This window comes from Strix aluco, chromosome 8 (genome assembly GCF_031877795.1).
Source record: "Strix aluco isolate bStrAlu1 chromosome 8, bStrAlu1.hap1, whole genome shotgun sequence".
NCBI classification, from domain to species: domain Eukaryota; kingdom Metazoa; phylum Chordata; class Aves; order Strigiformes; family Strigidae; genus Strix; species Strix aluco.
The window spans coordinates 36,630,086-36,702,174 of NC_133938.1; the positions used below are offsets into that span (position 1 = coordinate 36,630,086).

Here is a 72,089-nt window from a genome sequence, read left to right on the forward strand (position 1 = left end):
CTGACCTCATTTGTGTCTTAATCTCACTCTTGGGATCATTTAAGAACCCTCCCTGATTTTGGATCGGGACAGAAGCACAGACTTTATTAAAACTTACTGAATATTGGAATTCACATTTTAATATGTTCTATTAAGAAATAAATGATGGAGTAACTGAGAATAGTCAAAGAGTAAAATACATGTTATGAAAATTATCTAAAGAATAAGTACATAGTTTTTGTAACATTATCTAAGGAAGTATTGGATGGATCTTCATGTAAGCATATAAATCCCACTGATATCAATGGAGTTAGAAAGCAACAAAATTTTTGTCAAAAAGTTTGGCATTAGTCCACCTTTCAGTGTCATGTGGACCTATTCAGATTCTTCTGGATGTCAGTGGACTTCTGTTTGAAAACCTGTGTGTATTTCTGTATATGTGTATATCTAAACAACAGAAATATAAACATGGTAACCAGTTGCCTTTACAAAACAATGTAGAGGTTTTGTTCTTCTCTGATTTCCTCTTACTCTGCAGGTCTCTTTTATGCACCTCATGATGCCACTGATGACACGAATAAACATATCTTTTGTTGGTTGCAGTCTCCTACAACCTGACCACTTCAGGCAGTAACTTGTTATTACAGGAGACAAAAGTTTTAAAAACTCTCAAGTGAATAGTTGAAATATCTTTCAGAACTATTTCACATTAAAATGATCATTACATTTGGGGTCAGGAAGAAATGTTGACTAGGAGTTAGTTTCAGGGGTAGATTTTTTTTTTTTCTTATTGCTTTTGCAGTGTGAGATGTGGTTTACTTCTTTGAATCGAGTGGGATTTTCATTTAACAAGCAAATCTTTGCAACTGAAGAACCCTGAAACTGGTGGATTTTTGATCTCTTCTCTCACCCAACATATTAATGGTCTTCTATATTTAATAAGAGTCCTTAAGTTGATTATAGAGTGCTAGAAACTTGTGTCAAATGAAATGTTTGTTCCCCTGACCTTTCTGATTTAGATGAATCACACGTGTGAATGCAGGGTTGGTTGAAAATCCAAACGGTCTTTTCCACTCCTATTTTAAATGTGTTGTTATCACCTACTTTCATTTTATTTATTACTTAGCTTAGAGGCATGCTCCAAATATGTACAAAACACAGAGTAAGGATATGAAATTCAGAACATGATCTTGTATCATGTAGGGTAGGAGAGGCATCCTGCGGGAAGAGTGGGTGTTCAGAATGCAGAGGGGTTCACGGTGGTGCCCTCACTCATTCACTCATTTTCAGCATATTGCATGTACTGCAGTTTATGTGTGCGCAGTGAAGTGGATTTATGGATTATATTGTCTAGTTTTAACTAAACTAACCCTCACAAAATGGACAAATATCCTGCAAATAAGCTGCAGATGGAACATAATGCTTATAGTGTGAGCATAGGATAACAAAAAGAAAATGGCAGAGCTGACACTTCTCCTGCTCCTAGTACAAGCTCTTTGTCAGCCACGTTATGATGTTAAAACCAAAGATGATATAATCAGATCTGACAAGGAATCAGCAACTGTCAGGAAGACTATTTGAAGTATGGATTTACATCTCCTATCATTAAAGATGAACCTTTTTCATCTATGATGGCCATTAAAACTAAGTATTGAAATAAACTGCTTAGAACCAGATGTTTGAATCACTTCATCACAAGGTGTTAAACCAAGATTTTGAAAAATAATGAAGCATATTAAATCACATTGCTCTCACAGTATTATTATTATAATTTTTTTAGTAAGAGCAAAAAGGTTTATTTGTACTGTTAATTAATAATATTTTTTAAATCCTCTTTATCTCATCCTTTTTTACTTTATATTTTTTCTTTATGCTTTATAATGTACATAATATATGAGTACAGTGGTAAATGTATTTAATTTATAAGTAAAGAAATATACATCTATTGGGGGAGCATGTTCAAAAATTTTTAGTGATAAGGGAGGATGATCAAAAAGTTTGGAGATCATGTTTTAAACTATGTATCCTGTCTGCCACAGTGATGCTGACAAATTCTCTTTTAAAAGCCTTTTCTAATTATCTTTATCAACATGATGATGCTTTGATTTTTTCTTTGTGTTCATTAACTTTTTTCCATGCCAGAACTGATGGGCATTCATGTCATATCCCATGTAGACAACATTTTTTTGTGTTAAATCAAAAAGAAGCAACAAAAAAAAAAGAAAACCACACAAAAAAATCTTTTCCCATATGTGTCCAACTATGAAACTGACTAATTATCAAAATAAATTATATTGGTCATTAATCTTGGATCATGATGGAAAAAGGATAACATTTTCCAAGGCTTCTAAAGCAAAAGTCACAAATACCTGTGCTGTTTTTCATATTATATGAATGTTTTAATCCTTTATGCTTCAATCACTCTTTTTCCCCTAATAAATGATTTATTCTATATTTCACATTTCACTTGCCACTAGCAGTTTATTTTTGTTTCAAGCTTTTCTTTTCAGTGCTTTCTAATTCTGACTGATGTGGTATTCCTTTCTTATTGCAGTAGTCAATGTCTCTTATCAGCAAGCTAGCTTGTTGGTAGTATAGAGCAAAGAGGATGGAGGAAGCAAATCATATCCCTCAATAAGTTGCTTTCAAGTTCTATAAATATACTGCTAGTGAAAATATTAGAATAAAATATAAAAGAATTTTGCTGATATATAGTTGAATGCCAATTTACTGCTCAATTTCATTTAAATTTATGCTGGTTTATATTCCAGTGTAAAAAATATGGTTTAAAGGCTTTGTTGTATTGGGGTATGCCTTTAAAGAATAGTGCAATTTTTCACAGAATATTTAGAAATAATTACAAAGGGAAAAAACCTCATCATGGCCATCTATTTAGAAGAACATCTATGATGACCAACAACTATCGATGATGACGTTTATAGTTATTAATTTTAGTTGTCTACCATTACACTGTTTGTGTACAAGTATGTCTATTTACCTAATGCTGCTTTATCTGTATAAATACAAAATTAACTTCTGTTGTGCTTTGAACTCAGCCAGTAGCAAATCGCCATGTGACCAGTTGTTTACTTCCCACCTGCCTCCTTCCCGGTGAAATAAGGGAGGGACAAAAGAAGAAATTTGTAGGTTGAATAAAAAATAATTTAGTAATATTAACAAAAACAACAGTAACAATAGTAGTCCAAAACAGGTTAAATGCAGCAGTGGCTCACCAAGTGGTGACCAGTATGCAGCCCATTCCCAGCAGTGATCCGACCGCACCAGAAAGTCCCCCCATGTCGACCCGGAAACCAAAACCAGAAAACGTACGTGAGAGAGCCCACGTCCACCTATATGCTGAGCGTGACGTCACATGACATGGAATGCTCCAATGATCGATCTGGACCTGGCTCTTCAGCTGTGCTCCCTCTCAGCCCAAGGAAAGTTAACTCTTTCCTGGCTGAAACCAGGACAACTTCCTAAACACTTTGATTCTTTTAAATGTGTCATTAATACTGGAAATCCTGAAGATCACCATCAGTGCTAAAGAATGACAAAGAATGTCAGGAATTATTGCAGCTTCCTTAGTTTAGTACACAATCCATTTATATAGTACTGTATTTAATCCACATTATTTCAGATGATACTTTGTGATGTAATGATGATTATTTAGCAATGTTATTGAAATCCTGGCATGGACAAGTTTCTTTCTTATTGAACCTGCATTCCTTTCTAGTTCTAAACCAAGCTGCTTACTGAGAGCCCTACTGTCACCCACTAATACCAATTTTTCAAAGTTCTACTCCTTCACTGCTCCGTAGTTTTGTTTTCCTTTTCCTTTAGGGAGAGAATACTTCAAAATTCTGCAACACCTGCTCTCTCAAATGGCTCTGAAAATGTTGTGCCTTGAACCTGTTTTAGCTAGGAATAAGATGAGAATTACCTTTCTCAAACTATTTTGTAAAGCTTTTATTTGTTATTTCTGACTTTGAAAGACAAGGGTATTTTTGGGAAAGACCCATCTTCACAATACTTCCCTTGTCGAGACAAAGCAGCACAAAGCTCATTCACATATCTCTACAGTGACTTGATGCAGTTATCTCACCACAAGCCAGCTCTGAGTTACCATCTGGTTCATCCCCAGCTTTCGTGAAAGGTAAAAAGATGTGTTAAAATTGTCAAGATCAGAACAAAGAGTGTATTCAAAAAGATGAAGATCTAAATTTTTTCATGTGCAGCCTGAATGTTTATAGCAAGTTTTCCAATCAGATTTTTCACAGTAAAAGTAGAAAAGAGTGAAAATGTTCTTTTCCTCTTGGAAGTTGATATCTATATTTTCCATCAAAAATGGGTAAAATAATGCATCACTAAGACAAGGACCATAGATTATGAAGGAGGTAAGGCATGCATTTACCTCCACAAAATGCTTAGATGGCACTATTTTAGCAAACAAAGCAAGCATTTTACAGGAAGAAGGCTAAATAATAATTATCTGAGTGTAGGAGGCAATTTAAAGAGTAAGACTACATAAAGTACTAAAGCTTGCAACATGAATTAGGTTAGAATAAATAAGAAAGACAGCAATGTAATTTTTTTATAGAAATTCATGAGGCTACATTGATAGAAACAAGCATTTTTAGTGCTACAGAGACCACAAGCAAAGCTGCAGAAATCCAGCGGAGACTATTCATTTTGTTGGACAGCCCGGAAATATTGTTTCAAATGAATACTGAATTTTAAAGATATGAGCTGCAAAATTATCTTATCAGACAACAGACAGAAGATGAGGATGTTATTTTTCACTCAGTGTATTTAAGGCAAGTGCATTAAACTTCCAGAAAAAAATGATACTGTAAGAGGAATGTACTGGTGACTTTTCCTAAGCTCAATCATGCAGAATTCTTTTAGCAAGACAATGAAGGATTTTTGATCTTCAGGCCATGAACACATTTTCTGGAAGGTCTTATTTGTATTTGTCCCCTTCTTACATGGTGAAATCTCGTTTTCAAGGATGAAAGGTGCATGGCAATCAAATGACACGAGTGTTGAATCCTCCTTGACTTTATTCAGGGCACTTGGGGTGGATTTTTATTTGATTAAGGTACCCATTTTTGACTTTTATTGATACAGAAGAGCAAGCACAGAATATGACATCAAACTAGCATTTCCTGCCTTCTCAGGGAATTGTTATCTACAGGAATATAGGAAGGTCTCTTCCTTATCTTTGAGGTCAGTTTCCTTTCACCTCTGTTGTTCATAACCTGTAATGTTTATCAAGGAAAGCTTCATCTTAAAAGTATTTGTGTTCCTGGTATTTTCTTTTTTACTTCTCCCACTCTCAGTTATTTCAGACCCTCTATTTTCTGGCATGTAAAAATCCAGTTTCCACCTTAAATGCATCATCTATGGTCAGGTCATTTTCTTTTGGGTTTTTTGCATTGACATCTTCTACTACCTTCAATAGGTTTTGTTCATATGCATCCAATTCATTTGCATTCACTTGGCTGAGATAAACAAGCCAAGATCTTCTTCAAACATACTTAGTGCTGAGATGCCTGAACTCACCACAGATGTTTAAGGATATTGAATCCAAAGAGCCTTAAACATTAGGCTATAAGTAAAACTGTACTAGGAGCGCTTTTAGTTGTTTGGATTTAAGGACTGAAATAATTCTGGTAACATATTTGGCTATGGGCCAAAGCTTTGAAGTATCATAAAAAAGGCCATCTTCATGGAATTTGTAACAAGAATGGAAATAAGAAGTCTGATGAAGTTTCCAGACCATTGCTCCTGCTGTTCATAAGATTTTGCATGGACTTTGGCATGCTCCATCCAAATGTCCAGGTACTTCCTGAATATATGAGTGGTTGGGTCTTCTTCTCTCTCTGATGCCAAAGACATGTTTAATGAATTATTGTTTCTGGGCAAGTGGAGAGCATACAGTGTTTAGCTTTTTTTGATCAATCTCACTGCTGTTATACTCTTTCCTCCAAGCAAGCTTATGTCTTTTCCTTCTCACTTTCCTGAACACCTACTGCTGCCTTTTTAATCTTTCTCAGAAACTCCTTCAGTGTCCCTAGTAATATGGCACATTGGGTACCCCAATGAACTGTAAGCAGCTGAAAAGATTCTGGGCCTGTGATATCATTGCTCCTAGCTATTCACAGCTGAGATGACAATCAATGAAAGCACTGAGACACAGTTGTTAGAGGCTGGAGTTCTAAGGTGAAATCTGAGGTAGGATATCCATCTAGAGTGGAGACAGTAAAATGGTAATGAAAATTGAGAATATATGTGTGATATTGGGAATGAAGTGTTTTGAAGTTGAGATGACAGTGGAAAGAGTGCAGTGAAATCCCAGGGTGAGAAAAAGTAGGGGGTATAAGTCAATGGCTTAGTATAGGGGTTGACCAGTGCTTTATGATGATTTTAGCTAGCTTGTTATTCATCAGGCTTTTGAGTTTCTTTTCCTTTAGCGCTTTTTAAAGAACAAAATAAAAATACAGACTTGTGTATACTAGTTATTCAGATGGCGTTCATCAAAAAGTGTGTGTTTTGTCTCTGCTCTTGCTAGAGAGAGAGGAGGGAAAGACTGATGAAACATCTGTCATTGGTACATTTTTCTTTCAACGCTGGAGAAGGATCAGAATGGAATTGGGTTAGAATGGCATGCACTGGGCCTTGAATCAAGCCCACCACACACCTGAAATCTGTTCTCATTGACTGAAAACTGCCTTCCTTTGCAGTGCACTGAGAAGTAGCAATAAAACCTGCAGCCTCTTTTACTGTTGTAAGACAAAGGGTTAAAAGAAAGATTTTCTTTCTCTTGCACTGTGGAAAGGTTATAAAAGAGATTATGAGAAGCTAAAATGCCAGATGCCAACAAGTTGTGGCAGGTGCATCCGCCCAGTGAAAACAGAGCTTCCTGGCTGTTGAAACGTGGCAGTTTCTGGCTGTCTTTGTTTTCAAGGTCTCGCGGTAGCTGAGACCTTTGACCAATGGGAGCCGCTATTGACTACAGGTCAGATTCGGCCTGGGTATAAACGGAGTCCCCTGGGGGAGCCATTTTGAGCTCGTCCCCTGGAGCTGCACGCTGCGGTCAGGACTCTCCCCTTGGGTCAGGACGCTGCCCAGGGAAACTCCTCGAGGTACTTTGGGTCTGGACGCTGCCCTGAGCAGGTCCTCGAGGTTGAGAGCCCTCACTTTCTAGGTGAGTGATAGAGCGTTTTGGGTTGTCCTTAAACCCTAGGTAGTGAAGCTTTGTTTACGTTTGGGGTTGTCATTAAACCCCTGGGGTGTGAGGCTTTGTTTTATGTTTCGGGTTCCCATTAAACCCCAGGAAGTGAAGTTTGTGTTTGGGGTTGTCGTTAAACCCCTGGGGAGTGAAGCTTTGTGAAGTATTTTGGGTTATTGTTAAACCCCAGAAAGTTATTCTGTTCTACTCTTGCGGGCATTCGGATCTGTAATCTACGGAAAGCTGACTGGTGGTTTTATGAAAAAAATAAATCTATTTATTTTTTTAAATTGGTGGTGGGTTACTTATTTGGAAGCCTCTGTAACACAAGTGTGATCCATATTACAACTGAGAGGATATTTTCTGCTTATTGGGGGACAATAATTTAGAAGGGTGAATCTCTCCCTGTTCTCCTCCTCTTCCTTTTGTGCAATTATAGAATTTATAAAGGGAAAGACAGTCAATCTCGTGCTTGTGTTCTATGCACAATCTGGTTAGCTGCAACTTTTTTACTACTAGCATCCTAAACAAGGGCAACTCAAGAGTAAACAGTTTTTCAGGAACTAATGACGGTCTACTTCTAGTCAAATATTTTCTGAGTTTGTCTTGATCCTGATAGGAGTTTGCCTGTGTACTTGTATGTGTTGGAGGTTACTAGTGAACTGCTCATGTGTTAGACTCATTGAACACAAGTGTAATCCTTTGACTACGTCTTCTATCTGGTTTTGTGGCTAATCTACAAGCTAAACTGCTTCCTGACCAAGGCTTTGTACACTATTTTGTGATATTAATATAGTCCAATGTGCCTGTAGTTTTATGCCAGCACTTTGAAATTCATGCCTAATACCCTGTCTGAACAGCTGAATTCCTGAAGATGCTGTAAGAAATTTTAAGAAGCCAGCTTAAGAATACAGTCTCATGGATGTTTCAGAGCACACTTAGTGATCTAGTAGATTAATTCAGAATTTAAGCTGACAGGCACATCACTCTTAAAGTTAATGACAAAACTGACCAACAGTTTGATCCCATGAGGTATGTAGTTCTCCCAGTGAGATACAGCAGTGAGCTGCAACGGAGAGCCCCAAAAAGCACTTCAGTGCTAAATCTGACAAACTGCAAAGATTTTGCAAGTCTTTTGATTATTTTATCTTGATGCTATAAGTATGGAAATAACTTTTGTGCATTCTTTTTGTTTTTCTTACATTGTGGTTTTTAAGGAGTTCGTGCTGAACTAACAAGGAAAACAAAAGTCACTGGCGTTCATATGAAATATTAGTAAATACTGTGAAACACTATTTAACATACTGCTTAACTTTCTTTGGCCTACTTCAGCTCACAACAATGCCTAAAATTTCTGAAGTGAGTAACTTATGAACAGCACATGGACAATGACTTAAAAAGATCTGAAAAATGCACTGCAACATTTCCTGAATGCATTATTAAGGACGTTTGGCAAACGTTTATGTAGTTAGCAGAAGTTCATACCGTCCAGAACTGACAGCTTTTGTGAAACAAAGCTTAACTACAAAAAAGGCCAGGAATCTAAATTATATAAAAACACATCTGGTTTTCAAGTCTGAGATTTCTAAAAGTAGAACTACAGTATACAGAAGTGTCCATAAAAGCAAGCAGTCTTTGCTTTAGGTTTACAATATATCATACATTTTTTCCACATTGAACTTAAATTACAAGCCCCCTAACAGATAACTTCAGATGTTCTCTGGGCTTTTAATCTGACACACATAGTGAAAGAGAATTCATTTTTCATATAGATGATATTTTGTCATGTTTGTAATATCCAATTTCCAGGACACAGAAGTGAAAATGTGTCTGGATGACACCTACTGGAAAGAGTAAAGTACGTTACAATTCTGTAGTCACAAATCCAGCTGACATTTACCATATCAAATTGAGTTCATTACACTTAGCTTCATTTCCTTGAATAACAAATACTTTTAAAAGATGTAGTATTCAGAAGTGTCCTAATGTATCTTGACTGGAATTGCAAAAACAAGCACTGGATTATTTGCAGCACGGGACAGGTCAATGCTTTTAATTGTGTCCTGGAGAGAAAACAAAGAATTGTAGAATCATAGAATGGTTTTGGTTGGAAGAGACATTTAAAGATCATCTAGTCCAACCCTTCTGTCATGGACAGAATCACCTTTCAGTTGATCAGGTTGCTCAAAGCCCCATTCAACCTGACTTATGGTCCCTGGGAATGCTTACTACTTTTCTTCAACAGTATCAATAAATTGTCGGTATTTTTTCTCTGGATTAAATATCAAATATACAAGCACAGTGAAATGTTTCCCACTGATTTTTATGGGCATTAGGTCAGTCCCTCCTATCTGATGTTTTAGCAATCCAAGTTTTCTTCTTCCATTGATTTTTGCTTTATTTTCTGCTTGATACTCTACATTTCCACATGAATTGGATATTCTGAAAAGAGTATACCATCGGATGACATCAGTTAGATCAGATCCAGATTTTCATGAACTGAGCTGCCTGTAATGCCTCCCTCCTCAAAGAGTATTTTAAAAGCTTTTTGTTTTATCCAATAATGTACTACCAGTGTTAGGAGGGGGACAAAAGTAGAAATAATAGCACAAAGTCAAAATAGGGGCGGGGGGAGGGGTATGTGAAGGATTTATATGGCAATACAGGGTTCTTTTGATGTTAATTGTATTTGATTATTGCTTTGATCTAATAACTTACAGAATCACAGAATCGTCTAGGTTGGAAAGGACCTTGAAGATAATCTAGTCCAACCGTTAACCTAGCACTGACAGTTTCCAACTACACTATATCCCTAAGCGCTATGTTGACCCAACTCTTAAACACCTCCAGGGATGGGGACTCCACCACCTCCCTGGGCAGCCCATTCCAACGCCCAACAACCCCTGCTGGAAAGAAATACTTCCTAATATATAGTCTAACCTTCCCTGGTGCAACTTGAGGCCATTCCCTCTTGTCTTATTGCTCATTACTTGGTTCAAGAGACTCATCCCCAGCTCTCTGCAACCTCCTTTCAGGTAGTTGTAGAGGGCGATGAGGTCTCCCCTCAGCCTCCTCTTCTCCAAACTAAACAACCCCAGTTCCCTTGACTGCTCCTCATAAGACCTGTGCTCCCGACCCTTCACCAGCTTCGTTGCCCTTCTCTGGACACGCTCAAGTCATTCAATGTCCTTTTTGTAGTGAGGGGCCCAAAACTGAACACAGTCATCGAGGTGCAGCCTCACCAGTGCCGAGCACAGGGGTAAGATCCCTTCCCTGTCCCTGCTGGCCACGCTATTTCTGATGCAAGCCAGGATGCCATTGGCCTTCTTGGTCACCTGGGCACACTGCTGGCTCATGTTCAGCCGGCTGTCAATCAACACCCCCAGGTCCCTCTCTGACTGGCAGCTCTCCAGCCACTCCTCCCCAAGCCAGTAGCGCTGCTGGGGGTTGTTGTGGCCCAAGTGCAGCACCCACCATTTGACCTTAGTGAAACTCCTCCAGTTGGCCTCAGCCGATCACTCCAGCCTGTCCAGGTCTCTCTGCAGAGCCTCCCTACCCTCGAGCAGATCAACACTCCCACCCAACTTGGTGTCGTCTGCAAACTTACTGAGGGTGCACTCGATCCCCTCGTCTAGATCATCAATAAAGATATTAAACAGGAGTGACCCTAAAACCGAGCCCTGGGGGACACCACTTGTGACCAGCCGCCAATAGATTTAACTCCATTCACCACAACTCTTTGGGCCCGGCCATCCAGCCAGTTTTTTACCCAGCAAAGTGTGTGCCCATCCAAGCCTCGAGCAGCCAGTTTTGCCAGGAGAATGCTGTGGGAAACGGTGTCAAAGGCCTTACTGAAGTCAAGGTAAACTACATCCACAGCCTTTCCCTCATCCAATCAGCAGGTCATCCTGTTGTAGAAGGAGATCAGGTTTGTCAAGCAGGACCTGCCTTTCATAAACCCATGCTGACTGGACCTGATCATCTGGTTGTCCAACATCTGCTGTGTGATGGTACTCTGGATGATCTGCTGCATCAGCTTCCTGGGCACCGACGTCAAGCAAGCTTGCAGAGCACTGGGGAAAGGCAGGCAGAGAATTCCCTGCTAGCACCTTGCTTGGCAAGGAGAAGTGTTCACATTGTTTTGCAGAATCACTTCTCGTCAGGGAAGACTAACACTTGTTCAGGACGAAAGAAAGCACAGAGCCCCAGATTTGCTGTTGCCCTGGAGAGCTTGCAGAGCCCTGTAATTTCCTGGATCATCCTTCTGACCCTTCTTATAGGTAGGTGTCACATTGGTCAGTTTCCAATCTGTCGAGACCTCCCCGGTCAGCCAGGACTGCTGGTAAATGATGGAAAGTGGCTTGGCGAGCACCCCAGCCAGCTCCTTCAGCACCCTCGGGTGTATCCCATCTGTCCCATAGACTTGTGTGTGTCTATGTGATGCAGTAGGTCACTGACTATCTCCTCCTGGATTGCAGGGGGGTCATTCTCCCAGTCTCTGTCTTCTGGCTGAGGAGGCTGGATTCCCTCAATACAACTAGTCTTGTTATTAAAGACTGAGGCAAAGAAGGCATTAAGGACTTCAGCCTTCTCCTCATCACTTGTTACCATGTTTCCTCCCGCATCCAGCAGGGGATGGAGGCTCTCCCTGGTCTTTCTTTTGCTGTTGACATAGTTATAGAAACATTTCTTGTTATCCTTGATTGCTGAAGCCAGGGTAATTTCCAGCTGGGCTTTAGACGTCCTGATTTCTGCCCTGCATAGCCTCACAGCCTCTTTGTAATCACTGTGAGTGGCTAGTCCCTTCTTCCAAAGGCTGTAAACTTTCCTTTTCTCCCTGAGTTCCAGCCAAAGCTCCCTGTTTAGCCAGGGTGGTCTTCTCTGTCACCAGAAGTGATTTAGTGTTTATGCTATCAAGAAGTTACAGGTATTGAAGGATCACAACAGATTTATGAAAACTGCAGACACATTCAGATCTAAAAGGAGAGACTTTATACTTGTTACTCCACGTATTCCTCCTTAATGCCTAGAAAACTTTCAGGATATCCACATATTCAGCAAGGACTGCATAGATGCAATTGAGGACATTTCATGTCAATTAATTTTTCTTTGATTTATTGCATAGCCTGTTCACAGATGTTACTGAAGACACCCCATGATTTATTTGTATTCACTTACCAATTTTAATCAGTTGCATGATTTAGATGATAAATTCTCACTCAGAAGGGAAAGAAAAAAAGTAGTAAAATGCACTCTTAAATAGTCAAATGTTAATTTAAAGCGCTGGGTAGTATTACTTATTACTTATACCCTTCTCTTCCTTTTCCTTCTTTTCTGATTCCTAGCAGGTGAATGGGATCAACACATTGTATTTAGTACACTGATTCCATTTATTTTCAGAGTCAGTGTAGATGGTATATATGTGTAAGCTATAAATTATTACAGAAGCATAAATTGAATAACTCATGAGTTGAGTAATATGTAAGTAATTTTAAACTGTAGAGGTATTTCATATTGCTGCTGGCAGATTAAGGTGTAAATAGCATCATTTTCCATTCCCTTTAGACTAGCCTTTGAATGGGATCCACAGCCTTCACCCAAAATTTTTGACACCTTGTACCTTGCAAGCTTTTGGAATGTTGAGCTCTTTCTATGCAGGAGAGATTACTTTGATTCAAAATAAAGGTACTGGGTTTGACTGGGGCATACTTTCAAGATCAATTTGCCCTCGTCTTCTGCCTATCTCTTTATATTGACAAAAACTAAATACGGTGGATGTTGTGGGAAAAATCTCTGGTTTATAAATTTGCCAAGTCAAAGTCTTTTTCTAGATGATGATTCAGTAAGAAAGGAAGAAGGAAATCTATTTTCTAGTGGTAAAGAATGAAGAGAAATGGAATCTTTTACTTCCTGGAGTCAGTCAATCTTCAAAGGATGGTGATTTTTCAAAGAGAAAATAAATGAGAAGATTAGAAAAGCTACTATTGCTTTCTGTCAGCTGTTGCAGCTTTTCAGAGGAGCTGTATCAGTTTAAGCATAACAGAAAAATGATGCAATAGAAATACCTGGGAAACTTTTCAAATTTACACATGAAATCCCTGGTCTTTCAGTTGAAATCAGTGGCAGTTGAGTACCACACAAAGGGACTGAATTTGTATTGCCCTTCATCTTGTGTTTTAAAATAACATTTTATGCATGACAGTAAGTCATTAAGACCTGGGAAGGTGGTAAATTCCAAGTTTGGAGGTGAAATGATAATAAAAACATGGTAGCAATATAAATCTTATTTATCATTTTGGTACTGTGCCACAGCTGTGATTCAGAAGGAAGAGAAAATCCAGTGGGTCCAACAACAGCCGGACTGCTGAGGCTTTCATGGTTCCCTTTATGATACATGAACTCTCACCATCAGCTTGGCAACTATTTTTCTCACAGGTGCATGAGATACAAGTGAGGAAATAGAAAATTCTGAGTTAGAGAATCAATGAACTAATGAAGTACTGAATTTCAGAATTCCTGTGTTAGATTAGTCTGCCCCTTTGTTTGGTTTGGTTTGGTTTTTTTTCTAATGTGTTTATAAAATAAAGTTTAATTTAGACTGCCTTGTCCTGTAAATTTGTGGCATCCAAACAGACCATGACAGGATATTGTTCTAAGATGAGTTTGTTTTAGAAGTAGAACTTAATTTATAGAATGTATTTTAAGAACTACTGTAATCCAGTTTTAAGTATTATCCAGGGTAGGAAAATTTTTGTTATTGAAGCACTTCTATAATTATATCAAGAGGTTTCAGTTTGAATAAAATATAGATTTGTCAACATCTATGTGTTTCAAAAGGGTGAGCAAATACTTTAAGAAGATTGAAGAATAATAAAGAGCTTCAATGAATTAATACAGATTGTAGGGCCCAAATTTTCTTGATCACCCATAAAAAGTTAGGCTTCTTTGCACAAGTAACTTACATAAAAGAGGTCAAATAAACTAAGCTTTTACTGCTAACATTGTCTTCACTGATTTTTTTGGGGTGGTCAGCATTTCTGAGTGGAAGGTTGTGTACAGTGTTATTTAGATAGCCTAAGCATACATGGAAAATGGTATGCTCAGCAGGGACTTAAGCTCGGTGCTACCAAGAACATTTCTACTACAGCTCATCTCTACTAGATCATTTCTACTACATATTTTGCTGAGAGCTTTCACCAACACTTAGGAAAATCCTTCTACTAGAAACACAATGTTAAGATCTACCTTCACAGTTATTGGCCTATTGTTTTAACAGATATGCTGTATGTTTGGCATTTAATAATAAATACAATGCATGTCTCAAAAATTCACTTGAGCTTTATGGTGGAAAACTAGCTGAACAAATGCAAATAAGCATAAACAAGCATTTGCCCTGATGCATTGAATTTTATATTTTTTGAAGGATCTAAGTAAATAATTATTTAACTTAACTGAATTTTGCTTAGCTTCATGAGATTAGAAGAAATACGTTGTTTTATTTGTCACAGTATTACTGGTACTTTTCTTGAATTTGTTTTCAAGCACAGGTGTAATGAAAATGAGATGCTTTACGATACTTAGACACCTCTAAAGGTTTTTAGTATCTTTTTTTATATCTCTGATCTCAATGCAGGCCCAGTCTGCCATTGTGGCCTCTCATTGGTGGCCTTTCATTATAAAATATGTGGTCCCAAGGCGTTATCACGCTCTATTTTAATATGTCTGAACAAACGCTAATATTTTATATTTTTTATAAAGATATGTAGGTACTTCTCTTACAGTCTTTTACTATTAACAGTATGTTTTTTGATCCTGGGCATTGTTTATGTATTTTTGTGGCACAAAAAATGATACTGCTAAAGGCCTAGTAGCTATCACTTCCAATTTAATAAATCATGGTTCAAACATTGTCTTGGATTATAGTTTATTTATATTTCTAAAGTGTCCTGTCAGTCAGTAGTTAACTTGTTCTAAAATGTGTCTCATCTACCTAAAAATATCCATTAGCAGTTGAGAAATTCCTAAGGTTGATAGAAACTCAGTGGGTGATTATTTGTGACCTCTCATATCCTATAGCTGACTGAGGCTTTTGAATGCTATTTAGAAGACTAGTAAGAGAATAAGACAGCACTCATATTTTTAAGCTAATGTAATTTGTTTCCTTTTGGAAAATATATTGACTTGGTTTGTTCTTCTGAACTAGTATGGAAGCACAAGTGCAGAGTCATGTAGAAACATCAGAGATGTCAGGGGTAGGATACATAGAAGAAAACACTTCAAAATAACAAACTAAATATCTTGGGGTCCCCCTACAGCACGCAAGGGGGAAACTCATGGTTGTATTTCTCCTTTTAACCTCTATGGCTGGAAGCAATTGCACACATTAGGTAGGACTAACTCAAAGCTCCTTTGCCAGTAAAATAAGAATCTACCTGACAGTGTCCATTGCCACTCCCGACCAATTGTCTCTCCATTATCAGCATGCCAGACATGGCTGTAAGACTGCTCTACCAAGGGCATCTTCATCTGTTGACATTTTTAGTTTCCTCTGAGCTGTGCAAGCAGTTCTAAAGGATTTAGAAGGTACCAAAAGTCTGCTATACTTCAGGAAGTTACCTTTATTCCTCTGTTCCTTTGTTACACTGTAAAGCAACAGAACTCAGTAGAATGATTCTTGCTTATGAGATTAGGTTATTAATCAGTGTTAGACTCTGTTCTGAGGAAAATGCGTATGTGTAGGAGTCTGGGCCGCGCTGGGAGAAAGTTAGTGCAGACAGAAGAATGCAAGGACGAAGACAAGGCCAGCAAAATAAGGCTGGCAAAAACACACAAGATAGCAGATAAGTGAGAAACACCTGTGGTCAGCAAAAGCACACAAGTCTGAGCAAAACAGGGTATGAGATAAGGGAGTTTTGGCAAGTTTTGGGCTTTACATGCTAATTGCAATTAACCAATGCAAATGCTTGTAGAGGCGCGTGAACAGCGCGTGTAGATGACCTGTAGCCTATTAGAAGATAGATGAGTGCGTGTATGGAACTTAGTAGAGTATAAATGTAACCAGAAAAGGAATAGAATATAACAATAATATATAATAAAAAAGATGGACGACGTGATCATCACATTGGTGTTGCGTCGTTTCTGTTCCCGCACGGAGAAATAAGGACCCCGGCTAATGGTGACTCCGACACATATGTGAAGCTGCTTTTGTGCCCTGTGCTATCTTGGAAAGATAGGTTAGAACATCACTAAAATGCTGCTCAAATTAGTGTCAGACACTACATCCTGGAGCCAAGGAAGTGAAAAAACTGCTGATCATGTATATACTCCATCTGAGGAAAAAGACACTGAATAAATTTCTTTAATGCTATAATCTTCACGGCCTCTTTACATGAGAAGTAACTAGTTGGTCCAAAAAAGTAAACAGAAGTGTGAGATGAAAAGTTATCTCATCAAACAAATGCTACAAAAAGTAATATTTTTTTCTTAAATAGGCCTCTTATTTTGCCTGTTCTTTATTCCACTCTTACTGGAAAAAAAAAAAAATAAAAATATCCCATTATTCAACTGGGAAATAAGAATTAGAATTATGAACAAGAGACCACAATTTACCTTTGGAGTATTTTCACTTCTGTTATAAAGATATTCATAACTTCTATTGCGAACTTCTGTTCTCTCTATAAATTCGCTGTTAATACCTAACTTCTTATTTCATCATGACTACCTGAATTATTCAGGCTTTTTGTGACTACTTAAGACTAAAAAAAAAAAAGTGACAGATTCACTATTAACGTCAATGATCTAAATCTAAAACAATTCAATAGTTCTAATGTTTTCAGTAAAGTTACTGTAGCTTAATAGTAATAACAAGTCCATAATTTCCTGTGCCACTTCATGCCAAGTAACTGATGATTTTTGTTTCAGTTTCACTCACTTTTTGAACACATTGATGGTCATTGATAGAGACCGATGGTGAGAGTCTTCCACTCAAATTCTTTACTTAGATTTGCATTAATTTCATTTTCAGTGAGAATCATATGGTACTCTGTCCCACCAATGTTATTGCAATGGTTACCCTGTTACAGCACAGTAGCCCCTGGTTACTGCCCACACAGACATATTTCTTCTGCAGACTGACAGCTTTAGGAATGTGTCCTTCATTCTGAAGTAAATGGAAACATTACCTGTGTGACAATGACATGTTCCTGTCATTCCTGCAATGCTGTAAGAGTAGAGGCATTTGTATGTCTGCTGCATACGGTTTCTATTCCGTCCAAGCTCCTCCTGATGCTGAAGCACAGGCATGCACAGTGCTCTCTGCACAGATGCTCATGCAGACATCCTTTTTGGTGTTATACATTCTACAGCACTCTGCAAACAGGAAATCTGCCACAGGCCTGTTTTTCAAGGATTGCTTGAAAGCCATTCAAGGGTTACCTCAAAGAAATTATATCTATTAGAGTGGTGGAGATAAAAAGCTACAGGAAGCACCAGTTGGGCTCCAGTGTAAAGCAGAGATGCTTAGAATTCAGAGGTATGTGCATAGAGATTATTCATATTTTTATAGCTAAAATCCAAGAGGACCATTTCCCATTAAGTTTTGTAATGGTTAAAACTATCATATTTTCACACACCAATTAGTGTCTCAGATAATCCCCAACTATTTGAAAATATAGTTGCTTAAAATAGACCCTCTCATAAGATCCTTTTAAGCAACCTGCAAAAAATCAAAGGCAATGTCAAAGGAAAGAGGAAGGAATGACAGACAGGGGAAAGAGCTCCTAGTAAACTTTCCCTTGTAAACCATGTTTCTCTGTATTGCTATCCAATTACAAATTTTTAATTTGAGTTTTCTGCAGATAGCCCACAGAATATACGCATGAAAAAAGTGGTAATTTATATAGACATCTGTTCAGGCCCCAATAGTATTAAAGAAAAAATGACAGTTTGGTGATTGTTTATTGTCAGTTAGTAGTGAGCTAGAAATTGAAACCTACAGGAACAAAAGCTCATGATTGCCTAGTTCTTAAATGAATGACAATGGATGTCCAGTCTTACTAAAAATGGGTGTGAGTTCATATGTTGCTTTTTCCCCTCAGGGAACAGAATTCCCCAATAGAACAGATTTTTTTTCCTAAATACAAACTTTTAAAAATGTCTTCTGTGTTTTTCCTTTTCACTGGAAGAGTCCAAGAAAACATGAAGGAGATAAAACTGAAAAAAAAAAACCAAAACCAAAAAAACCAAAAAAACAAACCCAAAAGGCTTTATGCTAGGCTGTTCTTATTCTCCTTATTAAGGAGTTTCTGTGGATATCCTTATAAGCATATGGACTAATTACAGCATCACAGTTGGGACAATTGAGGCACGGACTCTCCATGAAGTGCAAAAGGAAAGACCCTTTATTATTACAATAGTACATACTTATGCTCTGGTTAAAGCTCTTACTTCATAATTAGCAAATCAGCAATTAGACAGCTATCAACCTTTTCTCCTATCAGCAGAAGACTACTCTAACACGGCTGTGCAGACCAATCACCTTCTCGTTCACGCGCTGTTCACACGGTGGTAACTTCTCACAGTTCAGTACTTTTCCACAGCTCAGAGTTGCAGCTGTCCCTTGTTTTTCCCTGCCACCTTGGCACAACTCAGCAGTTTCTTATCTTTCCCCCAAGGCCTGTTTCTCATCAAAGCCTTGCTGCTTCTCAGGGGCTGCGCAGAGCTGACAGGCCGATGTTGACTTGCCTCTCTCCCACACACAGTCTGAGGTGAGTTTCTGCCAAAAGATTCAGAAAATTGCAGCGCATTATATCCAGTAGTTAAAATTCACTTTCTAGATAAGCAATATTATCTGCTCCAGAGTGAAGAAAAAAATTCTTAAAGCCTTTTTTCCTTTATTTTCTTCAATTTAGAAGATTTTACTATTTCCTGATGTGGAAAGATTATGTTGGTCAATTTTTCAACAACTCACAAGTGAACAGAGTGTGTATTTTAAATGCAGACTAAACTTTGCTACCATTTTTATTCTAAATGAAGGCTACACGTGAAAATCCCATGCTTAGATAAAAGGAACGTGACCTTATTCCAGATCCTTTCCTGTTTAAGTTTCCTACTGAAATCTTCCTTTCCCTTTCTGAGTAGAGCAAGGCATGCTGCAAGAAAACACAGGCATCAGTTTAGATTTGCAGACTAACACAGGCAGCAAAATTATGACCATAATAGAGAGACTGTTTCTCTGATTATCAGTCTGAGTAACTCAGTGCTGAAACCAGGTTGCCTGCCCAGCAATGGTACTATATGGCTGAGACCATGTTGCATATGAACTTTCTTCTTCATGGTCCTCTTCAGTCCCACTCCCGTGCTGCTGCTTCGTGTTTCAGAACACATTCTTCCCTCCAGCAGTTTCACATCCTTGTTGGCAGCCAGCACTGGGGGAGAGGACAGAAGCAGAAACAAGCTCATTGTGAAGCTCAGCATGCCAAGAGAAGGGCCTTGGCAGCATGAAGAGTTCAGGTGGAGGAGTTCTTGTAGGTTCAGAACCCTTGTCTGACTGGGAAACTTCATCTGCTGATAACTGGGGGAAAAAATGTTACTACTCTAACTACTACTATTATTGCCAGCTAAAGGCATCATTGCAAGGACCCCTGCTTTTGAGACTCCCATTGCATTCTGAGCATAACTGACCATCCTGTTCAAGAGATTCAGCTCCTCCTGTGAATGTTCCCTTATGTAAAGTTCCCAATCAGTTAGGTGGAAGTTGTTTTGGTTTGGTTTGTAATGAACAATCTGTCTCTGCGCAATAAAGTCTTGAGATACATTTGTCCTTCTATAAATGAGGTCCTGTCAGGTGACCATAACAAAACATTTTAACAAAACCAACCCTTATAACTACTCAACTCTTACAACAAAATACAGACTTCAAAATGGGTGCTTTAATGTTAAAAACACAGAACTGGGTTCTGAGCAGGCTAAACTTTAGAAAACTGAAGTCAAAACTTGTCAGGCTGTGTTTCATCAACCTGATAGTCTGATTCTCTTTAATGGTGAAAGTTTGCTTCACTGCTTTGCAGTTTCTTTAAAATTCTTTTTAATTAGTTAGTGAGTTTTTTGAGCTTTTTTTTAAAAGATAAAAAAAAAAAAGAACCCAGGAAAACTGAAAGCAGAAGTCTTTCCATGTTGAGATACCTTAGAAGAACTTAATTAAAGTTATTTCATGCCACTTTGAAATATGCCTGCTCACTTTTTGAGGCTACTTCGTGTTTTCTGCTGTTTCAGTATTGTATGGCACAGTTTAAATCACAGACCTGAAAAATGAGATTTATTTGCCTTCATTTTCCTTTTAGAAGCAGAGTTCCTCATCTGACAAACATTCTGATATATTTTAAACATACAGTTTATTCCTACTAGATCCAGAGCATCAGCTGATCCCTGATTAACAAAATGATTGATTTAAAAATGCCATCTGGGCGGGAAACATCCCACTCAATCTTGAGCTTGCTCTCTTTTGCACCAAAGCTCATTTTATCCAGTACTTCATTAAGAGGTAGACAGAGGGGAATACTCTCTGAGGTTAGCTAAATGTTTACTGACTGAATTCTCCTTCTGTCTACAGATAACATTTCACTGACTTTGGTAGGATTGCTTTAATTTTAGTGAGCAGAGAATGTGAAAAACTGTATTTTGGAGGCAGAGATATTTACATGCCAGCCGGAAGACCCAAGTCCTTTTAAAATTTCTTTCATCTAGCCCTTTTGGTTGGGCTTCAGAAGATCCTGGTTCCACACTGATGTATTTTCAGATGATCTTTTTATGAAACACCAGATCTGCTATGGAGATGATACTTGGATGCCAACTAAAATCTGAGCATATACCTTTAAATTGTAATTCCTGGTGAGGACTTCAATAAAGCTCAGAAGGTTTGTGTTCTGATATACAGAAACTAGAAGAAGATTCAAAGTATTCAGAGAACTTGATTCATTTCTATCTCTGGTATCTCAGCGATGCAGAAACCTTAGTAGATGTCAGGATTCTCCCTTCCCCTGTGTTAATCAACCTTTATGAACAGATTATTGGGAGTTACTGGTTTGTGTCCCTTGTTGACCATGTAGAGAGGAAATTCATTGTGTGCAGTTGTCTCTCCTTTATCCAAAACATTCATTTGGAACAGCCAGGAAAGTTACAGTCCTAGTGATATGTCAGACTGCCATGCCTATGCTTTTCCCCATGGAAAGCAACTCCAAAGTGATATTGTGTCTGATAATTTACAGAGTGAAGGAACAGAAGCTCCAGAAAGTGGAAAAATCAGGATGATTATATAGATCATATACAGGCACTTAATGCAACATTGGAAGTCACTAGACTTCAGGAAGTCTAGGTGCTCCATGATTGTGAATAAAATGGAATTAAAATTTAGACTATGAATTTTATTATTTACTTGTGAATTCCCTGATACTTGGGGAAACTCTCTTTGATTTCTGTGGTACCATCCTTCCTTACCAACTCCTGCACACACATTTTGACTCACAAGGAAGTGTTTTGTAAGGCTTGACTAAAATCTTCTTCCTGATCAAACCCTCTCATTCTCCCAGCATTGTTGAACCTCACAGGGTCTTTGTGCTCAGGGCTGATTGGATTAGTGATAGTTTGCATTCTCTCATGGATACAAATGTATCAGGGCTAATGTACTCTAATTTAATTTTTACACTTATTACAAACCTAAATTCCCTGATTTTGATGAATATAGTCCTAAGCACATGGAGACTTTATCGCTCTCTACAATTACCTGAAAGGAGGTTCTAGCAAGGTGGGTGTTTGTCTCTTTTCCTGGGTAGCAAGCCATAGGACAAGAGGAAACAGCCTCAAGTTGCGCCAGTGGAGGTTTAGATTGGATATTAGGAAAAATTTCTTCACTGAAAGGGTTGTCAAGCATTGGAACAGGCTGCGCAGGGATGTGGTTGAGTCACTATCCCTGAGGTATTTAAAAGATGTGTAGATGTGGCACTGAGAGACATGGTTTAGTGGTAGACTTGGCCGTGTTAGGTTAACGATTGGACTTGATCTTAGGGGTCTTTTCCAACCTAAATGATTCTATGATTCTATGATTCAAATAATATACATTGCTTTGACTCTGCATAGAACAACCTAAGGACAGATATATTTCGAGGTGTTTGGATTCAGGTTACTATGCCTTCTAGCCATGAAACTTGATTATGAGCAGAATAGCTGTCTGATATAAAGCCAGATACATATAAAGAATAAAATTGCATTTCCATTGTTGCCACCTAAAGAACTTTAAGAAAAATGTGGATGGAAGGACTGCTGCCAGGAAAAAGAAAATGTGGATAGTTTTGCCACACTTTTATAAGTGAGTTTTAAAACACCAAAGTGTTTTTCCAGAATAGCCAGCTATGATTCTGATCTCTATTAAGACCCCATATATTATGCCTAGGAAATCACAGAGATGATATACATTTTCTCTGAAAAAATATTTTGATGGTTGTCAAGAATTTTCAGTAAATTTCATATCTAAGGAAACACTGGATTTCTATATGAGATTCCTGAAGAATAGGAGTGCTTATCAATGACATAGCAAAGGTGAAAACAAGAGCAATACATGATTTGCAGCATTCTTGTAGTCCTGGATAACTATTTAGACTATTTTTATGGTTTATATTAGTCTTCTGCTTTTTACTCTTTAGCTGGCACAAGGTAGTGAACATAAACAAATGTGGCAATTTAAACAACTTTTGCAAAATGTATAAGCTGAACTATTTGCAATCTGTTGAGAAAAAACAACCACATTCTACCGGATAAGACTTCAGTGAATTTGTCCCTCCAATGTACAGGATTCGTTGAAAAGTCAAATAAGGTGGAAACTGGTGTTAAAAGGAGGATAGAAGATAATGTGGGAAACAGTGTAACTTTGTCAGGTAATTCAATGGCATCTTTATCTGAAGTGCTACTTTCACACTGAGTTTAATCCTCTTAAAAAACAATCAAAATAATGAAGCAAACCAAGATAAATGCTAAGGAAAATTGTTTGTTATTAACTTGCAGTAGTCAGTATGGTTTTTGAATGATGGAGAATAGCTTGGAGTGATGGTCTGTTTTGAACATACACAACAGAAACATAGATGTAGCTGTTTAAGTATGTATATGGAGGTATAGCACAATGTTCTTATGGCCACACTGTGTGTAAGAGTGAAAAATATGAAATGCCTTGGTAAAGGATGGAGTTAATTATCCTCATCACAGCCCATACGATGCTGTGTTTTGGATTTGTGACTAAAATAGTGCTGATAATATACCAAAGTTTTGTTTATTGCTGGGCAGTACCTGCATTGTATCAAGGCCTTCTCATTTTGTCATTCTGCCCTGTAATGAGAAGGCTGGGGATGGCCAAGAAGTTGGGAGAAGACAGAGCCCAGGTAGCTGACCCCAAATTGATCAAAGTAATAGTCCATGTCATATGATGTCATGTTCAGGAACAAAAACTGAGCCAGGGAGAGGGTTGGTTGAGCAAGTAGCCAACGCTTGGAGACTGGCTGGTCATCAGTCTGCTTCTGGGAGGTGGTGGGTGATGATTGCCTTTGCATCACTTGGGGTTTTTTCCCCTCTTTCTTTCACTTATTAAACTGCTTTTATCTCAATGCATGAGTTTTCTCACTTTTCCTCTTCCTATTCTCTCTCCCATGAAGCTTCAGGGGAGAATGATGAGTGAGTGCCCATGTGGTTCTTGCCTGCTGGCCAGGGTCAACCCACTGTAAACATTCAGCACTAGTTATTCTTTCAAATATAGATAGATTGACCAAGAGATTGATCTGTTATCAGAAGTAGCTCCAATATGATGCGGAATTTTCAGGGATGCTCTTATATTTAGAAAGAACCTCAACACTTTCAGCAGTTTATGAAAAACTCTTATAAAAGATTTTTTGAATCTTTTGTTTCTCAACATAAATCCCACTTTCAATCTTAAAAGAACAGGCTTTTTTATAAGTTATTCAGTGCTTCCTGCTCTGACCTTTAAAGATTATTTTGACACCAAAGATATAGCAAATACTTCTGGTGTTTTGTTTACATTTATAGAAATATATAAACCTGAAAAACAAGCAAGACATAGTTACCCAAACATTTATAAATTGTATAAAAGGAAAATCTGGGGTGCTGTTACTTTATCTCAAAGAAAATCTTACATCAGTCAAATCAAGTTATATCCAGCATCAAATTATCATGATGTGTCCAAGACCTCTGATTTATCTTCATTCTATCAAAAATGAATTAACTTAGTATTAGAGTGCAATGAAATAAGTGTAACTTGACAGAAAATACTATGAAAGCTGAAAAAAAAATACTTTAGATTTAAAGAAGTAACTATGGAGATTAAGGTTTCCTGAAACTGAGAAAGTAACATCACCCTGTTCAAATTCTCCATCTCAATAAATGTCAAGCATATTAACCACACCAGGTTAACCTAATCAATGTTGACCATTTATTGCAAGTTTAGGTAGTTTCTGCTATAAAACATTCATTTATTGCCACTATTATAAAATAATTCCTATTACACCTCTTATTTCATCACACTTGCACGTATACTGCAGTAGAGTGGGGCACTGTCTTTTCAATGATTCAAGACAGGCCATGAATACTTTCAGTGATTTCTAAGAAACTCACCTCTACATACATGGGTGATTAACAATTATTTGCTATTATTTCTTATAATTAGACTCACCTAGGCTCCATTTTCCACAAAGGTTAGATCAAATGATCTTTCCAGGTTCCTTTCAGCCTGGGCTGTTTTATGGTTCTGTGAAACAGGCAAATTGTTACTAGTAAGAGATTTACCCCAGAGAATTTTCTATATGCCATTTATTCATTGCTAATTGGTGAGGTCCAAGATTATGTCATAAAAGTTAATACGTTTCTAAGCATCATTAATCTGCAGAGGAGAAAAAAAATACTTTCTAGATTAGTAATATAGAATGTGTTCACTGACTACTTCATCCTCTCTTTTCAAATCTTGGCTCCAGTAAATCAAATCTCTGCAGAGATTAATTTCTTCTTTATTTACATGACTGCAGTCCATTTATGTTATATTAGATATGCCTATATTAGATGGGAAGAGCATAGATTCCTGCTTTAAGTTATGGTTCAGTTATACTCATAAATGTAAAATGATGACAAAACCATTACTTTGCATCTTCCTTTTCTCTCCCTTTCTCCCCAATAGTTCTGATAACTTAAGAACACTGATAATTCCAAAGTTGTGCTATAGTATTTTTATTAGATTTGACTGGATTTGGGTAGTGTCTCTTGGCTTTATGTCATTACTATTTGTTCTTTCATTTTGAATATCTGAAGTTACATTTTTCTGAAATTATAAATCAGAAAATTTGTCAAATCCGTATTTATCACTAATATACAAATATGAACACAGTTGAGAAGTGGCAGAAAAGGTATATGGTTCTAACTACAAATAAATTATTTGGGTTTTTGTTAAAACACTAATTGAGAACTACATTGATCAGCTGAATATTGATAGCTGGATATTTCTCATAAAAGAGCAAATGTTAAGGAGAAGTTGACACACCAGTATTACTGTGTCCTTCAGCAAAACAGATATTGCAAACTTCTAAGGGATGTAAAGTGCACTGCCAGACTGGCCTACACTACAGCAGATGGAGTACATCCAGAGACCTGGTTTTGTTTTGCTGTTAGTAGTAGTTTGTTAGCTTATTTTATGAATAATAAAAAGCACTAGTGGAAAAAAAGGGAGTGGGGGAGTGACTCTTAGTCATGTAAAAATGATGTGTTCTGGGAAGAGTTTGAGGACACTATATGACTGTCAAAATTTGGGCACTAATCGAACAAATTCAGCTGCACAGTGTCATCCTTACTGATACAAGTACTCCCATTGAAGATCGGCAATGTGAAACTGCAAGTGCAATGAAGGAACACTTGCAGATTATGATGACTTCTACAAAACTGGAATTAAGTCCTAGAATAATTTGTACCACTTCAAATTCTCCTGTGCTCAGACAATTTGGAAGTACATATCAAAGTGTTATTGGCAAACATGCTCCAGGCGTTTTAGGCAAACTCAGTTTGTGTGTGATCATTCTTTGATTGTTTCAGAAGTGAATACTCTTCACAGTCCAAGGAGAAATGCTGAAGTTAATATATTTCCTGTAAGTGTTATATGCAACATCTTCAAGACACTCATTCAACTGATGACTGTATCTTGTACTGGCATTATGTTTTTTCTCTGGGATTCCAGTAAAATAGATGGACACCTACAATGTGGAGATTAAGGTTAAATTAGTTCCCAGGATGCTATGAACTCTTTGGCCAAAATTCAACTTTTTTTTTTTTTTTTTCCCCAGGAGTGTGAAATCAACTTGCTGAAAAAAAGAGTTTTGAAGAACTGGAAAATATTTTTTTAATATTTTTTTAAGAAACTCCATTCCAACCTTAGGAGAAATGCCAGAAAGGTAGAGGATTGCAGAAGCTTGTACTAATTTAGAGTCTGATCATGCATGCTCCAAGGGACAAGTTATAATACAAATTAGTCACTGTGGGAGTCACCTATCTTTTGGAACATCAGGTTCGTCAGCAAGGAAACAGCAACCACAGATATCCCCCACCATCTCTCCCTCTTCCCAGCACCACTGGAAAAAGGGAGGAACATCCTACTGTGAAGGATTGTAACCGGTATGGCCCTAGCTGGTACCTACTGCTCTGTGATTCAGAAGAGGAGCAGCCAGGATCATTACTACTTAGTACTAAATTATTTTCTTCTCATCTGACTATGTACCCAATAAATATTTTAGTTTTAGAAATATTTAAATATTGGAAAGAAATGGAAAGGAAAATCTTCAAGCACACTCTTTTTTTGGCTTTTTTGATAGAATTTACATATTTGTAACCTAATGGGAAAGAAAACTTTGGGAAAACAAAAGAAAAACTAAACATTTCATTTTAATATCTGTACTGTACCATATATTTTATCTATTTCAGTATGTGTGTAGCATCTGTAAGGAACTGTGTTAGACATTGTTTGTCTCAACATTGCTGCTCCGCGACCACCACTTCCCATCCCCAGCATCCTGTTGTTCTAAAGGAGTACACTACAGAGTCCCCGACAAAACCACGACATCCGCTCAAAGTGAGAACAATGACAGCCTTGGCAGTGCCTGCCAAGCTGTACCTGCGCGCAAGCTGGGTGCGGGGCGAGGAAGACGTGCAAAAGCTGAAGGGACCGCAGGTCAACCCCCCCACTCCCCACCCCCCACCAGCATGGCCACCATGAACACCTGGGCATGCGCGTATGGAGGACCACGGGGCGGCACATACTACAATGAGCTCCGTGGAAATGGGCGGACTCTTCGGGGAAATCGTGGGGACTCAAGGACTGCGTACTCCTCTCTTGGTGTCACTGTCTTTGCAACCTGCTTCGACACCTGTTACCTGGAGCTGGGACCTCGGCGGAGCTTGGAGCACCACCACCTGCACCGAGGCCGAGTCTACGGAACATCGTTGGATCCCTGGTGGTGGCGGTAATTAGCTGCATCTCTACCGTTTTCTGGCTTAGGGATTCTGACTTTCTCTTTCCTTTTCTCTCTGTCCTATCGCTATTACTAATTGTTACGGGAAATAAAGTTCACAAGGTTATACAGCATCTGACCTCGTTTGTGTCTTAATCTCGCTCTTGGGATCGTTTAAGAACCCGCCCCGATATTGGATCGGGACAGCATCCCTCTAGTAAGCAGGGATTCATATATTGCACAGTTACATCTTTCAGACTAATCCAATTATTTCAGAATGTGCTTTACCACATTACCCTGCACTTATATTTGCACAACAAAATTTATCTTAATGACTTAGAAAATTAGTTGCAAAGTTGATGAATGGTAGAAGTGGTTTATGTTTAGTGTGTAGTGCTTTTCACACTGGAGCGCTTAAAGTGCTTAAATTAAAGGATATTTTTCAATTGTCTTTAAATATGTAGGTTTCCATTTTGAATTTCCCACTTGTTCTAGTGTCCTTTTTGTCATATCTGAAAGAAAAGGACATTACAAGGTGCTTTTCCCTAGCAGGTACATTACAACACTTTTTAAAATAAAAAGATCATTCAGTCTATAGAGGATAGACTGAGTTTTTAGGGTGTGACAGTGTTACTTCCTAAGTCCAACTCTCCCCCTTTATTTTGGAGCCTTCAGACGTAACCAACTGAGATGGTTATAATATTTACTGATTAAGCAACACAGTTAAAAAAACCTTAATGATTTCTTAATGGGCTAATTACTAGTAATATTCCCACAATTATATCACTGCAAGTGATACTGAGTTACAATTTTATTGCTTCGTATTAGTATTAGCATTGGTACCTGGTTATATTACTAGAAAGAAAACATAAATCATACACGTAAGCACTACTGAGTTGCAATTCCTTAAGATGCTATCCCTCCTGCACTTAGTAGTCTCCTACAGAGATTAAGATGGGGGATAGCTTCACCACCATCTGCAGGTATCTGCACTCTTATTGTCACAAGACTCCTCCACTTATTGTTCTCCACCTGATTTTGTACCTTATTCCCCATGTTTTCTTTTCCATAATACTCCTTTCTACATCCCACCCCCTCCACTTTTCTCTTCCTGAACTCCTCCCAAATAAACAACACACTCCTAATTACTTTTTCCCTCATTGGTCCCAGTTCTGTTACAGGCATACTCAAATTTCAGTGTTACCTAAGGAATTTCAAGCTAATACAGTATCACTGAAGCAGTTATCTAGATGAAGGCAGTGTTGCATCCTGAGTTTCCCTTCTGACCTCAGGGTTGATGCTGATTATATTTCATTATCATTATACTCCTAATTAAGTACAAACTATTTGTATAGCAGAGCAATAAAACCCAACTAGATCCCAACCCACACTTCTGCCCTCCATCAGTTTTCATCACACTCTGGTTCTCATTCGATGTTTTACCTTGTTCTGAGGCCTTGTATTCCAATGGAATCTCTTGCTCACAGACAGGACAACTCATTCTTTGAGGAATCCAGAAGTAACTTGCTACAGAATTTATTTGTTATTTCATTACTTTGGTCCTTTAGACAAGGTCAGAGGTGTTGCTCTTTTTCCCAAAGTGCAGTGTTTGAAATTCTAAACTGCAGTTTCCATGACCTATATTGGTCTGTGCGTGGCAGCATCTCAGCATCTGCACATTGGAAGGAATATTACAGAATTTTTTTCCTGTGCAAAGGCTGGATAAGTGATCCAGGATTTAAGACTGACTCCATAAACCACACCAATACTGTGTATCTGGTACAAAGTTTCTTAATATACTCTAGTTAAACTGAGATGGAGTTTCACTGGAGAGGATCTTGTAATGCATATAATTCCTTTCACATTGAGTACACTGGATTGTCTATTATATCCCTTAATCAATTCATCATAAGAAGCAGGTGGCTTATTCACAGTTGCTGCAAGTTATTTTGTTTGATGCAAGTCTATTTTCTTCATTTTTATAACACAGTAATTTGCTTGTTATAACATTCATTTTTCTTGTCTGTAACTAAGACAAGAGAAGGCCTTCTTTAAACTTGTTAACATGTTTCATCTGGGTGCACACCTCCAGCCAACTAATTTTGCTACCACAAGGTTTCACTTGATGAAGTAGACATGAGTTATTAAAATTTATGGCTGGAAATCTGAGTTCATAATTCTTGTGCCCAGAAAAAAAAAAAAATCCTGGCTGCTGGAAACGTAGTTTTGTTTTCTATCATGTAAACAAGTAGATGCTGTACATGTGTTTCCCAACAGGTTCGTGCCTTCTACTTTTTTCTTTTTTCCTAATGACTATCCACAGGCATTTCTACTCTCACTTATCACATAGGCGCACTTCTCAAGCTTGACCAGGTCCCTCTGGATGGCATCCCATCCCTCAGACATGTCAACCACAATACTCAGCTTGGTGTCAACTGCAAACTTGCTGAGGGTCCAATATAGACCCCAGAGGGACACCACTCGTCACTGATTTCCATCCGGACATTGAGCCATTATCACTACCCTCTGGATGCAACCTTCCTTCCAGACAGTTCCTCATCCACAGAAGTCCACCCATCAAATCCATATCTCTCCAATTTAGAGATGGTTTTGGGGGACTGTGTCAAAGGCCTTACAGGAGTTCAGGTAGATGACATCAGTAACTCTTCCCCTGTCCACTGATTAGTCACTCCATCATAGAAGGCCACTAGGTTGTTTGGGTGAGGGTTGCCCTTGGTGAAGCCATGCTGGCTGTCTTGAATCACATCCCTGTCTTCCATGTGCCTTAGCATAGCTTCTAGCAGAATCTGTTCAATGATCTTCCCAGGCACAGAGGTGGGGCTGACAGGTCAGTAGTTCCCAGGGTTCTCCATTCTACACTTTTTTAAAAAGGCTGCAATGTTTCCCTTTTTCCAGTCATTGTGGACTTCACCTGACTTCCATCGCTTTTCAAATACCATGGAGAGTGCCTTGGAAACTGCATCAGCCAATTCCTTCAGGACTTTGGGATGCATCTAGTCAGGTCCCAAAGACTCATGTATATTCATGTTCCTCAGGTGGTCATGAACCTGATCTTCTCTTACAGTGGGAAGGACTTTGGTCCCTTTGTCCCTGTCATGCAGTCCATCCACTCAAGAGGTGTGGAAAGAGAGGTTTCCAGTGAAGACTGAGGCAAAAATATTGTTGAGTACCTTAGCCTTCTCTTCATCCGTTGTTACCACTTTGCCAGTCATGTTCATCAAGGTCGTACACTTTCTTTGACCTTCCTTTTCTGGCTGACATACCTATAGAAGCCCTTGTTTGTGTCCCTTGTCAAGTTCAGATCCAGCGGTGCCTTGGCCTTCCTGACCCCCTCCTTACAGAACTGGGCAGTGTCCCCGTACTTTTCCCAGGATACCCATCCCTTGCTTCTGCTGTTTGTGTATTTCCTTCTTTCCCAGTTTGACCAGCAAGTCTTGACTCAGCCATACTGGCCTTTTGCTTTCCTTTCCTTATTTCTTATACCTGGGGGTTGAGTGCTCTTCCACTCTATGGAAAGTGTCCTTAAATATATACAGTCTGTTCTGCTCCCTTGTCCCTGAGGACAGTTTCCTAGGGGATACTATTGACTTATTCCTTGACAGCTAGAAGTTTGCTTTCTTAAAATTCACAGTCCTAACTTTACTCTTTGCCTGATCCATACTCCTCAGGACTGTGCACTCCACCAGTCCATGATCACAGCAGCCCAGGCTGCCTCCAATCTTGACATCGCCGATTAGCTCACTTGCACATGGTTGGTGACCATAAGGTCCAGTATTGCATTCTCTCTGGAAGGGAGGACAATCTATTGTCTAGCTTAAGAAGTCCCTGGACTGCCTACAGCTCACTGTGCTGTTTTTCCAGCAGATGTCACTGTGGTTGAAGTCACTGAGCAGGACGAGAGCCTGTGAGCATAGTGCCTCATGTAGCTGGAGTAATAAGGCTTCATCAATAGGCTCCCCTTGATTAGGTGGCCTGTAATAAACAACAACCACAAGGTTCCCCTTGTTGCCTCAGTCTCTAATTCTTACCCATAAGCTTTCAACCTGCTCATGGCTATTCTTCAGAGACAGCTCTTCAGAATCTATCCATTTCTTGATGTAGAGGGCAACTACTCTGCCCCTCCTTCTTTGCCTGTCCCTTCTGAACAGCCTGTAGCCATTGATAAGCTGCACTCCAGTCATGGGATTCATCCCACCAAGTTTCAGTAATGGCAACTATGTCACAGATTTCTAGCAGCACAGTAGCTTCCAACTCCTGTTTGTGGCCTGTGATGTGTACATTGGTGTGGAGGCACTTTAGCTGGGCTGTAGGCCATGTCACCTTTTTAGAGGAACACACCCCAGTTCCTTTGAGAGATTTCACTGGTGTTTCCCTGTTGGCTCCTATTACATCAGGAGCCCCCAGCTCATCCCCATAAGACTTCAAGTGTGCTCCAGTGTACCCAGCAAGTCTCAGAGCAACAGGCTGAGGGCACCCTGGCTAGCACCCTGCCCCTCTAAACTTTGCGTGTCATCCCATGGCTTATCACGGGTGAGTCTGATATTATCCCACTCCCCCTTCAAGTCTAGTTCAAAGCTCTGTCAATCAGCCCCACTAGCTTGTGAGCAAAGACTCTCTTCCCTCTTTGAGAAAGATGAACCCCATCTGACAGCAGCAGTCCTGGTGCCATGTAGGCCACCCCATTATTGAAAAAAACAAAATTCAGATAGTGACACCAGTCACGGAGTCATGTATTAATAGATTGGATCTGTCTGTTTCTTCCAATATTGCTGCCTGCAATGGGAAAGATAGAGAAGAACTTACCGGTGCTATGGATTCCCCTACCAACTGCCCCAAGGCCCTGAACTCTCCTTTGATCACCCTTGGACTACATGTTGTGGCCTCATCACCACCCGCATGGAAGAGCAATAATGGGTGATAGTCTGAGGGCCATACCAGGCTAGGAAGTTTCCTAGTGATGTCCTTAACCCGGGCCCCAGGAGAGCAGCAGACTTCCGTAAGAGAGGGGTCTGCCTGGCATATTGGTCCATCTTTTCCTCTCAGAAAGGAGTCACCCACAACTATAACCCATCTTTTCTTCCTCGTGGAGGTGGTTGTGATATGGGGAGTAGGTCTTTCTGACCTTGACAACACCTCTGGTGTAGATGGACCATAATCCACATCATCAGTTGGCTGACCTTTCACATCCAGAGCCTCATACCTCTTGTACAGAGGTGCCTGGGAAGGCAAGGTAACCAAGGAGAAACCTGATGCCCTGAGCATGGACTTGCCTTCATTCACTCCTTTCCTTTAAGTTACTGCCTTCTGCCTGCTGCAAGGAGGGTACATGATCCTCTTGATCTTGTTTTTATTCTGGTGGCTGTTCCTGTTATTGCCTCAGGGAGAGCACAACATGGTTCCACCAGTCTATCTCCTCAGAATCCCTGATGCTCCTTAAACCTTTCTACTTCTTCTCATAGCTCTGCCACCAGGCTCTGCCACTTGATCACACTTCACACAGCTTTTCTCACTATTACAATCACTTACTAGTAAAAAACTCTGATACAACCTGCAGCATGACACCTGGGTGGCTGCATGCTTTTGTGGGAACTCTGTCTGGGTTGCCACATCCATTCTGGTGAGTGCAGAGGACATAGCTTTCTGCCAGGTGGATACCATAGGTAAGCTCCTTTTTAGAGGGTGATGACTAACACAGGAACTCACCTCTTGAGCTGGTAGGGTGACTGCATTCTTCCTGCACATTCTTCTGTGTGAACTGCCACACCATGCTGTTGTGGTTTAACTCCAGAAAGCAACTAAGCACTACATACCCGCTCACTCACTCCCCACCAGAAGGATGGGGGAGAGAATTGGAAGAGTAAATGTAAGAAAACTTTTGGGTTAAGATAAAGACAGTTTAATAGGTAAAGCAAAAACAGCACACACAAACAAAGCAAAATAAGGAATTCATCGTCTCTTCCCATCAGCAGGCACGTGTTCAGCCATCCCAGGGAAACAGGGGTCCATCACACGTAAAGGTAACTTGGGAAGACAAACACCATAACTCCAAACGTCCTCCCCTTCCCTCTTCTTCCCCCATCTTTATATACTGAGCATGATGCCATATGGTCTGGAATATCCCTTTGGTCATTTGAGGTCAGCTGTCCCAGCTGTGTCCCCTCCCAACTTCTTGTGCACCCCAGCCTCCTCACTGGTGTGTTGGGGTGAGAGGCAGAAAAGGCCTTGACTCTGTGTAACCACTGCTCAGCAGTAACTAAAACATCCCTGTGTTATGAGCACTGTTTTCAGCACAAGTTCAAAACATAGACCCATATCAGCTACTACGAAGAAAGTTAACTCTACCCCAGCCAAAACCAGCACACACACCCTGGCTGACGTGCCACACTCTGTTTGCCCACTCTGATTGCAGTGCTCCTTGTTGCCAGCACTCCCTGGGCTGCTTTGTATTGATGTGGGGGTGGTCAAGTTTACCCTGGCAATGCCCAGGTCTCAGCATCTCTCACAAGATCTGCTGGGTCCTGGCAGGTCTCACCACTGCCCAGGCATTTCCCTGCCTCAGGAAAACCCCTTCACCCCAAGATCTGTGGCTCTGCTGCAGGCAGGCTGGCTCCGGAGCAGGTCGCCTCGGCAACTGACTGCTAGTTTCAGTTACAGCTTGTTTAAATCATGGTTGTAAATGCATTGTCTGAGCTCTACTCAGATCATCAAAGAAAGGATAGTGAGCAAGAAGAGTCTGACTGGACTTCACTGTCACTAACCACAACCACTTGAGCCTGGGAGTTAAACCAGTTTTCAGTTCACCTTACAGTCCAGTTATCTAGCCTGTACTTCATCAGCTTGCCTATCAGGATGCACTGGGAGACAGCATCTTACTCAAGTTGAAGTAAACAATATCCACTGCTCTCACCTCATCCACCAGTCCAGTTAGTTTGTTGTAGAAGGCTATCAGGTTTGTTAAGCACAATATCCTTTTGTAAATCCATTCTGAGTACTCACAATCACTTTATTCTCCTTCATGTGTTTGGAAGTGACTTCCATGATTATTTCCTCCATCATCTTCCCAGGGATCACAGTAAGGCTGACCAGCCTGTAGTTTCCTGGAACCTATTATTTCCCTTTTTGAAGATAGGAGCCTCTAGACTTTTTGATCCTTCCTCACTGGCCATGACCTTTCAAAGGTAATTGAGCGCGGACTCACAGTAACACCAGCCAGTTCCCTCAGCACTCATGGATATCATCCCATGAGAGACCATGGACTTGTTTATATACAGTTTAAATGTTTCCTAATCTGATCCTCCTCCAAGTCTTCCTTGCTCTGGATTTTTCCACTGGTCTCAGGGATTCCTGAGGGCCAGTATTACCAGTAAATTCAAAGATAAAGCCAAAGAAGGTATTCAGTACTTCAGCCTTTTCCATGTCTAGATGTCCTACTCCATTCAGCAGTGGACCCACAGTTTACCTAGTCTTCCTTTTGCTGCTCACGTACTTTCAACAGCCTTTCTTGTTGCCCTTCACATCCCTAAGCAGATCCAGCTCCACAAGGGCTTTTGCCTTTCTTAACCCCAAATCTGCTTGAATCGTGTCTGTCTCTCTCCCAGATCATCTGCCCCTGCTTCCACCAGTTGTATACTTCCTTTTTGAGCTTAAATTTTTTCAGGAGCTCTTTTTTTAAACTATACAGGCCTACTTCCACTGTCGCTTTTTATCCTACTTGGAGAAGGTGGTCATTGAAAATCAGCCAGCTGTCTTGGAACCCTCTTCTTTCCAAGATGATTTTCTGTGGGATTCTTCCGAACAGGTCACTGAGGAGGCCAAAGTATGCTCTCTCAAGATCTAGTGATCTTACTATTAGTCATGTTTCCCACTCTTAGGATCCTGAACCCCACCATCTTATGGTCTCTTCAACCAAGACTGCCGCCAACCTCTACATGCCTGAACAGTTCTTCCTTGTTTGTAAAAACCAGATAAAGCAGATTACCTCACCTTGTTGATTCCTTGATCACCTGTGTTAGGAAGCTATAATTAATGTTTTCCAGGAGCCTCCTGGATTGCTTGTGACTAGCTGTGTTGTCCTGTCAGCAGCTATTGGAGCAAAGATCCAATGAGGTCCAGGGCCTGTTAACCTGAGGCTTCTTCCAGCTGTCTGAGAAGGCCTCATGTGGTTCTCCCTGATCAGACAGCCAGTCTGTCTGTCACAGTAACTTAACACCTACAACAACATTTCCCATTTTATCTGCCCTCTAACCCTGACTAGTAAACCCTCAAATGGCTTGTCATTTGTCCCAAGGTACAGCCCCATGCATTTCAGCTGCTCTCTCACATAAAGGGCAACTCCCCTTACTCATATTCCCAGACTGTCAGAAACAGACAATTATAGATTGGTTGAGGTTGGAAGGGACTTCTATAAGTCATCTTGTCCAAATGGGGCCACCTAGCACCCATTGTACAGGACCATGTCCAGATAGCTTTTGAATATCTTCAAGGATGGAGACTCCACAACCTCTTGTGACAACATGTTCCAGTGTTTTGTCACTCTCACAGTAAAAAAATGTTTCCTGATGTTCAGAGGGAACCTCCTGTGTTTCAGTTTGTTCCCATTGTCTCTGCTTCTGTCACTGGGCACCACTGAAAAGAGCCTGGATCCTTATTTGCACCCTCCTTTCAGATATTCAGATTAATGAGGTATTTATTTTCTGTAGCACTCCAGTCATATGAGTTATCCCTCTACATACCAATGACCACAAAGAAAGCATAATTCTGAGATCAAGACATAATACATGGACCTTTAATTCCTCTTGTTTGTTCACCATGCTGCACGTATTAATGTACAGACAGTTCAGAGATACACCCAGTCATACTGATTTTTCAGAAAGGATATGAGAGTTTTACCCATAGTTCTCTCTGGTAGGCCCTTCTTTACTTATGTTCATAGACTTGGAGTGACCCCAGTCTAGCTCCGTTTGGGTGATTATGAGTGCCCTTCTGCTCACATCAGCACACACACTTTGCTTGCCAACCAGGTCCACCATTTCCTCACTTGATTGTAGGTCATTCACTCCATCCTCTGTCATTCCTAGTTTAAAGCTCTTTTTAGCTGAGAAGCATTCCTGTTGGTAAAGATGCATTTGCTCCACTTAGTCAGGTGGATTGCATTTTTTCCAAGCAGTCCTGGATCCTCAGATAGTCCCATAGTCATAGAAAGCCAAAACCCTGTTGCCAACACCAGCTGGGAATAAAATATTGATCTGCAGAATCCTTCCCTCTCGCTGGCAGCATCAAGGAAAAAACCCAGGAAACCTCCCTAGATGACAGCTCATGTCTGCAAGATGGGGCCTTCCATCCCCTGCAAAACAGACACCCACAACTATCACTGTCCACTTCCTCCTCATGCTCCTGCGTGAGCAGTTGCAGATCTGCAGGTGGAGACAAGCCTTCGTTTATTGCCAGAAGTCACAGACTTCCAGCCTCCATTTCCCAGTCTGACAGGCACAGACTCTGTCTTCACATCCTTCAGTCGAGCTAGGGGTTTGGCTCTTAAACCTACATTGGTCTTGGAGATGTGGTTGATTTCTTTCTGGTGGTTCAGAAACACACACCCCATCAAAAATAGTATTGAGCATATCAAAGTGGCTTTATAATAGAATAATATGTTTGGGTTTGCCCCACATTGTTTTGACTCTACTAATTGTTCTTTTGCTATCATTATTTTCAAACCAAATATGCTCCTCTATGATTTTGAGCCCTTCTCAAATGTAGAAAACATTGTTTTAAAAAATATTGTATTAAAAATTGTTGTTTCACATTGGTATTGTGCTTCAGCTCCCTCCTTACCCAACACTTAGAATAAGTGTTATGTCTAAATAGTGTTTTATACAAAATTCATGAGTATCCTTTACCAGTCTAGAATTCCTGATAAATCATCTGAACCAAAGCAATAATTACATTCTATACCCAGTGACGTGTCTTTGAAAAGTAAAATTAAATTAAAGGACTTTCCTGAGTGCAAGCAGTAGCATATGGAAAAGGTTGAGGTGAGTGAAATGAGTACTGGTGAAGAATTTTATTGTGAAATTTCAAGCAGGGAACAGTCAACTTGAAAAAATAAATAAGAGGTATTTTTTTTACCATTGGCACTAAGAGCTGGGGCCCAAAGTTCTGCAATTTTATTTAGATTGTTATATATGTATCTCATTAATTTAAATGTTTACAGCTTCTCACTGTTATTACAACATTTTTAATCCCTGTTTGTAAAGTACTTGAACTTACTTCCAAAGGGAGCAGGGGAGACCTTTACATCCCCTTCCCCTGCACCCTTCAGACAGGCTAGGCACAACAATCCCTCTGTGACTAGAGCAGCCACATCATGCAACGCAGGATAGATAGATAGACAGAGCCTGAACATGATGACTACAAGCTTTCATGCCTGTTGTATCTCCTTAAAAACTTTGATACCTCACAGGATGCCAGTTTGCCACCTTATCAGGCTGTTCAGCCTTCCCATATGCTACAGATGGATAAATGTGATGTACCCTACAGTGGAGTACAATGTGAAACTCTTGCTGTGGAAAGATGTGTCACCACATCAAGAGCTTGGCCAGGGCTAATCTGTCTCCCACAACTATGTACCCATAACTAGATTTTCTGTGAGAAAATGCATTGTTTTCTTGGGGCTCCCTGTTCAGCCACTAATCTAGGAGATGCCGCTGGGCCTCTGCATAAACCATAGAGAAATGCCTCATGATCACGTTAATGACTGGCTGGTCAAGCCGGTGAGTACTTGATAGAGACAGGGTTGGGGCCATCTCAGGTTGTCAGAACCACTTCTCAGGATACAGGGTAACATATTTGTGCTCGTACAGACTATTTCTATGTATTATTGACCTGCCCATTCAACAGCTGCCCATATCCTTAGCTGGATCTACTTTCTTATATGCCTCAGTCTATGTTAAATCTGCTTTCTAAGAAGGATCAAGCAATAAAGCTTTCCCCTTTCTGTCAGAGGGTGACTTTCTTGGGCAAAGGCAAATGTCTGCAGCATTTGTTCTTAGGACCTGGGAGGCAGGAGGGAAACAATCATCTCATGAAACAGTTCACAGCAGAAGTGCTGCCACATTCATGATGCTTATATTAGACTGTCTGCTCCCATCTCATCTTAAGAATTCTCATAAAATTTCAATGAAATAGTTCATTAAGAGGGGAATGTACTTTCATGAGGAAAGAAAAATACCTTTCTTTTATGTATTCCATTATTCACCCTTTAATCCATCTCCAATGTGGAGTTTTGCTTGACTAAGGAGTACATACTCTAACCTGAAAGTTAGTCATTACCTACCTAGTTCAGTAACTTCAATACCTGATGGAAGATGTCTCCATTGAATGGATAAGTTCCTTCTTGGCCTAGATTAACAGAACACGCAAGACACAGTGTCATCCAAGTACAAAGTAATGCAATTTGTAAACTATGCCTGAGTTCTCTAATCAAAAATATCATTAGGTGCATGTGTGCAAAAGAATGTGCTGATAATTAGGGCAGAGCCCAAGGAAACCTGCAACAGTAATATTTCTCACTTACTGAAGCAAATATATTAATCATCTAAATATGGAAATTAAATTAAATATTTCCACCTGCTACCCAAATAACCTGTGAAGACATGTCAGAATTCTCAGATGCCTTTTTGTCCTCTTAGTTCTTCTAAGGAAAATGTACCAATACCTTTCCAAATTACATTGTAGTGACTTCTGTGTGCAAAGGGCAGGGAAGGGGAAATGATATAATATTAGTGCAATATCTAGAAAGATAGACCAGTTGGTGGTTGAGTATGAATCCCTGTCAAACAGTTCTCATGCAAAAACATCTGCTAAAATATTTTTCAAGGCACTTTAGAAAGAAAGCAAATGGAACTTTAGATCAGCTTATTCTATTTTAAAAACATGTCAGTAAAGAAACCTGACAAAGAAACACAGTAGTTCCAGATAGGCATCCCTTGGCTCCATCTCCTCCTCATTTACTATTGAGGTGATGCAAAGATATGGAAAAAACCCAATCATTACAAGGAGTCTTCATTATCTTCCTGCCCTGAGACTATGATCTATGTGCAGGGCTGCAAAAGATGAGGGAATCCAGGTTGCACTCTGTTCTGGCAGTCCACAATGGGTGGATGAAAACTTGAGGACTGTTATTACGCCAGAAGTTTATAACAGCTTTAGATTGTTTTTCATACAGTAAGGGATCATGATGTTCTCTAATTCCATCCCAGGTAAATATTTTCTGTTTATCTAAAGTCTTTTTTTATTGTCCCTAGCTTTAGTTTGGTAGATTGTTCTTCATTCTTTAACCTAAGTTTCCACAAGTAGAATGAAGTTCTCTGAAGTAGATTGGTTTAAAAAGAATTAGAGAAGCAGTATTGCATCAGTCTTGTATCCTTAAAAAGGCAATATGAATTAAAAAATAAATTGTTTCGGGACACAGATTGTGTCTGCCAAATTTCAGACCCAAGAGAATTTTTTTTTGTTAACATTAGGAGTTTCACAAAACCTTGGTTACAGTCACGCTCCTAGGCAGTGCTGCGATCTGTCATTCCTATGATTGTTCCAAGTCATGTGGTTATGTTAAAAACCCATTTTCATCTGTTTTAAAGCAGCAGACACATGCTAGAATTAATTCCATCTAAACTGTGCCAGAGATAATAAAATTAATGAAGATACTCACATACATTTAATATGTACCTGACGCTGATAGCCGCCTCCAAGAACAGATACATAACTCAGTCTGCTCTTTCTGATTCACTGAAGCTGGTTTTCCTAGTGCTTTAAAAGAAGGTTATTGAGCTAGATGAAACAAACAAAATACTTAGTCTGATTAGGAGTACACTTCTTGCAAAAAATGCAGTGATCCTATTTAGAGACCTTCAAGTTAATTTTACCATCTATCGCCCACAATTGAATCTGCCTTTTTAATTATGTCCTAGATATGACTGGAATATTTAGAAACATAGTAAGTCTGAGTAGAGTAAGCAGATCATTGGGAACAATTTTTTTTTTCTTAGATGGGACAGTAATGCACACCCATGTTTCATTTCTGTCTTCACTCAAATTAATGGCCTGCGTTTTGTCTCTCACTCACTTTTCTTGGCAGAAGGCATGTCTCTTAAATTATCAGTGACTGTTTTAAGTAACTTATAAACAAATGCCTTGTCAGTTTGTATTAGACTTTGTAGACAGATTAAAAAGCAGACTGTAATCTTTGCCTCTTCTTTTCTGATGTAACTATTATATGTTATAATAACAAATTTTAAATGAATGTATAATGCATCAAATATTCAAGTTAGGTTCTGTTGTCAAAAGCTTCAGTAGCTTTACTGTCCAAGCCATTTTCCAGGATATTCTTGGAAGCTGCAGTAACTTTATATATGTGATTACAGGAAAAAGAGTGTATAGATTAAAGAAAGTATTGTGCAAATTCACTACTTACATAAATTGTTTACTGGTTTTTAACACAGATTTATCAGTCACTATTGGCAGCCACTCCTCATGATCTGAATTGAAAAAAACATGTTTTCAGACATTTAAAGGCCAAATATCACAGCTAATTTAAAAATGATGTCATTCACATTGATACACTGGAGAAAATAGATTTAATATGGGCCTCTTATTTTCCAAGGATGGTGGATTTCAAACACTTATGAAAAAGTCTCAGCCTGACATCTTTGCTAGCACCCGGCAAAAGAAGTAAGTGGCCTGCATACTGTCTCCATTTTAAAGCCTAAAGAAGTCAGCAGGCACCATCAGAGTAACACCTGCAGAGCACCATCCACAACTCCTACAGGCTATGAGCAATTCTGAAGGCAAACAGAAAATGAAAATATAAGTTACAAAATAGCTCAAGCTGTCCTCAAGTAAAAAGCCGTATGGGCAAGAATAAATGAGGTCACAGGGGAAGAAAAGAACTTCCCCCATGTTTTTCCCCTCATTAGAAAGTAATTTGAACTAAATCTCTAATATTTTCAGAGAATTTTGATGTCAGTATTTTCAAGGTACAGATTACATTCTTTTGTCTGGTAGCTGGGTTTCTGAAGTAGACAAGAGTTTCTGTAAATGTTCAGAGACTATTAGCTTCATATAGCACCACAACTAATCTTAACCTCCCTCTGAGGTTCAGCACATTCAGTTACTATTGTATATTGTGTTGGACTGGACAGCTGCTGTATTTTCACAGTGTCTTGTTGACACTGAGCAGGTGACAGAATGTGTGTCCTGTAGGATATCAAAATTTTAATTAATTATATTAAATAATTAGGTTTTATACCCAATAGAAATTCCAATAAATTTTACTTAAGAAACATCAGATGATTTCTTTTCCAAAAGGAAAATGGTATTAATGTATAAAAAATAATACCTTTGATGGGCTTAAACTATCAAATATGAATGACTGACATTTATATTTAAATAAAAGTCTAAGTATATTTAAATAAAAGTATAAGTCTATATTTAAAGTCTAAGCAAGTCAAAGTTCTATAGTAAAATTTTTAATCTGCCTATCAGAATTAAAGATTTTAAACATTATGAAGGCAAAATATTCACTGCAAATGAGTTAAGCAACTCCAAGCACTAGCTACAAAATATTTTCATTAAATGGTCATCCAAATCAACATATTTCCTTCAACTTAGAGAAGAATGCATTTTCTAAAGAAAAGCAAGTCAGTCAAGAGCATTTTAAGCTATCTTTATCGATAGATTTTTTTTAAGCTAAGTGTTTAACTTGCATGCATTGTGTAAAATAGCAGTGACTATAAGGGTCCTGGGTTTAAATATGTTAGGAACTTTTCCTTGTGGTTGGATTTACATTATTAACACAAGCACAATTCCAGGTAATTTTACTTCTCTACTATTATTATGACCTGTGCTAGCACAGCCGGATTGCCTGACCTGTCCTTCTGCACCTGCACTGTTCCTATCTAGCCCTCCTCATCTGAATTCATCTATGGCAAAGCAACATTATCTTCAGTAGAATGAGGAAAAAAGAAAAATAAATTGCATAGGTTTTGAGCCCATGATATTCCTTACTTTGCTTTCTTTGGGTTGTAGTTCTTTTTGAGTGTTTGACTTCTCTGTCTTTGGAAGAAGATCTTTTGACACAATCTGAGATTTAAAATGCACATGTATTTGGAATATTGCTACGTGCCATGTGAAAGGAGATTTATAAGAAAAAATTAGTTTTCTGGTTACACTTCACCAGCTTAGATGGCAGGCAAAGACCTCATTATCATAAGTTCAGGGTTATACAAGGATGGGAATGTAGGCATGTCTTTACCATGTATTGCAGCCAATAACTAATTACAGTCAGTCTTCACACTTTTTCTCCTCTCCCCCCCACAATTGTTTCTTCTTGAACCACTCATATAATTATGAGAAAGAGCTGTATGTAATAGCAATCCACTTAGGGTTTTGTAGGGGAAACATAACTCTTTATGCCAGGAAGCCATTTACTGCTTTTCTTGCATGACAGCTATTAATTTCTTCATGACCCAGAGTGTTCATATCATCAACATTTATGCAGCCAACCATTTGTACCCACAAGCCTCTGAAACTGCTTAAAAGCAGAGAATAACAATATTTCAGTGGTTCCTCAAAATTCTTTGCAGAATCTTTGCAGTTCTCTGTAAATATATATATATATATAAGCGCAGATATATAGTCATCATTAAAACCTCATTTCTACTCTAACCATGCCAGCTATTTGCTCTAAAACCTTTTCTCTTCCCTGATATCTTCCTTTGTCATCTAAGTTTATTCTTGCATGCTGAACTGGAGTAGATTGTATGGTTTATGCTGCTTTGTCTGAAACAAGAAGAAAGGAAACCCATCCTAGAAACATGATGTTTCTTGCCTGTGGCTTCAGTGTTTTACCCAGTTCTGTTCATTTATCACTTCTCTCTAGGGCCAGTAGAAAGCACAGGCTACCAACCTCCACTGTTCCCTCTGATACTAGCCACCTATGATGTTCAGGTGGCCACCACAGAAGTTTTAGATATTGGGGAGAAACTGGAACAAACATTTTTTTCAGCTGATTTGCAACTCTGAGACACTGCCTTACAATTATCTGAAACCTATAAACAGTACCACATGATGCTGCCTATAGCACACTCAAGTGTCCTAAGAAAACAAACAAACAAACAAATCTGTGAAATGCAAGAGACAGCAAATATCTTGGATTAAATTGATGTAAGTATTCCATCAGACAGGAAGAGTCATGTAGACAAATTATTGTATTATTTACCAGATTGCAGGATGGGTACTTAGGCTAGTCTATTCATTTATCTGCAAAGTAAGGCCATGGATAAGTCACTCCAAAAGCAGCGTAAAGCAATGAAGAAGGTGAGAACAGTACAATCTTCTTCCATATAAATGTATGTGGTTCACAGATGTAATGTCTGATAACACGTCAACACTGAAGTCTTAGTTGAGACTGACAACTTTAACAAAATCTTTAAAAGCATTTCTCCATCTGAACACAATTGGAAAAGTTCAGTATTTTAAACTAATTTTGCAGTGCTGGTACCTGACCCAATTTTTATTAAATAGGTGAAAAGAATCCTTTTAAGTTCAGCAGAACTGTTTCAGGCTCAGGAGAGTGATGCAGGTTATACATAATGCTTGTGAGGTATGGAGGTATTGTAACCATATGGGTACAGGTTACCAAGGTTATTTCCAGGTCACGTCATAGACTCTGAAATGTCATAGAGATCAATAAAGTATTACATAAATAGTAACTGAAACTGTGTATAAGGTTCGATTTACATCTCATGAAGACCTGACCCTCAAACAGTAGCTCCAGGCTTGGTGGGTGTGAACAGTGAATGTTCATGCAGTAAAGGTGCTTGTCATGTAAGGCACAGAAGTTTATTGTCTTTGATAAAATTAAACTTGATAGATTAAGTTCCTATGTCACTGTCTGCTTAGGAACAATTTTGTAACAGAACAAACAAAAAAGAAATCAAACATCAAAGACTGCCTCTGAGTCTTTCAAATGTATAGTGGCTTACACAGACCATATTAGTTGGTTGCTAGCTGTGTGACTCATGCATGTTGTACCTTGCAGACACAGCTCTAGTTGGTATTTATACAACAGTTACCAATCCACCGTGGTCCTGCCTACTGATTAGCCTGAAGAACATTTGCAAGGCAGTATTAATCTCAGCTGCTATTCTTAGAAAGAGAAGTTAATCAAAGGTTCTTTTACAGTCATCTCAGGGATTCTGTCTTGGAAAGATACATTAATGTCAGAAAGAAGTCTGGTGCCTTGAGCTTAATTCACGTATCTGACTTTTCTCATGATGAACATCATTTGTATACTTATTAGCTATTTTGTTTGCAATTCATTCCAGAAATGTTTTAGTACCTTTTTTTTTTTTTTTTTTTTTTTTTTGGTTTATTGGTGTATTCTTTACTGTTTCTTCTATTGCTCAAACATAAATCATGGTCGTCCTATATTTCTGTCATGGATCAAATTAAAAATGATGTTTTCTTTGAGTTTGGTGTGAAAGGTCTGCTCTTCAAAATAATTTTATTATAAAGTTTTATGCTGCTTACACCAGCCTTTGAGAGTCTTGTTCAAGCCTTCAGATGGATGATTTATTTTCCATTTGTTAAATGTTTATTCACAAATTTCAATTTTATGAGACTTTTAAAATTATTTTTTACAGTATCAAGTGTTCTTGCATTGACTGACTACCCAGCAACATAACTAAATACTGTATTTTTCCATGGATTTAAACATTTGAAAAGCAGTGGAACAGGGAAAATTTAATCTGGATAAATCAGACTGGGCTGTATTTCAAGTTCTGACAGAGCTTGGGCAGTGACTCAGCTAAGCTTAGCTGGACTCTTTCGTTCTGTGACTTGATTTCTCATCTTGCAAGCCTATGTTCCCTTAAAAAGCATTAAAGATTATGAATTTATGTAATGGCACCAAATAGAATACTTACTGTGTATGTATACCAGTCAGTTTTTCTAATGGTGTGTGCTGCTTTGGAGAAGAATTATTAGACTGATGCCTAAATACAGACAATCTTGAATTCAATCAAGTAGAAGATAAAATTTCCCAATAACTTCTTGCATCTGAGCAGGTCTCCAAAGAGCTGCCTTTTTCTAGAATCTAATTTAAAAGATCAGTGAGAAAGGGTCAGCATTTTACTAAATGCTCTGTAACTTAGTGTTAACTATACCTTGGACAACTTCTCACAGCAATTGCAGCATTAGCAAAGTGCCACTGTAACAGTCACACTGCAGTATACAGCAGTGGTCCTTCACAGTTTTGGATCCTAGGAGTCTCTTTTTGAACATGATCTGACTTAAGCTAGCTGCAGAGGGTTGTCAACAACTGTAGTTATCAGGTGTGAGTCTTGCAACCTTGCACTGTATCCAGATACCTGTTAGTCAGTGGAGAGTGAACAGATGAGTTCTGTTAGTTAGCAAGGAGGATGGTAACATAATAAAATTGCAGTATGCCACTGAAATTTTTTCTTGTAATTTTCATTCACCAACATGTCCTAAAAAAATAGTTCTGTTTGAGTATGTCCATAAAATGTTTAAGTTCACCTGACAAGAAGGCCCAGTGGCTCTAAAGGTAGCTATCACTCTTGAACAGGGCAGATACAATATCTTTTTACAATGCCTGACAGCTCTGAATTGCTAAGTCTCCTGTTTACCATTTACAACCCCCCACTGCAGCCTGCAGCAGACCTCTTACTTTTCTAAAAGATTGCTGAAAGAAAGGAAGAATCAACCTGGGACCCAAATGTTTGTTATGAGCACTTTATTTAATCTTTCTCATATTTCTTTCCTCTGCTCTTATAAAATTGTTGATAACAAATACTACCTGTTCTGTCTGAGCTCTGTTGTTAGTTTTGATGGGTCTTTTTTCAGACATTTTCTTCTTTGCCTGTTTTATACAGTTTGGTTTTATTCACTCCAGCCTCAGAAAATTACTTAACTCATAACTAACTGTGAGTCAGTGCATGCAGAAAGATAGAAGGCGACATTCTATTTTAGCAAGAGAACAAAATGCTGCAGTAAGGGATGCTATCAACCATAGATATTTACATGGTGTCACAGCACATGATCAACATGATTGCAGACAATGAACTCAGGCATACAGGAAAAAAATAAATTCATTCAATATTCTACAGAGTGACTTGGGTAGAAGAATAAATTGGACTTGTGTCTCTTGTGCCTTGTATCTTAACCTATGCATTCATTTTCTCATTAGTATGCAAGCTAGCTCCTAGTTTGGAAAAATATTTTTACAGCAAAACCAAAAGCATGTTCATACTTCTAATGATACTTAGAAGTGTACAGTGCTCAGTACTGAAAGAAAAAAACATAAGTGAATGCTTGAGACTGCACCAAACTGTATCTCATTTAGTGTATTTACTTTATTGCTGTAGCATAAAGGCAGTGAGCAGGTCAAATGCTATGGAACATTAATTGGAATTATAAGGACATTTGAAAAAGAAGTTTTCAAACTGTGCCATTAATTGCTTTTCTCCTCTGAAGCCTCTTTCTAATGTATTTGGCATGTTCTGAGATCATAGACTAGCAGCACAGCTGAAAAGACCAAGCCAGTTTTTCTGATGTAACAACTTGTGTTATCACTGAGGTTGGCACAGAATAGAGAAAAAGTGTGCTCACCAGTGAAAATGAGAGACAATACTCCACACTTTTTGAATTATATCCCTTACTCTACAACTAACTCAATGCCACAAGTCACTTTTTAGTCATTAAATAGGTGAAACAGTGGGAAAGCCACTCCTCAGCCTATTGATGAGCAAAAGTCTTTTCCCTGCTTCCCTCTTTTCCTACAGGAAGTAAATGTTACACCAAAAGGCTGTAGCAGTTCAAATGTGAGTATTCTCATTGTATGGTTGAATTTCTGTTCAGGAAGCATCTGACAGCAAGATCTTTTTCCCTGCTTTCTGTATGAAAAAAATAACAAGCTGGGCTTGGAAGAAGATGAAGATCCATCAGATCCATCAACCATCAGACATTCTAAGATGGCATAATCAAGCACAGATGTATATTGCTTCCTACTGTCCAGCAATCCAGCTAATAGTTTATTGCAATGTCCTTAATAGTTAAACTTCCCATCTGTTCAAGAACTCAGTGGCAGTTGTAAAATAGAAAATATTTTGTATGCAAGGTAATAGTGATGTATTGTAAATAGATATGAACTCATCCTCCCTCTGCTGTGAACTGCCTGGGGTCCTACTGTTGTATTAGGGCACACCTTCTGATATCTATATCTATATCCTGTCACTCAGGTGGTGGAATACAAAGTCACACCAACCAATGGTGGCACAGTAGCTTCTTTAGGATTCTTTTAAAGCTTTGTTCAGAGCACAGTCATCCTATCTGTTATGGAAAATAGAAACCGGGTTTGCAGATCCACTTTCAAGAAGACACAGACACAGGCAAAACGCAAGTATTCAGTTGCATTTACTGACTATAGTCATGATCCCTCTGTCAATGGGAAGCACCAGAACCTTGCAGGGAAGTAACAGGGGATTACCAGGCACAGCAGAGCATCAGTCCATGAAGCATGAGCAAGCGGTCGGTCTCAAAGGTTTTTTCAAGGAAGGGAGTGGTGGGAGGGGCAGGTTACACATATGCACTCTTAAATATGACACATGATATAGCTATGTGGAGTCAACAAGGTGTGTATCTGCTTTAGGGGGTGTCCTGATGTTATGACCTGGACTGGGAGCCCAAGGAGTTGTAAAGTTTTTGTGATCCACTTGGGTTAGATTGAGGTGAAACGACAACAAATGACTGGTTAAAACGTTTTACTTGCGGTAGAAGCAAATTAAACTTGGAAAAGGCAAATAAGAGATGTGGTCTCATTGATAAATATAAAGGGAAGGGAAGGGAAGGGAAGGGAAGGGAAGGGAAGGGAAGGGAAGGGAAGGGAAGGGAAGGGAAGGGAAGGGAAGGGAAGGGAAGGGAAGGGAAGGGAAGGGAAGGGAAGGGAAGGGAAGGGAAGGGAAGGGAAGGGAAGGGAAGGGAAGGGAAGGGAAGGGAAGGGAAGGGAAGGGAAGGGAAGGGAAGGGAAGGGAAGGGAAGGGAAGGGAAGGGAAGGGAAAAGTTTTCTGTCACCTTTTTATGTTCATGTTATCAGTTGGTTTGCACACTAGACAAAGAGAGGCAGGATTTTGCAAAATCATTTGCATGAGAGACGAGGAAAAGGTGGAGCATGGGTTCTGTGCATACATTGAGGAGGAATGGGGTGCATTAACCCTTTTGTCCAATTGAGTCAGTAGTCATGATATCCCCCTACCATCTTTACCTTTTCCTCAGTTTTCATTTCTTGAACAATTACCCAGTCATTAGATCCATTTGGTGTTAGTTGTTTTCTCTCTTAACATCCTTTTAACTCTTCTTCAAGGCTATAGTCATAAAGTGTAGTCATTAAATCAAACATATGGTTCTAGTCAGTCTACATCTTCCCCCTTCTAGGCTTATCTAGGGAATTTGGCTATACAACTGTCAGGGAGCAGAGCCATGCACCCTTTGATAACTCTGTACTTCCCTAGGCAGATAATTCATTCCTTAGACTAACCACAAAGGCCACAATTTGTCCTTAAGGATTTCTGTGTTGATGAATGTTTGAAGCATTAACTCCTTCAGTTCCTCACACCTGGTCTGATAAGCATGATCTTGCTACTTGTCTGGCCATGGTTCAAGAACACTGAGGAATCTTACTTCAAGGATGTTCAAAGTTTAACTGAAGTTCAGTAGGTGCTAAGCAACAGGGTGCGTCAGTCAATGCACTCATGTCGCCTTGCCCATCTTCTGAACTCTTTGTAGCCCTTACACTATCTGATTAACAAAGACAGCAAATTCACCCCTTTAAATGTTTGCTTAAGGTGTATTTATCCACTGTCTCCAATTGTCAGAAGTAACGACTAATATATCACACAAGTACTTTCACTCAGCTATGCTACCATTTGTGCTAAATGTCAAGACAGGTCATTAATAAGATCTAATGGTCCCAAGAGCCCCTCCTGGGATCCCCACTCAGACTCACAGGCCCAGGAGCTCAATTTAAGCTCATCCCTGGGCCTTAAGCCCCTGCCTGATCTATATTGGAGGAGTGTTGGTCTTTAGCCATGCCAATGGCCATGGATTCCATTGATCTGGACCCCATTCCATGGACTTACTGCCTGGCTTGATCTTGACCCTATGACTGTTGACTGTTGACTATTGGACCTGAACCTAGCCCATAACTTGACTTTCTCTTTTCACCTTGGACCTGCCTCATCAACATAATATTGCCTTATGATCTGGACTCTTGGTTGAACCTAGCCATGATCCTTCTCCCTTCCTGGGGGTGGTAGGATGGGCCCTGGCTGAGGAGACCCTGCCTTGCAAGACATGGGATCCTCTTTGGCTTCTGGCTCGCCTTATCTTTGGGAACAGGTGGCCTGGACTGTAGCCTGACAGTGAGCTCAAGCCTTCTAGATGCCTGAGCTGAGCAATATGGAGCCTGGTCTGTGATTGTGCCAAGTTTTTCTTCCCATGACTTCTGATGGACAAACTCTGCCATGGGCTCTAATCTCCCTGCAGTCCCAACCCTTTACCCAGTCACAGGTTCCTGAATCAACCTCTCAGTTAGACAGGTGTGGCCTAAACCCTTCTTTCTCCCTCATGCCCACCTGGCTTCTGGAGCTCATCTAGAGATAGCCCAGCTCCCTCTTAATCCTCCTAGGCCAATACAGACTCCAGGGCTTATCAGGGACAATTTTACACCCTTCATTCATCAACCCCCCCAAGGCCTAACTCTTTCATGACATGTTCCTTTGTAGTTTGCTGTCTTTCCAAGTTGTGCCCTGGTTGTCTGGCTTTGTCTCCTGAAACAGCCTACTGACAACCCACAACAATTAAATCACTCTACACCAAGCCCCTTCTGAGCCCAGATCTCTGTTGGGTGTCAGGACCCCCCGTGCTGGGAAGGGCCACTCCTGTCAGAGCCCTGAGGGCCCTGAGCCTTAAAGTCCCTGACCAGCCTCACCTTGCACCTATACCCATGGGTCCAAGACCTCTGTTTGAGGTCAGCCCTAAGCCTTCAGTCTGTGCCTGAACTATTCTGGATGAGTTCCTTGATCTCACCTCCCGCTGTAGATTGACCTGCTGGCTTGATCTCAACCCTTTTCTTGTCACTGTGGACTTGTCCAACAATCACTGGACCTGCTCCTAAACCCTGACTTCTAGCTTGAACTATGACCTGCCACATTGTCACATCCCGCTCAGATGAGGGAGACAAATGACTCAGATTTGTAAATCCCCAACGGAGCGGACAACAGTGAGACAAGTCTCAAAGTCCAAACATTTATTAACTACCCACAATGTACTAATTGGATACACAATAATTGGCTAAGTATATAGCGAGTTGTGGCAAGCAATACAGTATGCCTTGCATTGCTTAATGGTAGTGAAGGAAAAAGGGAAAAAAGGAAAGGAGGGAGATGGAGGGAATAGAGGAATAGAGATCACTGGTCTGGGTTCCTGTGTCGATACCACCAGCGAGGGTTCCAGGAGGCAGCTGTCTTCTTCGCTTCATTGCACTCTCCGCGTGCCCCCCACCCCCCACCCCACCCCCCCCCCCCCGCCTCTTTCCTGCCCCTTGATTTATACACCTTTCCTTGGGTCTGTCCCCTAGGTCGACCCACATACCTACGCTCATGGATGAGGAGGGGTAAGGTGTTTCATGGGATGACGTAATTAGCATGATCTTGTTAGCCTTCGTTAGCATATTCAGGGGTGTTAACTTTAATATGCATTTCGTGGATAATGAAGCAAAGTTCATTCACAGGACAGATGGCCCTTGGAATTAGAGATATGGTGTAGTTGGGAACTGGCAGTGCTAGGTTAACGGTTGGACTAGATGATCTTCAAGGTCCTTTCCAACCTAGATGATTCTGTGATTCTGTGAATTTGACTAGATACACCAGAGCAGAGCCGTCCTGTCTCCACAGGGCTCCCCCGCCTCAGCTGCATCCTGTGTTATTCGGGCAGCCTTATCAGCTTCGACCTCCCACCCACCCTGTGAATATAGTTTTGTCTTGTGAGTGTTTGGGGCATTCCTTAGCTTGGAGGGCCTCAACTTTTATCTCTTTGTCAGGCTGTTTTTCTCAGTCTGTGTTTCTCATAGGCCTGTTTTTTTGTCTCTCACACACACCACCATGATATTGCCATATGATTTAGACTCACAGTTGTACCTGGCCACAGCCTCTTACCTCACTCTGGCACCATGAGATAACTCTTTCTGGCAGGGCCTCTGACTTGCTTAGCTGTGGGGGCCAAAGGGGATCCCCCAGCTCCGGTAAAGGGATCCCCATCAGCTCCAACTTGCCTTCCATTATGGAGTATCTGGTCCACACTGCTAATTTAAAAGAAAGTGGCAAGTTTTTCAAGCTTTTCTGCATACATTGTTAATTAAGCAGTTATGACTTGCAAAGTAATATGCAGTTATTTATAAAATGACTAACATTAAATTATATTTTCTTAAAATGGGTGACTTATCATACTACTGTATTTACTATATCTAGTATTAAGCCCCAAATAAAAAAAATATTTTAGCATACTTTTATTATACGCTATAATATAAATTAATTACTCCCATGGCTGCTATATTGTGAAATGAAAAGGGACACTTTTCATTAACTGCTTTCTAATTTATTGCAGGTTTTTTGATACTGTATTGCTGTAGGTGAATGCTAATTAGTTGGTGACAAGGGGCAGACTTTAATTCAGGTACTCTTCTGTCAAACTCATCAAGAGATAGAGAGAATAGATATTTAAAATGTTTCTCCTTAAATACTTATTGCTTTTTTCCTTACTGCTCAAGTTTTAAAAACCCACAACAAAACAAACAAACCAACCTCAAAAAACAATTGGGAATGCCTTTTTAATCTCTTCTCTGTTCTGTTATGAAGCACTGAACCGTGCAGTCAGATCTACTAGATGGATATCTAATATATTCTAACAGGAAATCCATCTGATTTTTATTCATTAAACAATGCTACTGAGTATGTTAGACTTATTAGCTTGATCAGTTTCATTTTGCTAGAATATAACAAATAAATATATAGAATATATTCTTGCGATTGTCCATATCAAAGAGAGGAGATGTAGATTTCCAGAAGAAGGAGGAGGAAAAATTGCTTATCAAGCAAGAGACATTGCTATGAAACATCATCAATACCTACATCCAGTAAGGGGGGTGTGTTTGTTTGCATGTGTGTGCCCATGTAGTCACAAAGAAGGAAAATTGAGGCAGAAAACGTGTGAGCCATAGAGTGAGAACACATGCCAATAATGGTTTGTAAACACTTGATGAAGTGTCCAAAGGAGCCTCCCTCCAGATATTTATTATGAAACTTCTCTTTTTCCTCTAGTCTCTGGTACAGCTTTTCTACTTATTCATGGAATGTGCAAAAGATGCAGTGAAATGTAAATAGGTTCTAAAACTTTGAACAATATCATCAATACCAAGCTGTGAACAATATAAAACTGTGATTTCCTTCCTTTCACTCTTAACTTTAACAAGGGTTATGAACAATTAAGTCAGCAGTTTTTGTTAAACATTAATGTACTCCATTTGTCTAGAATGAGTAAGCTGGGCATAAAGTGTTTCCCTAATCAGGGCAAGTGAAAAACAGAATAGAAACTATATTCTAGGTTATGGGACAAATTCCGCAACACTACACTTATAGAGAAAGGATTCATTCCATAAAAGCAATAAAAAACTTGGTACCATTGTAAATGCTATAATACAGTCTAAAATCAATATGAATTACACGTGTCTAATTTAGGAAATCCCATGCTAAGGTAATTAGACATCATTCGTCCCTCTTTTGCACATACATTATGATATAGTCTTTAACTGTTTTATCATGTACTTCTCCTATGTGTTTGCTGAACGGTTGGACTAGATGATTTTAAGGTCCTTTCCAACCTAGATGATTCTGTGATTCTGTGATTCTATGAATTCACTGATGAGAAAAATGCTTAATCTTTATTTTTGTTGAGAATCCCTCTTTCTTCATGATGAATATTACCAAACTGTTACATCAAATACCAAATAATTATTTATCATGACTGTGCTGTAATTCATTCTGCAAATATTAAAACTGGGGTTTTTTCCCCAAAGTGCTTGAGCAAACTGCTTTCATTTTATGAATGGGAACTGAAGCACAGAAATTAAAGTGACCAAAGCTCAGCAACCCAAGAACTGTCTGTAAAACCCCAAACCAAACAATTTTTCTATTTATAGCATGATGCACATTTGAAGAAGGTGCATCAAGAGTGGTGTAAAAGTGTGTGCAAATATAGCTGGGTTCAGCCACACTGTAGAATAGGCTGTAGCCATGAGAGACTAGGAAGGCTAGGAACTCTTGAGAAATGTAAGGATGGAGTTCCTAATGAAACTGAAAATAAATCAGTTCTTACAATTTTGGAATGACTGAATGTTCATAACAGTCATGCTCTCAGAAAACTTAGCTGCCAAAGACTAATAAGTGTTTGCTCAGTGAAGTAAGGTTTCTCCCATACTAGCAATCTAGCCACATTTAGGTGCATGCTACACAAGTGAGGGTTTTTTTGAAGACATGAAGGGACATTTCATTGATTGCAACATTTCTAGATCCCAGCTAAAAAACAACACAGGCAACAGAGCATGTTAGCTTTTTAGTGAAATAGTGGTGTGGATTTTAGAAACTTGGATAAATGTCTTTCTCTCATTTTATTGTATTTCTAAACTACATATTAAGCTGATATATGACCAGACAGATTTAATGGATTTAATCTTCTAGAAAGATTTAATTAGTGGCAGACAACCAGCAGGAAACGTACATTGCTGGAAGTATTTTCATTTAGAGAAGTTGCAAACACTTAAAATTCAGTTCTACTTTAAAAAAAATGTATTGATTTTTGGACCTGTACCAACTATGCAGACCCACCAGTGGTTAGATCAAGAAAACCACTAAAGGTACTTTTTTCTCTTTTTCTTTCCATTCTTTCCCAGTGCATGTGGTACATTACTGATCTAAATAATTTGATTCTTCCATTTGTACATGAAATAACTTACTCCTCTATGCATGCATTTGTTTAAACATGTGCTATCTATATTGCATTTGTCTGTCTTTTATGGATATGATTTTCAAAAATACTAATTATTGGACACAATGCGTAGCTACTTTCTTGCAGGTCTGTACTTTTACAATCCTTGAGAAGGGAACAAGAAATAAAGGAATAAAAAAGGTAATTATCTTCAAGATTTTTTTTCTTTTTTCTGAAAAGATTGTGTGTGTTTGTATATTTAGGACCACATCCAAAGCCCAGTAACAGTGATAGAAAGATATCTACTCATTTCAGGAGGACTGGAATCAAACCTTTAATATGGAAGAAATTAATTGAGATTTGCAGTGTGATAATCATATGTGTATTATTTTATGGATTAAAGGTAGCTGTGCTAATTACTATGCTGTAATGACAATAAGTTCTACTTACTGTGATGTAAACTCCACTTGTAAACAGCAAGCTTTGTATCTTTCTGTTTATTTTTCTGAACCTGAACATCTTCAGAACGGTGGAATTCTGGTCAGTTTTTAAGAATCACCTTTTAAAAGCATGGGAGCAAGCAAAGCCATTGTGTTGAAAGTCAAGCAAGGGAGGCACAAGACCAGCTTGGCTGAACAGGGAACACCTCTTAGAACGCAGACGGAAAAAGAAATTTTATGATCTCTGGAAGCAGGGTCAGGCTTTGCAGGAAGATTACAGAGCTGTGGTTTGCATGTGTAGGGAGACAAGATGAAAGGCCAAAGCTCAATTAGAGTTGAAACCAGCTGGTATTGTGTCAGACAACAAGAAAGGATTTTGAAGTATGTTATCAGCAATAAGAGGTCTAAGGAAAATACTGGACCAATACTTGATAAAGATGGTCATCTGACAAATATGGATGAAGAAAAGGTGGAGGAAATCGATGCTTTTTTGCTTCAGTCCTTAACATTAGTGATAGACCTTGGGCTGCCCAGTCCCCTGAGTTGGAGGACCACGAGCATGGGAACAGTGACTCTCCATTTGTGGACACTGAAATGGTAAGGGACCAGTTGCATCTGCTGTATGTTCACAAGTCCATGGGACCTCATGGGATTTATCCCAGAGTAATGAACAAGCAAGTAGATGTTACAGCAGGACCCCTCTCAATTATCTACCAAAGGTCTTGGGAGTCTGGGGAGGTCCCCGCTGCCTGGAAACTTAGCCAGTGTTATTCCAAAATACAAGAAAGGCATGAGGGAAGACCTAGGAAACTACAGACCTGTTAGCCTAACCTCAGCACCTGCAAAAATTTTTGAGAAGGTCATACTGGCTGCTATTGAATAGGCATTTAAAGGATAATGTAGTCATCAGGTACAGACAACATGGGTTCACAAGGGAAAGTTCTGTTTAATTTGATATCTTTCTATGGTAAAGTCAAATATCTAGTGGATGAAGTGAAGGTGGTGGATGTTGTTTTTCTCTATTTCAGTAAGGCTTTTGATTGTGTCCCTCTCAGCATTCTTTTGGACAAATTGTCCAGCTGTAAGATGAGCAGGTACTCAGTGCACTGGCTGAAGAACTGACTGAACAGTAAGGCACAAAGTGTTGTAGTGAATGGGGCTACATCTGGCTGGCAACAGGCCAGCAGCGGTGTTCCTCAGGATTCAACCCTAGGGCCAGTTCTGTTCAATATTTTACCAATGATCTGGAGACAGGTGAATGCACCATTAGCAAGTTTGATGATGACACTAAACTGGAAGGTGCTGTTGACTCTCTCGAGGGACAAGATGCCTTGCAGAGGGACCTAGAGAGATTGGAGCATTGGACAATTATCAATGGCATGAAATTCAACAAGACTAGATTCCAGATTTGGTACCTGGGATGGATGTTGGGCACAAGTATATATTGGGAGAGGAGTAGCTGGAGAGCAGTCCTGCAGAAAGGGATCTCTGTAAGAGTCAGCTGTGTGCCCTGGCAGCCAAGAGGGAAAACTGCATACATTCAACACAATATAATCAACCAGTCAAAAGAGGTGATTATCCTGCTGCAATTAGCGTTGGTGCGTCCTCACCTGGAGCACTATGTGCAATTCTGGGCCCCTTAATTTTAAAAGGATGTTAAGGTCCTTGAATGCATCCAGAGGAGGGCAATCAAGCTGGTGAAAGGGCTGGAAGACATGTCCTCTGAGGAGCAGCTAAGGACTTGGTTTGTCTAGTTTGGAGAAAAAGAGGCTAAGAGGCAACCTCATTGCTCTCTACAACTTCCTGAGGAGGGGACATGGAGAGGGAGGTGTTGATATCCCTGGGATCCGGTACCAGGATACATGGGAGTGGCCCAAAGTGGTCTATCAGGGGAGGTTCATCCTTGACATTAGGAAGCATTTCTTTTCAGAGAGGATGGTTGAACCCTGGAACAGGCTTCCTGGAGAGGTGATCAATACCCCAAGACTGTCAGTGTTTAAAAGATGTTTGGACAATGCCCTTAATACCAATACCAACTTTTGGTCAGCCCTGAAGTGGTCAGGCAGTTGGACTAGATAATCATTGTACATCCCTTCCAACTGTTCTGTTCTAGTCTAGTCCACTCTAGTCTAGTCCAGTCTAGTCTAGTCTAGACTAGTCTTTTTAGCTCACAGAAACAAAACTCTTCATGTTATCTGTAACCCATGATGAAATCCATTAAGAAAGACTCTCCCCACTAAAGTCAGTGAGTTTTGTGCTTGACTTCGGTATCTCTGATCCAAAACCATTGAAGTTAGTTGATCAAATTCAAATTGATTTTAAAAGCATTTAGATCAAGCCATAGCTGTCAGAAGCTCATAGTTCTAACCGGGCCCCTCTATGGTATTAATCTTTTCCCTTCCTCATAGGGCTGAATAGACTTAAAAGCCTAAGGTTCCTAATGCATTAGAAATCAGAACACTTACTTGGGCCTTGATCTGAGCTCTTTTTGGAAACACAGACCGGATTGTAGGTGTTGATTTAATTTGAAGACTTCAGTCCCAATCTCTCAGTTTTGAAGACTAGGATTGCTTTGCTTATTTGATGTAACTGCTCCAAAGGTATGTTAGAGAGTAAAAGCTTTTAATAAATGATTTCTTCAACATTTTAAGAAAAATGTTTTTAAGACTTGTTGACAGTTAACAGAACTGTCGGCAGTAAGGGAAAAGAACTGAGGCCCTGATTCTCAAAGGTGGGTAGAAACTGAGTTTGCAAGAACCCAGTTGAAATAAACTCAGATGACTGGTAGCGAAAATCAAAGCAGTAACGGTAAGCTGCATTAATGCAATGGGAAGAGACACAGCATAGCATACTTGTACTGAATGAAATTAAATCCTGGACCCTTAAAATCAATGGGGAATTTGCTGTGGAGACCAATGGAAGTCAAGATCTAATCTATTCTGTGCTTTGCATGACTTTTAGATGACAACTGCCTGCAGCTGGCTCCATTATTATGTTTTTCTTCCTGAATTTCTTCGAGGGAGGAAATATATTACAGAAAGAAGATTATATTTTTGCTGTCATGTAAAATTCTTATCTGGAACAGGATAAAAACCACAGGCTTGACAAGACACACTTGAGCTGGAAGATCAAGTACATTGAAACATAGTAAATTTAGATAAAAATGTCAAGGAGACATGTAGTCAGGAAGAAAGCATAAATCATAACAGTCTTTCCCAGAATGATGGGCTTGGAGATCCCATAATGTCTGGTCATGTTTGAACACAACAAATCCCCTCTAGTTAATGATCTGTGAAGAGATGAGCAGGGTAAACATGCTCCCCTTAGTTGAATGAATACAGCCTGAATTTCCTCTCCTTTATTCCCTCCTGCTATGTGAAGCAGTAGGGAACCATGGTAACTACAGATCTTTGAACAAAACACACATCAACAGAAGAAAGGACAGGAAACATGGAGGATAAACAACTGAATTACATGAGTCTAAGGGGAGAACTGCTATAAAGAGCATCCTTTACACCTTTAATTTTCATCTGCTCACCTAATTATCCACCCACTAGATTCTGAAATTCATCTACAGAAAAAAAAAAAAAAAAAAAAGTTATCAGCCTGAAAGCCAGAAAACAGCTTAAACAATACTGAAATTAAAAAACATTGCTAGCTTCTTCTTAGGTAATAAAGAAGTGCAGTAATGTCATTATGAGTAGTAGGGTTTGAATCTCCAAAAGTTTCATGAGAAACTCACTTCACAATGCTTTAGAAAGCATGTATGAATAACCACAATCTGCAGTGCATAAAAGCACTGTTGGGAAATATTTGATATTTGCTGTTTATTGCTGATTAAAATAACTGCTGTCTTAAAATATCCTCAAAACACCTCAAGGAAATGTTTCAGATCCACTGTTAAATCTGAGGTTGGATGAAGGTGAACTTTGTATTGTTTTGGAAGAAGGAAAAAAGCAAAATCAAGAAAAATTAGTGGGCCAAGATGAAGACTGTTTATTAAATGAAGCAAAGCTGAGCATGCAAGTGAAGCATAATAAGGTATCCATTCATTTCTTCCTATTGGCAGACAAATGTCCAACCATGCCCTGGAAAGCAGGGCTTCAGTACATGTAACCCTTACTTGGGGAACACAAACACCATAACTACGAACTCCCCTCCTTTTTCCTTTCTCTGAGCTTTTTCTGATGAGTCTGACAATGATATAGGGTATGCCTCTGGTCAGTTGGGGTCAGCTGTCCTGGCTGTGTTCCCTCCCAACCTCTTGCCCACCCCCATCTTACTCGCTGGAGTGGCAGAGTGAGAAACCACACACACACACAAGCAAATCCCTGGATACTGTGCAAACATCACTTAGCAATAGCTAAAACACTGGTGTGTTATCAGCACCAGTTTAGTCACAAATGCAAAGCACAGCACCATACAGGCTGCTATGAAGAAAATTAACTCCATCTCAGCCAGAACCAGTACAGATGGCTAACAGTAGAAGACAGTCTGAAGTGTATTGACTAAGATTTTTCAAAACCGCACAAAGAAATGTGCACAACCATCCTCTGAAATTTCCACAGACATGATTACTAAAATATGGGTAGGAAAAATGTGATTCTTAATACTTAGTTACTCGTGGCTAAGCAAAAATGTACCTGAGGTTTATTGGCAGGAATATACTGAAACAGATGTTTTTCAACTGATTATAATGTCCTTATTCAATCTCCAATTTATTTTAGAGACTACATAAAATACTTCTGAAATTATTATATGTGACAGAAGAATTCCTTGATCTAATGTCTTATGAAGTGTGTGAGAGTTCAGTCATCGAAATGAAATGAAAATTGCTTCATTCTTATACATACCATAGATAAAATACTTAGAATGATATTGAGAATAATTAAGATGTTTGTGAATTCTGCTGTTTCTTTGTATGTGGTTCAGCCTTGCCACCTTTCCTATAGCTTGAATTTTCATTATTACAGTTTCTTTCCAAAGGATTCTCCTGCAGCTAAATAAAAGAGATAATGTTAAACACAAGTTATTGTGGTTTTTTAACATTTCCCTCCATTGTTTTTGAAAAGTACACTTTGCAATCTTTTTGAAGTAAAAAACAGGGTGTGGTCACTCCCTTCAAACATAACACCCTGATTTTAAAAATCTCTTCTGATACACAGAACAGCCTTGTTTCTATTGACCCTGGTTATTGTACATGCACATACACACAAATGCAGTTATCTGCTACAAATGTCTACAGTAAATTACCAGATGCCAGTGAGAACCTTATGGCCCAATGTATGATTTATTTTTCTTTTTCCTGATTGTTTAAGACATTACTCTATCCAAGAACATGCAGTCCTAAAACAGGTATCTTTGTTCTCACCTTCCTGTTTTTCCTACATTCTGAGGACCTAATCATTCCTTTTTAATGTAAAGTAAAAGTGATACAAAACCTTCCTAGTGTCCATTTTTATTCAGAACACTATTGAAGAAGTTACTTCTTACATTACATACTCTCTCCTCATCTGTCCCTATAGAATTCTGTTGAATACGTGCCCCCCAGTCCCAGCTTTTCCTGTGTATTGGCAGTCATCTCTCAAAGTCAGCGTTTCATCTCTTCACTCGCTCACACTTCCACGTCAATTTTTCACACAGCAATAAAAGTATTTTTAGGTTTGTGCAAGCAGATTTCTGCTACACTTTATGATTTCATTACTCTTGTATTGGATAGGCATTAGAAGAGGGCAAGCAGCATAGCCATGACTCGTGTCCTATGATGTAAGTGCATGGATGCTATAAAAATTATGCGTTGACTTCAGTGAAAGGTACTAGAGTTCAGTGGTGATATCAAGCACACAAAGCTCGGGATTAGGAGTGACGTATTTCAGAAGTGATTGTGTGTGTGTGTGTGTGTGTGTGTGTGCATGTTTACTTGTGTAATATGCTTAGACATGTGGATGAACTAAACTTCTGTAGTACCTTGTTCATCTTTTTCATTAAATTTACATTTTGCTACTTCAACTTATTTACCATATATTGATTATCATTTCAGCATCAAAAATACCGGCAGTAATTTTGGCACTTAGGAGTTCATACTGTCTTTCTTGTGCTAAACCCCTAGTGAGTAACAGAAACTGGTCTTAGTCCTAGTTAACTAAGGTAGTGTTTTCAGCCTCACCTGCACTCCAGTGGGTGTGATGACATTCAGTGCTATATCATCATTGTCATCACATTGCAAACTAGAAGTTTCGTGTGTCTTTTTCTGCACAGAAAGACTCTTCTGTAAAGGAAATTATCAATCTTAATGTCACTGGGAGAAAACACATTCTCAGCAGCAGTACTTTTAATAGGGAAAACTGTCAGCTAGCAATGCAGTGCACAAAATTTTGCTATTCTCATTTTTGTTTATTAACCTAACAACAGTACATTTTAAAGCATATATCAATAACCAGTTAGAACAGTAAAAACAAGCCAAATTATGAAGCTAACCACAAATTTACTTAGGAACTAGAAATAAATTAAGGGAGTATTAATGTGTTAAAATTTTATGGAATGCTTGATGATCTATTGGGTATTCAACAAAATGGCTGCAGCAAGATAATTTAATACCAATTAAATCATGAATGAAGCACCCAGTCCTTCACACTATTATTAAGTGAGATACTCACTTGAATATTCCCACCTGACTTCAACTCAATTTGAGATCATGTTTTTTGAATTATAACTGTCAAAGACACCTTTGGAAGGCAAACATTTATTAAAAAAAGAAAAAGCAAGAAGCAAAACATTGAATACTGAGGGAGCATATATTTTATATATCTTCACCTGTCTCATTCCAGTAAGATTGGAAAGATATCTGTATATAAATTAATTTTATGTTGAACATGTTGAAAAGAACTTAATTGTCTGGCAAAACTGCCAGTGCTAATACGGGCAAAGTCACTGCTTTTACTGCCAGTTTCTATACAGACTAAAATTTTATTTTAAAAGTTATCCTATTACACAAATAAAGTCAAGGTTTTGAACAATAGCTTTCATTACTCTTTAACAATATTGTTTTGAAGCTCTCATGTACAAGCTTGGACCAAACCAGGGTTCATTCATCCATGACATTTCTGAGGCTGTGCACAAGCAGCAGAGTAGATGAAGCTCCTTATCACCAATTAGACTGAATGATGATCTTTTTCCAAAGTCTGTACGTCCCAGGTATTCCGACTTCCTTCTATTTTGTAGACCAGCAACATCTGAATTTCTTTCAGATTTCAAATGCTATGAATGCTTTCTGTGATGGGAAACAGAAACAGATAACAAAATAACAAGACTGAGAACAGAAAATGTTCTGAACTATATTAACAGAGAGGGCAGAAGATAAGCTTTTTTTTTTTTTTTTTTTTAAATAAATAACAGCTGTTTTACATGATGCTAGTTACAGTGTAGAGGCTATGGACTTGTGGTTGGCATATTTTTATTTCTAGTTCCTCATTAACTGTTCTGTGTCATCTATCCTATTTAATCCTCAATTTTCCTTATACTGCCGTGAAGAGAACAGCACCTTCCACACAGAGGAATCCTTGTTATCCTCATGGTCAATATCCTTGTGGACAATATACATTAATAACTCCCATTAGAAGGGATTATAGTACACATTAAAAGTCTCCTGAAGGAGAAAGTATAGGTTAAGAGTAAAGTTACACATTCCAACTCAAGCTAATTTAACACCTTAGCACTGCTGAAAAGAGAGAATCCTACTGTATACTTTCCTACTGTTTGCCTACTCTGCTTTGCTCACAGACGTGCTTTTTTCTTCTCTCCCTCAGTTGTCTTGTGCTTACTCTGAAGCTTGTCAGATTCTATGCTCAACCAGGTCACCTCATTATACTAACAACCCATACCAAGCGAAAAATAAAGGAATGGTTTTCTGATACATGGGCAAGTTGAACATCATTTCGGGAAAAGAGATTATAAACACAGCGATCAAAATAATGTGAAAGCTAGGAATAGGTGCCTATTGGCAGAATAGTGGCAGGGCAATATTACTTTGCCCTTAGGCTCATCTTTGCTGTTTTGAAGGAGATTAATGAAGTACATGTACCTATGTGTCTTGTTCAAACTGTTTGCTTTGAAAGTGAGCTATTTTTCTCTTTTACACACGGTGAAGGTTGGGAAAAAGAGGCAGAACGGATATTTGACAGAGCTATTTCTGTGAACGTACATTGCACTATTACTTAGCAGTCAGAAGTAGGAGATTCTGGGTATATAGCTGCAAAGAGGAGTCAGGAAGCAGGTTCTTGCTGGCTGAATTGCAGTTTGCTTCTTCACTGTCCTTCATGTAGAACTGATATGTAGAAATGTAACCTGGTGTATACATATCAAGATTCAGTTACTACTTTTGAGTTATGTTTAATTTTCTTGTTCAGAAGTTTACGTTAATCTTCAGCTCTCTGAGATTTAAAAGTGTGCTGTATGCCCCTTCCAAAGATGAAGGATTGGGAAGAAGGGAAAATTGGGGGGGAAAAAAAAGGTCACAGGGAAAAAAGTTAAATTTCTTTGAGAAAATCCTACCTTCACATCAAAACAGCCTAAATCCTGAACTTAATCTAACAGGGAAAAGGTTCAAAGCCGTTTTCTGACCTCATTTTCCCTGGTTGATTTGTTCTGATGTAACTGCATTGGTAAAACAGCTAGTCCAAACTGCTGCTGCTAAGAAATCATCTCTGTCTGCTGGTGTGGTATGTTGTCCCCAGCCAACAACCGAAAACCCACTAGCAGCTCGCTCACTCTCTTCCTCCACCCATACCCCTGCCAGCAGGACAGGAAAGAAAATCAGAAGAGCAAAAGCTCAAAACTCGTGGGTTGAGATACAGACAGTTTAATACACGAAGCAAAGCTGAGTGAGCAAGCAAAGTAAAATAAGGAATTCATTCACTAGTTCCCATCAGCAGGCAGATATTTAGCCAATTCCTGGAAACAGCACTTCATGACACCTAATGGTTACGTGGGAAGACAAACACCATAACCACAAATGTTCACTCCTTCTCCTCCTTTCTGTGAGCTTTTACTGCTGAGGATGACATTATATAACATGCAGTATTCCTTTGGTCAGTTCAGGTGAGCTGTCCTGGCTGTGTCCCCTCCAAACTTCTTGCCTACCACCAGCGTATTCACTAGAGGGCCAGAGTGGGAAAAAAACCCCAACACAACCCACCAACAAAAAATCCCTGGACACTGTGCAAGCACTGCTCTGTGCTAGCTAAAACACTGGTGTGTTATCAGCACTGTTTTAGGCACAAATACAAAACACAACACCATACAGGCTGCTACGAAGAAAATTAACTCCATCCCAGTGAGAACCAGCACAGCTGGTCATTTAGCTTAAATACCCTACTCCTTCACCCCTTGCTTCCAGCTTTTACATGACTGACTGGTAGCTTTGCTCCCTGCTCTGTAATTTAAACACTGGAATTGCTTGTTGTTGCAGATGGACTGACACACTTCACTTGTAAGAGAGAAGTAATGATATGTTTATTAATATAAAACAGTGATTTAACAAAGTTTGATAGTAAATGCAACAATGGTTTAACAAGATTCAATGGCAAGGTTCACTTGATATTTACTACATAGAGGACAGCGTCAGACACAACTGTCAGGGACACCCTCCCATTGAGTCACGAGGTCCAGAATGAACTCCTTTGCTTTCTAAACTCCTTCTCAGAGGGGAGTTTAGGTGCAGCTGGACCCAGATCTAGTCCCAGACTTGGTCAACGGTTTATGTCTAAAGGATTATAGGTGCACAATCAATCATTTATATCACTTAGTTAGAATTTCAAAGTTTAGCATGCTATTAATCACTTACCAAGAATCTGTTGTGGCAAGAAATCTCTCAGCCTTGAGGAGTAACCTTGAGAGGCATCCCTACTCAAGAGGAGATCCTGGTGTTCAGCCCGCTGCCATGCAGGAGAGCTCAACAGGCCCTGGGCTGTCCACTACTTATGAAGTAAAATAATTGACTTGCAGTTGTATTTACATATCAACTACAGAAGTTAGTTTCTTGCAAATTTGGCTTGAGTTGGACATTGACCAGCACCATGGTTAGGTGGGTGCATTGTTCAAATTAGCCCTTAGCCGTTGTATTGTTTTCTGTCTCCCATGAATCCACTTTGAGTTGGATGCATCCATGATGACCAGACACATCATTATGACCACCACTGGTGGTTATCACTTGAATAGGGTTACAAGAAATATAGGTGAGGTTGGGGGGGAAGCACACCATGACACTTGGTTAATTCTAGAGGTCTCTCTGGTACTTTGTGTGTACCTTCTCAACAAAATACAGAGCTACACAGTGGTACATACCTGCATGGCTCCTTCTGGCAGTGTGCCACAGTGACATGCCTTCTCCTTGTTCAGGCATCGCTTGATTTCTTTCTGCCTACAAGCCTATGCCATGTGATGGTTCGATGAAACCATAGTTAATGTCTCAAGAATTTTGTTAAAAGAAACGGTTTCTGTGGAAATGTCAGATTTGTGTAGGTAATGGCAGGAAGATGCCGTGAGAGGAGGGACTCCCACAGAGGTGAGACCACACTTTTCAGAGCCTGAACTTCCCTATCTTGGGCAACTCCATAAAGGGCCAATAGAAAAGCTATTTTCGTGATGCATGCACCAACAAGAAAGGTCAGACAATGCAGGGAGGGGGGAGTAACTCCCCAACAACCCCCAAGTCCGCCGACCCATTTCCAGAAGAATCTGAAGGTACAAACTACACATGCACCAAAGCAAGAATTCTGGAAACAGACACTGAGCGTTATGCCTGCTTAGCCTAATGAGTCCAAGTGCCCACCCAGAGGAGACGCAAGGAATTATAAAAGGACGTGAGTCAAAGCCCTGGGTGGTGGCACCCCTCCAGCACTGGACCACTAGGCTGGCTGGACAAATTCTGGAACCAGGACTCATGAAATCTTTGGGTTTTGTCTTTCCCTCTCTGCCTGCCTCTCTTTTTCTTTCATTTTTTCCTATCATTCTCTATCCCTCTATCCCTGTGTATAAGGCAAGGCTTGTTGAGGCATTTTTGTGGCTTATCGGGGCATGTTATAAGATCTGCCACTAGTCGATGTGTGTTGTAAGGTTTGTCAGTGTGTGTTATGGAGTTTACAACTTGTTGCAGAGGTTGCAAGGCTTACTGACAAAGTTTCATGCCAATATCTGTTGTGAGTTAATAAAAATTGAGTTTTGTGATTTGAAGAATGTCTGGTGTCATTTCACTTTAATCCTGACCTGGGAATCAGCGAATCTGAGTTGTCGTCCCAAGAAATTGGGATGTGACATGCCACAGCTTACTTCTTGTGGTGTCTGCTTATATGGCTGCTTCTTCAACTTAATTCTTCTGGTGATGTAAACAAGACTGAAATTGACCCAAAGCTGTCTCCCTTCACATGTTCCCAAAGCTCATCTTCCAAAATAGCTGCCATGATACAGTTTTTTCAAACTATATAACCAGGAGAAAACATACGGTTGACTGAAATTCCCAAAATACTGACGTTTCTAGAAAATTGCATGACTCCGTAGTCTGCTCTCAGTAAGATCAATAGAAGTTTTGTTGCTGATTTATCAAGAGAAAGATGAATCTCATGCCCTGCAGTTTAAAGGTGGAATGTAAATCCCCCCCAGCTGTAATTAGAAAGTTCATCGAATAATGGATATAAGTTTTCTCATGACCTAGTGGAAACAGGTCACTAAAATGACAACAGAATGAACTAAAGTCACCTACACATTGGAAAATTGCTTGAATTTGTATTTCATTTTCAGTAAATGTCTTCTCACTCCCAGCCTTGGTCCCAGGAACAGAGTCAGCACCTTACAGCAATTAAGTACCTAGCTCAAGTAAACCTTAGAAGGAACAGACCTTCTAATCATATATTTCTTGGACTGCTGATGCATGATCACTGCTGTTTTTCTTTCAGCGTTTACCATTTAATAATCTTTCTTCACAGATGGTGACATAGAAATTACATTTGTCCAATCTAAATAGCACCTGGAATGCAAATTTAGAAGTGAAGTAATCAGATTTATGTTAAATGACAATGAGAACATATGTAAAGAACACATGGAAGTGCCAAAGAAACTCCTAGCTCTACCAATCCCTTCTGGCTTTTCGTCTCCAAAACAGGTGGGGAATCATCCAAGCAGATTGTATCTCAGGGTTAACTCTGTCCTCACTGACTGCTCTTATTCAGTTAGGAGCAGGTCTTGTCAGACTAGGTAATTGGTTTAAAGAAAAAACAAGCAAGTCTGCAATTTTGGTTGTTTATAAAACTTTCAGAAAAACATAGTACAAATATCCTCTAAAGCAGTTACATCTTCTGGTACACAGTTTTTTTTCCAGCCATATCCTCAGTTTTATTCAGGGAAGTGAAACTGTTTCTATACACACACCACAATATTTAACGTAAGTAAAGTTGTTTTCTATGATAAGGGGCAGCTATATTTATTCTTTATTTAAAAACACATATGAGATAGATGATCTTGCATGGTTCATACAAATAAGGGGTGGAGGCCATGAGACAATTATTTTGGTGCATATCCAAGGAAGATCCTAAGAAACTGAAACAACTTGAGATGGATCAAATGCCAAACTGGGATCCAAAACCATAGCTAGCACCTTTCTTTACAGTGATAAGTGATTTTTTTTTTTTTACCCCTTTTTACCTATTTGCCTGTATTCCCATTCTGTTCCTGCTGAGCACTGTCTTAACCCAAAACACTATACCACTAGCTCCATCACAAATGTACAGGAGGAAGAACTGAATTTGTTAGTGTCTTGGCAGGCTTACGTACCCCCATAGAATCAAGGCTTTTACAGATGACAACCATAGCTTCATTTACAAAAACCAAATTCATAGTCATAGGATGAGCTATTACCAATTATTGTATTTGGTTAGTGTTCTCCTTGGCATCAGGAGTCCTCAATTCAGATCCTGTCATCCTAAGGAGTACTAAATTCATATCTCCTACCAGTAGACAAGTAGCTTAGTCACCAAAGTCTAGGCAAAGAATAGAAGCAGCTGAACAATGGTGCTGTACAGAAAAGATGTCCTCTACTCAACATGTAGTGTAGAAAGGGTTCAGCAGTTCACTGAAAACACTGCTAGCCATGGTAGAATTCCCCTGAAATGAGCTGCAAAAGCTGCCCTTGTATGAACTTGGACCATCTAAAACACATTACCTTACTAACTTGTGACAACATGGTACCTTACTAGCTTGTGACAGCACTGCATCTGCAGATTTGAAGGAATGAGAGCACAGAAATGAAGGAGTTCAGAGGAAGGAGGGAAGTGCCTGAAGATGGATAGTGGACTAAACATCTATAAATTTCCTTTTTAGCCAAGGAGATTTCTCAGGGTAATGATTTGTTAGTAAATACTCTTTTTATTTTCAATGTACAGAGCGTTAGAATTCTGGGAGGGGAAATGGGAGTCAAGTGGGACTTGAGGTTTATTTGACATAAACTAAGGGAAGAAGGAATAGAAAGTGGATAGAACTTGTGGAAAAGTGAGGTAAAGGAAAAGACAGTAACTGATATTTGAAAAAGAGGGAAGGAGAAGTTACATCATGCACTGTGAAAACTTTTCAAAGAATATGTGACATCTGCTGCACCTGGATCTCCCTCAGAAGGAAGAAAATAGTGGTTCTCTTCGAAAGCATTTTTATGAGCCCGAGTTCCAGGGATGAATCAGAATCAGCTTTGATGGGTATGATTTAGCAGTAGCCTCAGAGGGATCAAGCTCTTGGAATGTGAATAAGGATGGCCAGAGTGTTCCCAGAAGGATGGTAAATTAGCAGGAGGCAGAGGGAAGAAGTGAACCCTCATTCTAAAGGAGAGGCATTAGATTTCTAAAAACATGAGCCATCAAGGTATATGCTGGATAAAAACTGATTAAAACTAGAACAGAACAAATCCAATAGTATAGTATTAGCTCAGATGAAAAAAGTCAGAGTCCCTGATGTGCATATTGATTTTTTTAGATCTTATTGAAAACACATTTCAAGATGAAAGCTCCATGAGCACACAGAAGTTAAGCAATTTAGTCAGCAATTCAAATATAACTTCAGTCTCATTGAAGCATTCTGATATACAGAGGAAATTTAAGAGCACATAATGTTTAGCATAAGAGCCTGTATGGTGGACATATGACACATTTTTTCTTTTACTTTTAAAATCCTTCCAAAAAATCAGACTTGAGAATTGCAAAAGAGCAGTCAATTGTCTGGACTTATTGAAGAGACTAATAAGGAATGGCACCTCACATACCTACCCTTGATAGTATTTTCAACAGTAAATAAGATTTTCGTTGTGATTCCCACCCTGACTCTAGAAGCACTACTTTTTTTCAGAAGTAACATATAGCTAGGAAATTCATGCCTACCCACCACAGCATTGCTGCACTGTAATAATGGGTTCTATTAGCAGTGCAAAAGAAGGTCTACAAGAGCTTTGCTGTGAGTGGCAACAGTGCAGCAGGGCTTGATAGTAGACTTTCTGAGCTTCTTATACCATAGAGAAGATGCCTGTGATTCTGTACACCTGTAAAGCAACAAAATACATTTCTATTCATACCCATTGCCATCAGCAGTGGGTGTGGAAAACATGCTGCCCTCTTTAGGGATTCTAAAACAGGAAACAGAGAAATGGAATAAGAGACCTGATTTCATAAACAGGTGTCAGACTATTAACAGTAGCATAGGAATTAGAATATTGGTGGAACAATATTAGCTCGTGGTGACATAAATGTAAATTTGTATGTACATGGTGATATGACACGTAAATTTGTTCCCTCCTTGTAACCTCTGAAGGTTTCATTCAAGCAACAGAATGGGGAAGAGAGACAAACAATGAAATAACTTTATCCCTAAATTGTGACACTTTTATTTTCTCTGGGTTATTGAGGGATGAAATGCACAGCAGTGAGTGAGGTATCTTCATGCTTAAAGTTCAGGGCTGCCAACAGCAGCTGCAGGCTCTGTCACTATATTTGCCTAATATTCATCAGCACGAGTAACAAACGTTGCTTTTGTCACATTGCCACTAAAGTACAGGACATATTAGCTCAGTCCTTCATTTCATACAAAATTATCACTGTTCTTCCCTCCATACGTTTCCTACCCATCTGCCAGTCCTCATATATGGCTGTAGGACAAGGCCATTTATGACCAACACATGACAAATGTGTTTCTTAAATTATTTCTACATCGTTTCGTGAAGGTTTTCCCATTTATAAAGAATGTATTCATTGTATTGTGGCAGATTTTTCAGCCCCACAATGTTTTTTTCTACATATATCTATTGTTTTATGGTGCTGTTACTGCTTACTAATGTGGAAACTTTAAATGGAAAGAAGAACAATTTCTGTTCTTTATAGTAATACTTACATGTGTGAGCATTCAAGTGTATTCTTGTATGCATGTCTGAGTGAATAAGAAGCTTTTATCCTTGGCTTAGTTCATCTAATAAATTGAACTTAGTGGTGTTCCTGTCCCCTTCATCCCAACGTGGTAAGTATGATATAAAATATTCTATCTAAGAAATGTTAACTTTATTTAATAAAAAAAAAAAATCACAACTTTTATTGCCTCAGATATCACTAGCGAATTGAAATAAAAATCCAATGAGAAACATTTCTCATACTTATGTGTCTCGGTCTTTCTTGAGTCATTTATTGAAAAGTGCAGTCTTGCATGGTACATGTTCTGTGGGGAGGTGGCAACCTGAAGAGTCCTTCTGTGGAGTGAATATAGGAAGTCTGGTATATGAAATTCCTCTTCTTGGGAAACAGGAATGCCACTTAAAATTTAATTTACTTCCAACACTTCAGGCTACATCTTCAGCTATTATATGTTGGATCAGTTCTGTTGTTGCCACTAGACAACTGCAGACAAATGTAGGATGTGCATCTCAAAGAGTTGCTGCCATTTCTTGGAAGATAGCCTAGTCATTGCATATAGAGGTAAGCAGGGTAAGAGCATGGAGTTTTGAGCAACAGATAAGAGTTAGGGGCTACTGATGTATTAGGAACCAACAGGGAAATGTCTGTGAAATGCTTCAAAAGAATTAGGGCATGTTCCTCTAAAAAGGTTACATGGTAAATAGACTAGATGAAGTGCCTCTGTATCAATGCACTCAGCATGGGTAACAAACAGGAGAAACAGGAAGCCACTGTGCAACTAGAAAGCTATGATCTAATCGCTATCACTGAAACATGGTGGGACAAATCACATGACTGGATCTCTGCAATTAAAGGCTTTAAACTATTCAGAAGGGATAGGCAAGGGAGGAAAGGTGGGGGGGTTGCCCTCTATGTTAAAAAATTGATTGACTCCACAGAGCTGTATTTGAAATCCAGTGATGCACAGGTTGAGATCTTATTGGTAAAAATTAGGGAGGATTCCAACAAAGGAAACCTTGCTGGTCATATTTACTACAGACTGCTCAGTCGAGGGGAGCCTGTTAATGAAGCGTTCATACTTCAGCTACAGGAAGCATCCCACTTGCACAGTCTGATCCTGCTGGGGGACTTCAATCACCTTGACAACTGCTGGAAAATTGGCACAGCACGCTGTAAGCAGTCTAGGAGACTCTTGGAGTGTGTCAAGGATAATTTCTTAATCCAGGTGTTAGACAGCCCAACCAGAGGAGAAACGGTACTAGACATGTTCCTTAGCAACACGGATGAACAAATAAGCAAGGTCAAGATTGGTGGCAACCTAGACTGCAGTGATCAT

General features: G+C 39.3%; 1 long non-coding RNA gene across 1 annotated transcript; it reads left to right on the plus strand.

Annotated features, from left to right (window-relative positions):
• Nucleotides 1-6,969: 6,969 nt before the first annotated feature.
• Nucleotides 6,970-27,884, plus strand: LOC141926264 (uncharacterized). Its single transcript, XR_012624082.1, has 2 exons — nucleotides 6,970-7,189; nucleotides 26,590-27,884. It is a non-coding gene; the product is annotated as an uncharacterized LOC141926264 (long non-coding RNA).
• Nucleotides 27,885-72,089: the final 44,205 nt, after the last annotated feature.